We start from the raw sequence: 72089 nt of genomic DNA on the forward strand, positions 1-72089 counted from the left end.
CCAAAGCGATTAATGGGTTTCACCTGCCCTCTTGGTTGGCCATGGCCAATTTTTTTGATGTACATTAGTACTGTTGATACAGTAATTTTTGTGGGCCCTCACCTACAGTGTAATCAAATGAATTTTTAGCCCACCTGCATTACAGCTGACGTTACATCCGCTGTGTTGGGCAATGTAATGTGATATTTCTGTGTACCGCCGGTGGCTTCCTGGCACCCACCCATGCTGTGGGTCCACAGGGAATTATAAATGCATCTGATTCCACTTGTAAAGAACCCCAGTCTGACTGGGGCATGCAGTGTGGGCCGAAGCCCACCTGCATTGAGCACGACATTACTACCTCAGCTGTGTTGGGCAATGCAATGGGATATTTCTATGTACCGCCGGTGGCTTCCTGGCACCCACCCATGCTGTGGGTCCACAGGGAATTATAAATGCATCTGATTCCACTTGTAAAGAACCCCAGTCTGACTGGGGCATGCAGTGTGGGCCGAAACCCACCTGCATTAAGCACGACATTACTACCTCAGCTGTGTTGGGCAATGCAATGGGATATTTCTATGTACCGCCGGTGGCTTCCTGGCACCCACCCATGCTGTAGGTGCACACGGAGTTTAACCTACATGTGTCCACTTGTAAAGAACCCCAGTCTGACTGGGGCATGCAGTGTGGGCCGAAGCCCACCTGCATTAAGCACGACATTACTACCTCAGCTGTGTTGGGCAATGCAATGGGATATTTTTGTGTATCGCCGGTGGGTTCCAGGGAGCCACCCATGCTGTTGGTCGACAGGGACTTCACAATAGGGAGTTGTACCTGCCTGTGTCTATGAATTAAAAAGCCCGGTCTGACTGGGGCATGCAGAGACACCTTGACAGAATGAATAGTGTGTGGCACATAGGTTTCCCATTGCTATGCCCACATGTGCAGCTCCTGATGGCGGTGGCACAGGATTCTATTTCTCATTGCTTCTGTACAGCATTGTGGGCTATCGCCCCGCCCCTTTTAAAGAGGGTCGCTGCCTAGCCGTGCCAACCCTCTGCAGTGTGTGCCTGCGGTTCCTCGTCATGGCAGACGCACTTCTAAATAGACATGAGGGTGGTGTGGCATGAGGGCAGCTGAAGGCTGCGCAGGGACACTTTGGTGTGCGCTGTGGGGGGGAGGGGGGGCGGTTGGGCAGCATGTAACCCAGGAGAAGTGGCAGCGGAGTGTCATGCAGGCAGTGATTGTGCTTTGTTGGAGATAGTGTGGTGCTTAGCAAAGGTATGCCATGCTAATGAGGGCTTTTCAGAAGTAAAAGTTTTTGGGAGGGGGGGGGGCCACTCTTGCCGCTATTGTGGCTTAATAGTGGGACCTGTGAACTTGAGATGTAGCCCAACATGTAGCCCCTCGCCTGCCCTATCCGTTGCTGTGTCGTTCCCATCACTTTCTTGAATTGCCCAGATTTTCACACAAGGAAACCTTAGCGAGCATCGGCGAAATACAAAAATGCTCGGGTCGCCCATTGACTTCAATGGGGTTCGTTACTCGAAACGAACCCTAGAGCATCGCGCAAAGTTCGTCCCGAGTAACGAGCACCCGAGCATTTTGGTGCTCGCTCATCTCTAGTAAATACCAATAAAACATGATGATGCTTACTTCATGTTCGATTTACAGCAAAACACATATAGACAAAAATGGCAATAAAACGTCTTCAAAGCCTTACTACAATATATGCACCCACCCATCATCACACACTGATGATCAGCACTGAGCAAAGCAGGAGCGGCGCTGATTACAAGGAGGGGACAAGTATATGCGTTGGGGGGGTTATTATTACTGGAGCTACTGTGGGGTAAATATTACTGAGGGCGTTAATATTATTACTGTAGGGCTAATATTACTGAGGGGGTTAATATTATTACTGTGGGGTAAGTATAACTATAGGGGTTAATACAGCTGTAGGGTTAAAATTATTACTGTGGGGTTAACCCCTTAAGGACACGGCTTATTTTGGCATTGAGGACCAAGCGATTTTTGGTATTTTTCAATCTCCATTTTTCAAAAGCCATAACTTTTTTATTTTTCCGTCGACGCAGCTGTATAAGGGCTTGTTTTTTGCGTGGCGAGCTGTAGTTTTTATAGGTGCCACTTTTGGGTACATAGACTATATTGTAAAACTTTTATTATTTTTTTTATGATAACAGAGAGAGAAAACGTAACAATTCTGCCATAGATTTTTTTATTTTTTTTATTTTTTTTTACAGCATTAATCATGCAGCACACATGACACACTAAATTTTTTTCTGCGGGTCGGTACGGTTACAACGATACCAACATTCTTATTTTTTTTAGGTTTTTACACTTTTTTGCAATAAAAACCCTTTTTTTATGGAAATCTTTTTTTTTTCTCTATAGCTGCATTCAAAGTCCTGTAACTTTTTTATTTTTCTATGTACGGAGCTCTATAAGGGCTTTTTTTTGTGAGACAAGCTGTAGTTTTTGTTGGTACCAATGTGGGGAATGTATGGCTTTTTTGATCACTTTTATTGCATTTTTTTGGGAGACAAAATGCTAAAAATTAGCATTTTGCCTCTGTTTTTTAGCTTATTTTTAGGCTTTTTGCCGTACAAAATAAAAAGCATGTTCACCTTTTTGTACACATCATTTCAGACGCGTCAATACCCAATATGTGGGGTTTTAATATTTTTTTTACCTTTTTTTATGCTAATATTTAAAAAAGCATAAAAAAGGGTTTTTTTAACTTTTTTTTTAATTTTTCTTTTTTTTACATTTTTATTTTCTTTTTTTTCCCTATTTGAGTCCCTCTGAGGGACTTGCAGCACTATGCCTATGATCGCTGTCATATGGCATGGCAGAGCTACTGCTCTGCCATGCCTTATCGCTTATACAGCGATCATAGGCATAGACAATACAGGACGCCAGTGTCTGGCGTCCTGTTGCCATGGTGAATGGCCGGGCTCTCGCGATGACATCGCAAGAGCCGGCCGGAGACACAGAGGGGGTGCGCTCCCTCTGTGAACTCTTTCCCTGCCGCAATCTACTTAGATTGTGGCAGGGAAGGGGTTAACAGTGGTTGGCGCATCTCCGATGCCCCCCCCCCCGCAGTTGCAGCGGGATGCCGGCTGTGACTGCCAGCCGGCTCCCGCTGCGGGATAGCGCAAGGTCAGTCATGATATCGCGCTATCCCGATGACGTATCGGTACGTCATTTTGCACGAAGTACCAGCCTGCCATGACGTACCGGTACGTCATGGAGCGGGAAGGGGTTAATATTACTGCGGGGGTTACTATTATTACTGTGGGGTTAGTATTACTAAGGGGGTTAATATTACTACTGCGCCCACTGTGGGGGTCACTATTACTACTGGGGCCACTGTGGGGGACACTATTACTACTGGGGCCACTGTGGGGGTCACTATTACTACTGGGGCCACTGTGGAGGTCGCTATTACTACTAGTGCCACTGTGGGGTTCACTATTACTAATAGGGCCACTATGGTGTACCCTGTAAGTACTGGGTGTCAATATTATTACTGCGGACACTATGAGAGTCACTGTTACTACTGAGACCATTATAAGGGACACTATTACTACTGAGGTCACCCTGGGAGGTGCTATTACTACTGGGGCCACTGTGGGGTTCACTATTACTAATAGGGCCACTATGGTGTACCCTGTAAGTACTGGGTGTCAATATTATTACTGCGGACACTATGAGAGTCACTGTTACTACTGAGACCATTATAAGGGACACTATTACTACTGAGGTCACCCTGGGAGGTGCTATTACTACTGGGGCCACTGTGGGGTTCACTATTACTAATAGGGCCACTATGGGGTACCCTGTTACTACTGGGACCACTATGGGTGTCAATATTATTACTGCGGACACTATGAGAGTCACTGTTACTACTGGGACCACTATGGGGGCACTATTACTACTGCGACCACAACAGGGATCACTATTAGGGCTCATTCACACGGGCGTAATAGTTATTTGCTTGCATAAATATGATGCGTATTTGTGCAATCAAAAATCGCTTATGCCTACGTATGTGGGCGAGCAAAAAAGAACGCAGATGGGCCCACTGAAATGGTGCACAAATGTGCAGCGAATCAACAGGTTTCCGGCGCATTCACCACGTATTTGCGCAGCCCATTCACTTCAATGGCCTATTGGGGTGCGTAGAACGCAAAAAAATAGGTGATGCTGTGTGACAATATACATCATGTGAATGAACTCATTGTAACTGATGGCTTCTATTCACTGCATATTATGTACACAAATACGCTTGTGTGAACAGGCCCTCACTATACTGTCTGACAATTACTATCGGCCCTTTGAAGGTCACCAGAAGGGCTTTTACCCACTAGCAATTTCTTAATGCTGCGATATCGCTGCATTTTTTTTACTGCAAATGTCAATGGGACTTTCTAATGTCAAAATCGCACAAACAACGCAGAAGCGCAAAATTGCGATTTTTGTGCGATGTGATTTTAACATTAGAAAGTCCCATTGACAGTGCAGTAAAAAAACGCAGCGATAGCGCAGCGTTAAGAAAATGCTACTGGGTAGAAGCCCTATGGCAGATGTGGCCCTCGGTGAAAATCTACTCTATAGGACCAATCACATCTAAGCGATTTTACCCATCTGGTGGTTTTATGGCCCTATTTTGTTTTCTGGCCTGTTTTTACAGCATTTTTTCCATCACATATAGAGATATTTTTTCCACCTTTTTTTACTGAAATGTTTTTCATTTTGTTATCTTATCAGAGGTCAGTAATAAGGGCAGAAGAATGAACAACTCGTTTTGTCTCTGCTAACACCATCTGATTTAATCAATAATGAAATAGAAATGAAGACCAAATGGATGGAGAAATACAAATGAAGACCATAAAGTTTATATTAATACATGAAGACTGTTTATAATTCCTGTAGAGATGAAGTGATGGCTCATGTATACAGTATATAGCACATATAAGTGAATGCTATTGGTCAGTTATCAGTCACATGACCAGCGGCATGCGGGCAGTTTGAATCTTGAGTGGCAGTTGGCAGTCCAGGTGACAGTTGTCAGAGACTGGATGCACAGCAGCTTTATGCAGCAGCGATCAAAAATGGAGGAGATTGTAAGAGGAGAGAAGCGGAGAAGAGACGTCATTGATTCATCGGAAGATGAGGAGACGTCTCTGAAGAAGAGCCATGGGAGGAAGAGGAGGATTGGCTCAGGACAGAACATCTGGCAGGAGAAACATCATGGAGACCAGAGAGGAGGAGGATGTGGAGAAGCGGAGGTGATCCTTATCTTGGACTCAAGTGAGGAGGAGAACCCTGCAATCAAGAAAGAAGAGGAAAAGAAAGAAGACCCCCAGGACTCAGGTAGAGGAATACAGATTGCGGGGCATGGAGAGCCATAATACCTATAGATGCACATACACAGACACAACTAACTACAAGGGGAAAATGCTTTACCACACTGTTACTTATAGACTGGCTTTTCTTATCTATAACCCTGTCAGTTTACTATTTGATACATTTGCCAGTTACAGGCTTTTGATACACAGTTGCACTTTTGGCATTTTTTAAATGGGGAAAGCAAAAACGGCGCCTTGGTTTAGCAGGGGAGAATAATTTAATTTGCATTTCTGGGGCACGAACAGATGGACCAAAGTTATTAAGACGCGTTCACTTACTAATAAATCTGGTACATCTTTTTACAGCTTACTGCTGCTAAAGATGGCATAAGATGGGCAGAAGATGCCAGTCTTCAGGAGATTCCCCCCAAAATGTTGTGCTTGTTTTCAGTATCAGTGAAGCCAGAAGATATTACATGGCTGATGAGTATGGGGTGAATATGTTCAGGGCAATGGTCCCTAATGAAAACTCCACTCATATCAAGCCATGAGGGAAGTTTGGGGGAGCCGAAGTAACAAAAAAATAATTCTGTCATTCTGTACTTTTTTTTACAGTGTTCACCAGGACAAATACTGCAATATTTTAATAGTTCAGTATTTTACAAACCCAGTGATACCAAAAACCTTTTTTTTTTATTATTTAGATTTTTATTGGAAAAATTAAAAAAGAGTTTTTTCTGAACCTTAACTTTTCTTTACTGTTTTAAAATTGTTATCAAACCTTTTTCTATATTTCATATAGCCCCACAGGGTACTTGAACTTATGATCACTTCAGTATTGCAGTATAGAGTAACTGTCTCCATGTTGTAATGCTAGCCCATTGGTACCAATGATTGCATTCCATGGGGTTGGGGGGATGATAGGGTGGCCTTCTTTTGGCTGACTGTTTAGTTATGTGGTCAGCTTTGGTAATTAATAGAGATGAGCGAACACGTTCGGCCCCGCCCCTTTTTCGCCCGAACACCGAACTTTGCGAACACTTCAGTGTTCGGGCGAAAAAGTTCGGGGGCCGCCGTGGCAGCGCGGGGGGGTTCGGCGGGGAGTGGGGGGGAGAGGGAGAGAGAGAGGGCTCCCCCCTGTTCCCCGCTACTGCCGCCCGCGCCGCCGCGCATCTCCCCGCCCCCCGGCGGCACCCGGACCTTTACGCGCGAACACTGCAGTGTTCGGCAAAGCCGGTGTCCGGGTGCGGATGTGTCCGTAACGGACATGTTCGCTCATCTCTAGTAATTAACTATTTACACGCTGCAATCAAAGTTGAGTGTGGGTCTAAACAGTTGGTGATGGTTGACAGCTGTCTAAAACAGCTGATAGCTGGCAGGTATCGCGCACACTTGGCTTCTGATCACGCTTTATACACCCTTCATGATTGCATGGCATATATTTAAGGATATTTAAGGGTTAAGGATTCATCAACTGTAAAAGAGAAAGACCTGTGGAACAAAGTATGTGTCCTCATCAGTAAAATGTATTATGTATTTTATCCAACATTTCTCAGTATAATCCTAAGGGCGTATTCAGACGTCCATATATCGGCTAGGTTTTTACACTCAAATCGATATACGCTGTCCCTCTCTGCAGGGGGAGGAGGCAGAGTGCACTGAGCTCCCGCCCCCTCTCCGCCCCTCGCCACTATTTGCAATGGGACGGCTGGACGGGGCAGAGATAAGTTCCACCCCATCCCGCCCCCTCCCATTGCAAATAGTGGCAAGGGGCGGAAAGAGGGTGGAAAGGGGGCGGGAACTCAGTGCATTGCTCCCGGCCCGCCTTCTCCCCCTGCAGAAAGGGTCAGTGTATATCGGCCAGGCATGAAAACCTGGCGATATACAGACATCTGAATAAGCCCTTGAACTGGCACTTTATCCCAATAATCCGGGTTTACAATGCTTCTACATCAGTGATATTATTATTGTAGCTACCTGCAAATTTCCCCCCAAATTCTCCTCATCGTGACTCTTGTATGGCAGATTTTCCATTAATCTTAATATGTCCCTTTTCTGTTCCTTGTAGGAGACATCGGTGCTCGGCCACCCCACCCCGGCGGCACAACCTCGGATGACATCAGTAGACTCACTTTCCATCATGTGCTCGGCCGGGGTAGCTTCGGACAGGTTAGACATATTGTGCTGGACAAAAATATCAGCTACTGCTTCTGAGGGCTTAAACACACAGGCACATGCAGAAATACGCTCGCCGCTACGGAGAGTCTTTACCCATGAACCACTGAAAAGTTTTCTACTTTACCCTTTACATTTCGTGCTATTGCGCAAGGTTAAAAAAAAAGCAGAAAGGTGGGTTCTGTCCTATTTTCTATGTGTGAGAAAGATCAGGCAAGACCTATCTGTTCTCGTATGTAGTAATATCGATGAGAATCACGCTAATTAAAGCTAAACTATTGAAATGAAGGTTTAGTTTCTTCAGGTTTTGCGGCCGTCACGCTCGTCTGTTTGAGCCCTAGGACTCTGCAGCCTACATTCACCAATCTGGACATTTTGTATGTAGAACCTTTCTGCGCCAATGGCCAGCTGATACTGCCGGAGGATGCTTATTACAGCCACTCATGTGTCCATGCAGAGATGATGTTGTAGTGCCTTGCACCCAGGCAAACTCAAGAACAACAATGTTGATTGAGTCATGAAGATTGAGGAATTTCCCAAATGGGGCAACATATTTAAACTGCTTTTCCGGGACTACAATATTGATGACTATCCCCAGGATAGGTTATCAATATCAGATCAGTGGGGTCTGTTGCTTTGACTCTCCACCGATCAGCTGATTGAAGAGGGCATGCACTCAGGTGAGCGCTGCAGCCTCTTCCCCGGCCAGTGATATTATCTTTATCGGTCACATGGCCTGGGAGCAAATCAGTCCGATTCAATGGAATGGGACTGAGCTGCAATACCAGGAAAAGCCAATATACAAAGTATGGCACTGTGCTTGATATGGACTGAAATGACAGCAACAGAAACCCAAAAACAAAACCTTATGCACTTCCTCTATTTGGTTTGTCTTATTGTTCTTATTTAGCTTTCTCATGTATAATCAGTAAACTAGTGTAGCCTAGTGACAGGTCATACCTTTAAGACCTCTTTAAGGGCTTATTCAGACATCCGTATATCGGCTGGGTTTTCACGCCCGGCCGATATACGAGGTCCCTCTCTACAAAGGGAGGAGGCGGGACAGGAGCAATGCACTGAGCTCCCGCCCCCTCTGCGCCCCTCACCACTATTTGCAATGGGAGGGGGCGGGGTGTAGCAGAACTTAGCTCCGCCCTTGCCACGCCCTTCCCATTGCAAATAGTGGCAAGGGGCGCAGAGGGGGCAGGAGCTCAGTGCATTGCTCCCGGCCCATCCTGCTTCCTTCTCCTGCAGAGAGGGGCAGCGTATATAGACCAGGCGAGAAAACCAGACCGATATACGAACGTCTGAATAAACCCTCCATTTTTGCTGCAGGCTTTCTGATCCAGGTTTTTAATGCAGATTCTCCACTGGCTTCAAGCTTTATATTTCAAAGGTTGAAATCCGCCATCACAATCAGCAGCCTAGACAGACTTTGGATTTAGAGCCTGCATGTATTTCAAATACTCTGCAGATTCTGTGCGGAAATTCTCTATTTCACATGGATGAGATTTTTGAATCTCACCCACATAGCTTGCACTGTAAAGGCAGCGGAATTTCCGCAGTAAAATATACTGCTGAAATTCTGCACCCTCTATGGCATGACTGTTGGCACCCGTAGGCCGCGGTCAGACGAGCGTTTTTTATTTCTTTGTGTGCCTATGTGTCCAAAAAAAATGTGTCTATTAGAACCATTGGATTCCTATGGTGTGTTCACATGTTCATTTAGAGGTGCAAAATACTCACACCTGCAAAAGATAGGGCATGCGTGTGATCGTGTGATGTTACAGAGGTGACAGGGGATGAGGGGACTCCCGGAGTGTTCTGTTAAGCCCCATAAGGAGTCCCCTCATCACTGAACACTGTGACAGCACAGAGGACTGCAATGCTATCCTATTGCTTTCAATGTGTCGGCGCTGTTGCCAATAGGATAAAGGCAACGCCTGCAGTGAAGATTTTCGGGGGGGTCTTGAAATATGAGCCCTACCCCGAAAATCATCCGTAGCTGTTTAAAAAAAAATAATAATTTACTTACCTACAAGCGCTGTCCGACTCTTCTCCCTGGTCCCTGTCAGTCTTCATCTGTATTCTTGTGGTCTGGGATCGAAAAATCTCTGCCTCCAGAAAGCGCTGCCTCTGATTGGCTGAGCACTGTGACCAATCAGAGGCAGCACAAATTTGCAGCAAAATAGGCGTCAAAAGCGGGGGAATTTGCTGTGGATTTTGACATGGATTTTGGTGTGGGTTTGAAGCAGATTTTACTCCAACTGGAGGAAATCTGCTGGGGATCCACATCAAAATCCGTGTTAAACGGTGCAGATTTTGACACGGATTTCGGTGTGGAATTGCTCCTTTTTTTTTAAGCTGCGGAAAATCTGCAGTATGGCCTCCTGCAGACGGCCGGGTCGGATCCGGCTGCGAGAATTCTCGCAGTGGGGCCCGACCCGAGCATCTGCAGAGAGCAGCGTGACACTCACCTGCTCCCACGGCCCCGCCTCTTTCATGTGTCGGCTGCCGGGCAGCCGGTGCATGCGCAGAGCGGAGCCGGCGGCCAGTGAATGACGCTTCTGCAAGCCCCGCACAGAAATAGAGCATTCTGCGTTGTGTTTGCCGTGCGAGATTCTGCGCGGTCAAATCGCGTACGTTTGCATAAGATTGCACACCACAAATTAAATTCTGCTTTATGTACTAATATGTAAAAATTATTCCGCCATCAAATTACTCATTTGAACACGTAAAATGGAGGTGAAAACATGAAAAAACACCATATGCGTGTAGTTTATTTTGCACCACAAAATGGGTCAATTCCCGCATGACACTACTATGTATGCTAAAATTGCACCAGCTTGCATTCAGAAATATATTTTGCTTCCAAAAATGTATTCTATATCATCTGCTAATATGAAATAATTAGTCAATAGAGATGAGCGAACGTACTCGGATAAGCACTACTCGTCCGAGTAATGTGCCTTATCCGAGTACCGCTGTACTCGTGCTGAAAGATTCGGGACGCGCTGCGGAGCGGGGAGCTGCAGGGGAGAGCGGGGAGGAACGGAGGGGAGATCTTTCTCTCCTTCTCTCCCGCCCGCTCTGCCCCGCTCCCCGCTGCGACTCACCTGTCAGCAGCGGAGCGCCCCGAATCTTTCAGCACGAGTACAGCGGTACTCGGATAAGGCACATTACTCGGACGAGTAGTGCTTATCCGAGTACGTTCGCTCATCTCTATTAGTCAACAGTCCAAATAATGATAATAAAGCAAAAAATGCGGGCAAAAAAAAAATATATATAAATATATATCCATGTAGTTGTATTTGTGCCACAAAATGTGCCAAAATGAGTGCATATGTATATATACAGATTCCAAACCCAATCCCCTAAGCAAATGCAGACCACCTTAAATCCCTTAAATATACACACCTAAATAGATACAAATTCCTTCAGACCCCTAAACTAAGGGCTACATTCATAATGACCGATATAAAGGAGTATGAATCCCGGTGGGTATTTTGGTTACAAATCGTTGGCCCATAAAGGATCCATGAAGATCTCTTATTTACAGGATTCCTTGTTTAATTGTTTGTTTGATACATTTGTTTTGACACTTCTGTATGTTTTTTGTTATAGGTCTCCTCTCTGTGTTCTCCCTCAGGTTACCTATTTGGGGGCTGCCTCTTTGGGATCCCGTTGGTAATACTCCTTGACCGCTGGAATTCTGGCTTCTTTCTGGCCCTACTTTGTCACGTCTTGGAATCATTGGTGGATTGTCCGTTGGACTGATGGAACTTCGTGATCTTGACCTTTATGGGCTCTGAAGAAAATTCCTTGGTCTAAATTGGACTGCTCAGATTTGCACTATGACTGTCCTCAGGACTTTTACATCTTTTGCCTAAGATCACGTCTGGACTCTACTTTGCTCTGTGGGGAGGGGGGGGGGGTGATGGAGGGGGCTGGGTTTAAATTATAAGTAAATATTTTTTTCTCTGCTGTCTTGGCCTCCCATTTGTATTATGTTGTTTTGCATGACTTTTCTTGTATTTAGTCATCTCTGGACCCTCTTTAAATGTTCTGGCATGTTAGTTTTTTGGCGATGTGTACCTATGTAATTTGGACTATGTGATGTAAGTGACTCCTAATGCTGACTCCGTGATCTTATAATGTGATCTCTCTTGAGGGTATGGTTTTGACATGATTACCTAGCGTTTTATAGAGTTTTATTAGCATCTTTGTGGTGTTCAAGCATATTTGATTTTTGTGGGTTGGATTTGAGAAGCCCTATTAGGGCGGTTTCACTCGGCTGTATGCGCAACTACGCTCGCCGCCATGGGGAAAATTATCTTGTTTTTCCACTGTACAATAACTTAATATGACATGGTACCTTACCCATGTGATAATTATACTATATGCATGTTCAACTATCATCATATTGAATGATTGGCACCCACGTTTTGTATGCATTTAGTATGACACACATATTGCATATTGACTCGCACCAATAAGTAATACACACAGGGATTTATTGAAGATGGCATTATTTTTGCACAATATAATGGTTTGACATATTGTGAAGAGCTTAAAAAAAAGAAGAATTGCAGATTTTATTCATTAAAAGCGAAACAATGGTGAAGAAATGTCTTTTTTTTCTCAACCCTCAAAAAACGTTATATAATACATGTATGCAAAATACAAGCCCTAATACGGCTATGTGGATGGAAAAACTAAAACATTATGGCTCTTGGAATGGGCAATGAAAAAAATTGGAAATAATTTGCCATTAAGGCATTAAAGGGGCTCATTACTGAAGGGGTTTTAAACTGATGACCCATCCTCTGGATAGTTCATCAGTTAAATGGTCGTAGTCCGAGTGCTGGCTTGAAATCAATGGCACCACGCTGCTCCTACACTTCATGTTCTGAGATCATACTTCCTCCTCTGACCAGTGATCACGACATCCAGCCTACTACACCGGACAGTGGGCCGGACGATCAGCTGATGGACAGGGATCCTGATCGTCTGTACCCATCCATCAACTACAGTACTGATGAACCATCTAGGGAAAAGGTCATCAGTCAAAAAAGAGCAGAAAACCCTTTAGGGAATGAATACAAATATCAGATCAGACCCTACTTAGTACAAACCCTAGACCATAACTGACTTAATACAGTCTATAGGACCCATTTAACGAATAATGATAAGGAAATATTACAATGGTAGACATGGACCATGTGGTCTTCTGTGTTTCTATTCAGACCCCCAGACTAGCCGTCACCCTTCCCCTGCTTTATTCTAACATCACACAGACCTTATACAGACCTGAATACAAGCCCCGGACCTGTCGTTATTTTCTTCTCTCCTTCCTTGCACTTCATTTCACTTGCCAGCAATGCCCAACAATGAAGAGGGGTGCAGAGGGAGAGAGGCGAGTGTAATTCATAGGTTCGGTGCCCGGGTGATTTGCCTTCTCTTCCTAGATTCTCCCGAACATTTCAGGCCAGTTGGCAAATATTAATATACGCCTACCACTGCAATGGTTCTATATGAATCACACTACAACATATCTATAAAGTGTGGTTGGCATTCCTGACATGAACATGTCAGTGTGATTTCTCTTGACCATTTCTGGTTTACCCATTTTTCCACTAATATTTATAACCTTTTCCAAAATCTATTGTTAACCCTTTAGTGGCCACACATGCACCTTTTGACCACAGTGACTAACAGGTTTTATGGTATAACCGGAGCTGAGCTGTCAGCAGTCAGATGGGCTTTTGCACTGACTGCCAAGAATGGAGCTATTTCCGATCTTGGCAGTTTAACCACTTAGATGCAGCGGTGAGTGTGACTGTAGCATCTGAAAGGGCTGACAGGGAAGGAGGCTTCCTCTGGCACACATCGGACCCCCGTGATGCCATCACAAGGTTCTGATCAGTTGCTATGTCATGCAGATGCCTAACAATGACCTCCAAGTCAGCCATTTATGCCCTGGCAGAGGTAGGGTCCATTAGGCTTGTAGAATACATGGCAATACTGAAGGCTTGCTGTGCGTTCTATCAGCGCTCAAAGCTGGTGAAGTTTATGTCTCACAAAGAGCAAATGTAAAAAGTGTAAAAAGATATAAAAAAAATGTAAAAACTACTTTAAAAAACTTCTCCACTTTTGTCCCTTATTAAAAAAAACTTACAAATTAACCCCACCCCCACCCCCACCACCTAGAATTGGTATTGCTGCATTCATAACAACTTCAATAAATAAAAAATTAAAACTTACCTGGTAAAAACTGAATAAAATGTAAATTAATTGCCCAAAATGGCTAATTTTGTACACAACTTACATAAAATGGAATAAAAAGCAATCTATGAACCAAAAAGTTATACCATTAAAAACTGCAGCTTGTCCTGAAAAAACAGCCGACTGTTAAAAAATAAAAATGTGATGGTTTTTTGAATGTAGGAATTCTCATAAAATTATATATATTGTTTTAAATAAGTAATTCTGGTCTGAAAACAATGATGTGTCTCCAATGTAAGCAGACGATGTCACTGCTGCGGGTTGTGTAGGACCCGCCGCCTGTCCCTCTGCGGACATCCCTTCCCCTTTACAAGTCTGGAACTTACATTCCTGCTGGTCTGGATCCATCAGTGTAGAAGCCGCCTTCTCCTCTCCACCTCCTTCCTGCACTCTTCCTGAAGTGATGGGAGGCGTTTTTAAAGAAAAATGCCTTGTATCCGTGGGTGAATCACAGGTTGACGAGTGCGATATCAGTCTGGGTTTCACAACTCGAGATCACACTCAGCTGTGTATAAGAAGCCTGAGGGAGCAGCGACCCCTACCAGCAGGTTACATAGAGATTTATGCTGCACCTGTTAGTGGGACATTCAGGGTGAAGGAAAGACACAGAAGGGACATCAGTAGTTTGTGGCACCGCAGAGGGGACAACAGTAGTCTGTAGGGACACAGAGAGGGGACAGCGGTACTTTCTGGGGCCACAGAGGAGACACCAATACTATGGAGAGATAGTGAGAGTTAGTGGTAGGATGGGGAATGTGCAGGGATGAATCTTGGCAAGAAGAAATCTTAGTGGCTGTCTGGGCCCAGACAAAGAACAAAAACGAAACCACAAGTCATCAATCAGAGGAGATGTCACATGTGATCACTGGAGGTAACAGAACGGTAATCACTATCACAGTGTAGAATCTAGCATCTCTATGATATGATTGTATTAGAGGTATACTAGAGCTGAGGCGCTGTTATAGATATGCTGTCCCTAATTTAATTCTGAGTTTTGCTGTGGGGCCCTGTGAGTTCAATGTATGCCCCTCTTTACAAAAGTAGTAAAACATTAGGACTGTATAAATTTGGTATGGCTCTAATCGTGCTGATCCGGAGTATAATGTTCTCAAGGGATTTATGCTGCATAGTAAAGTCTGTAAAAACCCAAAACACAATGGTGACATTTCTAGGTCTCACCCCCAAAAAATACATGAATAAAAAGTTATACAGACATAATATAAACCCCAAACTCCTGCTATGCAGTAAATACAGCTATTCACTGGGCCTGCTGGCAGTACCGGGAGGAGACAGCGCTGCCCATAATACAGAGGCCTGGGTTGGTGCTGCAGGCAAAGCTCCCCCTGAATTCACTGTCTGTAGTACCAACCCAGGCTGCTACAATGTTGTCAGCGCTATCTGCACTTCTACTAATAGTAAAATACTGAGTAAGGAGTGCATATAGATGCATCCTCCTCTCACCATGCAGGTAGGCTGACTACCAAATGGCAGAGCAAATTACACCTGTGTTACACCTATACACTGATGAGACCACCACTCACACTGCCTCTTGATAATGAGGGGGGTGGCTGCTTGGCGTATACTCCCACACAGAGTGGATACAAAGTGACAGACCATTCTGATATATGTAGTTCACCATGCAGACCAGCAACCTATTAATGACGCCATAATAATTCGGCGGGTTGCCCTGCATATCCATCAGTGAACCACATTGGTACTGCCACCCTGGGCTCCCCCTGGAGTCTTAAAGCCACGCTGCATGTGAATGATAGATAATAAATGCAAGGCATTGGTTGGATGTTGGCCAAGATACATGAGCCTACTAACCACTTCACGGTTCCTTGCGTTGTAGTGGGTCCCTACACTAATATAAATGCATCACAGAAGGGGAAATATAGAGAATTAAAAACAATCACAGAAAACGGGCGTTACTTACTGACTGAGGAGAGCATATAGGTGAATCCTCTCATCACCGCAAAGGGGGCTAAAATATGGATTGGACTATTGGACGGACTGACTTTCACATGTATATATGGCATTAGGATGTGCCTGCACACGGCATATACAGAACCTGGAATGTGAAACAGGTTCGAAAAACACTGAAGTGATGTGTTCAGGCTCTTCTGCTTTATTGTTCTGATGCAAGAGGTTCTATACTTTGGCTTCTCCAACGGTCCACAATGTAAAGGCCAGAGCGCGTGCGATACTTCTAATATAGTAGAATCCTACAAGAGGCTGATGATGACAAACCTGCATGATCATTGTCTGAGACCCTGTTAGTAAGATGGAACTACAATGCGTCTTCTCCTCACATGTTTCTTGCTCTGCACACAGCATTAATATTACTGCATAACATGTAATTCCCTACTGTTACACAGATCTCCATCCAGATGCATTGTACTGTAGATTGCTATGGAGCTGCGCTGAAGAATCCGCACTGCAAACCTGCACTGTGAATCCAACCTTCAGATCAGTTTCGGATTTTTGCTCTATTTGTCCTCTTTAAAGAATCTTCATAAATGACTATTTTTCTAGGTGGTGCTGGCAGAAGACAAGTCTACTCGGCAGAAGTTTGCTGTGAAAGTCATCGCCAAGAGAAGCCTGCTTACCGAAGGAGAGGACCGCGTGATGGTGGAGCGGCGGGTGCTACAACTTGCATCTGGCAGCCCCTTTCTTCTACATGGACAATTTGCTTTCCAGACAAAGGTACATTTATGACTACTTCCAAATGAACAAATACCAGTATATGTACCTGATGCTGTAGTGATACAAAGTATCTGCGAGCTGTGCAACAGTAAGACATTTCCATCCACAGAGATCTTGGCTGACATAGCAATAGTCACAATGGGCCCCACTTTCCACTGAGGGGCCGTTAAATATACAATACCTTTATTATAATGAATGCCTGCTATTCAGTTTGTAGGTGTACAATGCTATGCTTATTAATGTCCTAGTATATCTGTACAGGGATATAGGAGCCGTGAGTCTATGGATGTCGAGGTGAACAACAGTAACAAGCAAAACCGAAAATACCAAAAACTGGGTGCTACACATGTGCAAGAACTCTAATCAAAGTTCTAGAGACACAAATTGAACCACTTAAAAACTAATACAAACATAGAAGCAAACCATAGGGGTATGTGCAAACATCGGGGGCCAATCTGCTGGTTTTCACTGCGGACGTCACTCATTACCTTGAATGAAATCCACAATGAAGATCCATGACTTTCCTGTGACCGATGACACATGCTGCATGACTATCCTCCACTGCAGGTTGTTTCCATTGTTAGTGAATGGGGTTTCTTAAAAGCCCTCTCATTTACATTGTACTGCACATTCCGTAGCTGAAATTCCGCAGCAATGCCACAGCATCTGAACTCATCATCTGTCACGTTGGTTCAGAGAGCACTGCAGTGATTGGCTGACAGCAGTGCTCGCTAGCTAATCAGAGCCATCGCTTCCTGGAGGTGGGATTTAGGAACGCTGCAACCAGGAAGTGATGATCTGTCAGTGGCCAAGGAGTGCAGGAAGCCCGGCGGAGCTACGGAACTTTGCAAATTAGCGGGAGGAACCCGGACCACGGCTACTAGCTTAGTATTACTAAGACATCCCCCGAAAATAAGACCCTGTGCCTGTTTTAGGAACAAAAATTTATATAAGACAAGGTCTTATTTTCAGGGCATCATGGTATTGAATTGTTGCTGTTGCAACTAAGCCCCATAGGCTGGGGGTCTGCAGCCCCCCCCCCTTTCTACAATACAGGCTGCTCTCATTGTAATTAGTTTGTAACTGTCTCTCACATAGCATGCTAAATGGCAGCTTGTGTCACCTGAAATTAAAGGGGTTGCCCAGTTGCTGAACAACTCCTCTTCAATAAGACCCTCTGTATTAAAATAATAAATTGAGATATACTTACCCCTCTGCAGCCTCCGGGATCCAGCCCTGGAGCCCGCTGCATTCCCGGGGATGGTTGTGACAGATGATGTCACAGGAAACCACATGATAACTGCAGCCAATGAAAGATCAGTACAGTTTGGTTGTCATAAAATAAATTTAATTAATATCCCTCTGGTGACAAGAATTTCGAAAATTTAATATTTCAGGTTAAAAGTAGTAAAACTTAATAAAAACTATATAAGCGTGCTAATCACCATTATTGTACCGACCCGCAGAATAACGTTATGTCACAGTAAGATCTGCAGGATAATGGCATCAGTGTGTTTTATCATTTCACCACACTTACAAATGTAAAACTGTTCCAATACATTATATAGTGGACTAAATGATACCATTAACCCCTTCATGACATGGCCTATTTTGGCGTTGAGGACCAAGCGATTTTTTGGTATTTTTCCATCTTCATTTTTCAAAAGCCATAACTTTTTTATTTTTCCGTGGACGCGGCCGTATAAGGGCTTGTTTTTTGCGTGGCGAACTGTAGTTTTTATCGATGCCAATTTTGGGTACATAGACTATATTGTAAATTTTTTTTTTTTTTAATGATAGCAGAGAGAGAAAACGCATCAATTCTGCCATAGATTTTTTTTTTTTTTTTTTACACCGTTAATCATGCAGCATAAATGAGACTTTCCATTTTTTCTGCAGACCGGTACGGTTACAACGATACCAAAATTCTAACATTTTTTTTAGGTTTTCCCACTTTTCTGCAATAAAAACCCTTTTTTTTGGAAATCTTTTTTCTATTCTAAATTGCTGCATTCAAAGTCACGTAACTTTTTTATTTTTTGATGTACAGAGCTCTATGAGGGCTTTTTTTTTGCGAGACGAGCTGTAGATTTTATTGGTACCATTTTGGCATACATACGACTTTTTTGATCACTTTTATTGCGTTTTTAGTGAGGCAAAATGCTAAAAATGAGCATTTTGCCTCAGTTTTTTAGCTTTTTTTTAGCGTTTTTTTCGGTGCACAGTCAAAAGCATGTGCAACTTATTGTACGCATCGTTACGGACGCGACAATACCAAATATGTGGGGTTTTATTTTTTTTTTTACCTTTTTTTATGCTAATCTGAGAAAAAGCATAAAAAATGGTTTTTTTACTCTTTTTTTTTTACATTTTTTTAATTCATTTTTTAAATCTTTCTTTTTTTTACACTGTTTGTGTCCCTCTGAGGGACTTTAATCACTGCCCTGATGATCGCTGTCATAAGGCATGGCAGAGCTACTGCTCTCCCATGCCTTATCGCTCATACAGCGATCTCAGGCATAGGCAATACAGGACGCCAGTGTCTGGCGTCCTGTTGCCATGGTGACAGGCCGGGGTCTCGCGATGACATCGCGAGTTCCGGCCGGAGACACAGAGGGAGCCGCGCTCCCGCTGTGAACTCTTTCCCTGCCGCGATCTACTTAGATCGCGGCAGGGAAGGGGTTAACAGTGGCGGGCGCATCTCTGATGTCCCCCCGCTGCTGCAGCGAGACGCCGGCTGTGACTGACAGCCGGCTCCCGCTGCGGGATAGCGCTGGATCACATATGATCCAGCGCTATCTCCAGGACGTAAGTTTACGCCCTGTTGCGGGAAGTACCCCGCTCCCAGGATGTAAACTTACGCCCTGCAGCGGGAATGGGTTAAAAACACAACTCGTCTCGCAAAATAAGAAGCCCTCATATGGCGAAAAAATGTATGTAATGAAATAGGGATGAAGAAGTGAGAATAAAAAAATGAAAAGTGGGCGGTCCTTCAGGGGTTAAAGGGAAAAGGATTTTGTGTAAAAAATCTGTGAATGTAGACAAATGGTTTGTAAATAGTCTATGGATGCCACTGCGACTGAGATGGCGTCTTCTCTATGATGCAAACATGAAAACCTACATGAAAAATCATTTCTTCTACATTATTCTTATATGTAGATTATTAGTGAATATTCAGTAGATGGAGAACGCCTGCTGTATGAGGTATAAGCTACACCTCTCCTGTGTCTGGGGCCGGGCTGCAGCCTTATTATCACCAGTACTGAGCTTACTGATCCATCATACATGTAACTGTCCCATCCCCCCCGTCGTCATATAGTCTACATCTATGATGGAGAAATAACTGAGAATGGCCTCCGTATAACATAGTAACATAGTATGTGAGGCTGAATGAAGACAATGTCCATCTAGGTCAGCCTTGTTGATCCAGAGGAAGGCAAATAACCCCAAGAGGCAGAAACCAATTAGCCCTTTCGGGGAAAATTCCTTCCCGACTCCATAATGGCGGTCAGAATAATCCCTGGATCAACCTCTGATAGTTCCTGTCTGTATAGAATGAAGACGCTACAATCATTTGGTAACTTGATCCTAGACATTCACATTCTTGTATCGCTCTTCTGTATGGCAGGACCTGGTGCTGCTCGGAATGGAGTACATCAACTGCGGAGACTTCGATGAACTTCTACAGCGGAAGGGGTGTCTCGACAGCCCCTGTGCACGGTAATGTAGTCGTAAGCTAATAAACATCTCCCTGTAGGTTATACATGAAGAGGACAGTACATGAGTGAAGTTACCCTTACACGGGGCAATTATCGCTGGAAGCAGCAAATTCAGGCAATAGCCGTCCCGTGTACTGGGTATTGAGAGAGAAATCGATCACTGGTCAGAGTCACTTAGCACAACTAAAAACCAAGCGACTATCGGCCGTGTAAACAGGCAATCGTTCAACAATGCATGACTGCCTGTTTACTGTGAATGGAGGCGGCGGGTCAGCATGATCTTCAACCACTCAGCCTCCATTCACAGAACGACTATCACTGCTTGTAAAGCACAGGAGCGATAGTTGGGCAGCTGTTCATGGAATGGCTGTTGGGCGCTTATGTAACCTATAGTAGTCCTGTGTAAAGGAACCTTTAGATCACATGTGTCAAACACAAGGCCCATGGGCCGAATCCGGCCTGCTGCCTCATGTTATGTGGCCCGCGGCGTGCCGACGCCGCTCACCACTGAAGCGATTAAGAGCTGGGGTGCCGCAGCTCCCCGCTGGTAATCGTGCTATTACCGCTGTTCCCTGCACACACTGACGTCAGTGTGCAGTCGGGATCCTCTTCCCCTGAGTTCCCTGCTCTTCAGTTCAGCAGGAGAGGACTCAGGGAGGAAGCATGCCCAGCACATACACTGACGTCACAGTGTGCACCGGGATCATCGTGAGCAGAGGGGGAGTGGCGCTGACTGCAAGGGGAGGTAAGTATAAGGGTTAGGGGGGCTTAATATTTCTGCTCGGGGGGTTAATATTGCTGTGTTGGGGGGGTTAATACTGCTGCGGGGGGGTTATTATTGCTGCTGGAGGGGGTTAATATTGGTGCTGCTGGAGGGGTTATTGGTGCTGGAAGGGGTTCATATTGGTGCTGGAGGGGGTTAATATTGGTGCTGGAGGGGGTTAATATTACTGCTGCTGGGGGGGGAAGGTTAACATTACTGCTAGGGGGGGTTATTATTACTGCTGCTGGGGGTTTATTATTACTGCTGCTGAGGGGGGGGGGGCGGTTATTATTACTGCTGCTGAGGGGGGGGGGGGTTATTATTACTGCTGCTGAGGGGGGGGGGCGGTTATTACTACTGCTGCTGAGGGGGGGGGCGGTTATTATTACTGCTGCTGAGGAGGGGGGTTATTATTACTGCTGCTGAGGGGGGGTTAATATTACTGCTGCTGGGGGGGTTAATGTTACTGCTACTGGGAAGGGGGGTTAATATTATTGCTGCTGGGGGGGGTTAATATTAATGCTGCTGGGGGGGTTAATGTTGCTGCTGGGGATGATGTTGCTAAGGGGTTATTGCTAGTGAGGGGGTATATATTGCTGTGGGGGTTGCTATTACTACTGCAGCCACTGTGGGGGTCGCTATTACTACTGGGGCCACTGTGGGGGTCGCTATTACTACTGGGGCCACTGTGGGGTACCCTGTTACTACTGGGGCCACTGTGAGGTACCCTGTTACTACTGGGGCCACTGTGGGGCTCACCATTACTACTGGGGCCACTGTGGGGCTCGCTATTAGTACTGGGGCCACTGTGGGTCTCTCTATTACTACTGGGGCCACTGTGGGGCTCGCTATTACTACTGAGGCCACTGTGGGATACCCTGTTACTACTGGGGCCACTGTGAGGTACCCTGTTACTACTGGGGCCACTGTGGGGCTCGCCATTACTACTGGGGCCACTGTAGGGCTCGCTATTACTACTGGGGCCACTGTGCGTCTCTCTATTACTACTGGGGCCACTGTGGGGCTCGCTATTACTACTGAGGCCACTGTGGGATACCCTGTTACTACTGGGGCCACTGTGAGGTACCCTGTTACTACTCGGGCCACTGTGGGGCTCTCTATTACTACTGGGGCCACTATAGGGGTCATTATTATGGCTCGTTCACACGGGTGTAATCGTATTTCGGTTGCACAAATACACTGCGTATTTGCACAATCGAAAATCGCTTATGCCTATATATTTGGGCACGCAAAAAAAAGAAAAAGAACGCAGATGGGCCCATTGAAATGATGCGCCAATATGCAGTGACTGCACAGGTTTCCTGATCATTTACCACATATTTGCGTGGCCCATTCACTTCAATGGCCTATTGCGGTGTGTAGTACGCAACAAAATAGGTCATGCTGTATGAAAATATACATCATGTGAATGAACTCATTGAAATCAATGGCTTCTATTCACTGCATATCATGTACGCAAATATGCTTGTGTGAACAGGCCCTCACTATACTGTCTTAGAGTCGGCCCTTTGAAGGTCACCAGAAGACCTATGTGGCCCTCGGTGAAAATGAGTTTGACACCCCTGCATTTGATTGTTAGCCTTACTGCCCACATACAAGCTCCAATGATGGACTCCATTCATTAAGGGACTGTACATAGAATAGAGTGTTATACTCAGAAGCTGCACCTATACTCTCCATTTATAGGATGTTAGCAGGGGGGTAGCTAAAGGCTCATGGGCCCGGGTACAAAAGTTTATCTTGGGGCCACCCAACTTCTCTTAACCCCTTAACGCAGAGATGTAACTTAAAGCTCCTGGGCCCCAATGTAAAACCTGTAACAGGGCCCCCAACTATAATGCTTTATTCATAGTACTGGACTCCCTATATGGAGAAGAGAAGCCGTATATGCCCCTAAGGCTCCTTGGCCGGGGTGCAACCGCATTCCCTATAGTTATGTCAGTGGATGTTAGTACTGAAACACTTTGTTAAAAGACTTTTATCCAATTCTAGGCTTATTACTCTCTATATGGTCTGAACCTGTATATCATGGATCTCACATTGTAATAGCAGCATCTCTTATAAATAACTCTAAGGTCTTAGTCACACGGGCATTTTTTTGCAAATCGCGTGACCGGGGCCGAAAAATCGCCAGAAAAAACTGCTCCTAGCCACATTTCAATAGAAACGGGCCGGAGCTGTCCAGCGCATTGAATTCAATGGAGTCGGCAATACAGCCGGCTCCATTGAAAGCAACGGGCTGCGGGCGAGTGCGGGATGAATTTTCGGGAAGGGCTTAAAAATATAAGCCCTTCACGGAAATTCATCCAGAAATGTGTAAAAACAAAAAAATATATATACTCACCTGGTCCCGGCAGACGGAGCTGTCATTCAGCTGAGAGCTGCCCCTGATTGGTCCCTGCGCTGAGCCAATCAGAGGCAGCACTCACTCACCCATTCATGAATTCATGAATGGGTAAGTGAGAGCTGCCTCTGATTCGTGAGGCAGCTCATTCAGCAGGCAGGGATTTTAAATCCCCGGCTGCTGAATACTACTCAGAGCAGTTCAGGAGAACTGCCGGCCAGACGCGGCTGAACTCCGGCTGCCGGGACAAGGTGAGTATATATATTTTTTTGGTTTTTACACATTTCTGGATGAAATTCATTCTGCGATCACTGGCAGCCCATTGCTTTCAATGGAGCCGGCTGTATTGCCGGCTCCATTGAATTCAATGGGCAAACATCATTCTTCTCTGCCACAGCTGTTACAGCTGTGGCAGAGAAGAATGATTTGTCTACTATATGTTCTCAATGGGGTCGGCGCTGCTGCCGCCGGCCCCATTGAGCTCATATAGAGAAGAGAACACGAATCGCAGATCGCAGATAGGTGCGATCTGCGATTTCTGTTCTATAATAAATCGGACGAGCACATGAAAAGCGCTCATGTGTCCGATACCATTGCAAAGCAATGGTTTTATAAAATCGCCGGACGCATGCGCATGCACAAATCGCGCGAAAAAACGCCCGTCTGAGTGAGGCCTCAGTCACACAGTGCTTGCATAGGACTGCACCTAAAGCAGGGAAATGGCTGTTCTTGTATATCGGCACAGTTTGGCGGCCATTAATCTGCAAAAAGAAAAAAATAGTTCCATGCTCCACCGCATGTAACATTATATTGCATTGCTCCGGTGGATGATACATCTTCTCAAGGCTCTATAGGGTGTCGCTCAGAGAGCCCACTGATCTATAAACACAAACACATATGGCGCTGCCCTGTGCAGGAGTCCTTATCCCCATGTTTGTAGTATGCAGAATAAGATAGGATTAGAGAACATGTAGCATGAAGAATGAGATGTGTGATCCCTGCAGTCTATAGTAATAACCTCACATGGTGGATATTCTGCTCTTCTGTACTATGTGGTTTTCAGAGCTTTCTGACAGCCTCCAGATACTAATTCTCTTCTCTTCCCTTCGTGCCAGTTTCTACGCAGCAGAACTTGTATGCGGTATCCAACACCTGCATGCGAAGGGCATCGTCCACCGGTAAATATATTCTTGTCTTTTTTAGGTGTGATGGACTCAGGCCGGGTCTGTAATCCCAGATTATATTATAGTAGATGGTTTGGAATCTGATATAAAACATACTTAGGTATATTAATTCTGGATGTTTGTGCGCACATTAGGTAACATCTTCATATATTTATAAAGTAAATCAGCTAATGGGACAGATTCTCTCTTAGCAGTATGAATGGGAATAAACCATTGTTTCCTCTACTTCACAGAGATCTCAAGCCGGATAACATCCTGGTGACTTCAGCGGGCCATCTAAAGATCGCCGACTTCGGGTTGGCCCTCGAGGACATCTATGGAGATCGCACAGCCTCCGGATATGCTGGAACGCCGGGCTTCATGGCTCCTGAGATGCTGAGCGGGGAGGAGTACAATGCTGCCATCGACTGGTATGCCTTAGGTATCATTCTAAATATCATGGTTACCAGCAGGTCCAAGTACCATCGAGGACGATTTAATGCCTCCAACATCGAGGCGAAGAACATCATCAAGAAGGTGAATATTCTCTATGTAATACATGTTATACTAGACCAGGATAGTAATAATAGTTCAAATTTCTAGATTACATTTTTTTCCTTTCTAGCTCCTCCGGGAAGATCCTACGACGCGCTTAGGGGTCCACGGTGACATCAGAGCCCAGAGGTTTTTCCAGCATATCAATTGGGACTTGGTAGAAGCCCTGCGGATGCGACCACCACACATCCCTGTACCAGTAAGTATAAGCAGACTGACTTTCAAACCGATTTTTTGGGTTAGAAAATTGAACACAAATTGAACGTATTGATTAGACCGGGTATATTTACAGGGGACTTTTGTCTACTCGAATGAATAGTTCATGGGGAAAAAAATCTGCAGCACATGATAATGTGTGATGTCCCGCACATCAGACAGCGCATGGATGATGTGTCTGTGTGCTGACTGATGTGAGTTCCATCTAAGAATCTGAGACACAAGTTTAAATCTGTCCATGTGCGAGTAGTCTTAGGCCCAATGCCCACGGGCGTATTTGCACTGCGGGATCCGGAGCAAGTGTTTACCTCTGGATCCCGCAGCAAATACTGCCCTTAGACATGTTAAGCAAAACACTTTTCCATGCCCACAAGTGGAAATAAACTGCAATTTTCTGCTGCCGGGGGAAAAATCACAGCAAGTCCTATTCTAGTGTGAGGCTCCACGGACGAATTCCATTGCAGTCAATGGAAGCTGTTCATCCCGCAGCGAGTTACCAGAGATCTGCATCATCGCCGGCACAACAGCCCGGCGCTGCGCATGTATGGCGGCGCACCAGCCGGCACATCTGCAGCGCAGAAAGAAGACAGCGGATAGGTAAGCCAGGGGTCACCGCTGGGGAACAAGGTCTGATTACATTACGAGATCTCACAGTTGGATTCCTCCCCGGCCGTCTGTACTTGGCCTTAGGGCTCAGTCAGATGAGCGTCTTTTTTGCGCAAAAAATGTGTTGCATGCATGTGCAAAATGCACCTGACTGTAGCTCCATGCCCATTGCTTTCAATGACGCTGCCTCTGATTGGCTGAACGCTGTGACCACTCATAGGCAGCGCTCAGCTGTCATTCAATGAATGGCTGAGCGCTGCCTGTGATTGGATTTTTACATCCCCGGCCAGCTGAAAGTGCTTCAGAGCAGTGCTGGCAGTCAGCAACAACATGTGCCAGAGCTGCACAGCAGCAGAGAGGTGGTGTGTATATATATTTTTTTTTACAGCAGCTTCTATTTCAAGCCCTTCCCTGAAAGTCACTGTGAGGATTGACTGCATCGCATTGCTTTCAATGGGGCCAGCGGCAGTAGCAACGGCCCCATTTAAAGCAATGGCATGACATCATGGTCCTTTGCGACAGCTGTGACAGCTTCATCTCCACAGGGAGTTCCCTTGTCACTGAACACTGTGACAGTGCTGTCACAGTGTTCAGTGATAAGGGGACTCCCCGTGGGGAATCTTTCCGCATTGCACGGACCCACCCAGGGCACGGATGTCATCTCTTTTACATGTGTGAGTATTTTGCGCCTGTAAAAGACGGACATGTGAACAAATCATAGGGAGCCAATGGCTCTATCAGATGTGCCTTTTTGGCGCACATAGGCGCAAGCAAAAAAAACGATCGTCTGACTTTGCCCTTAGGGTGATAAATTTTTATACAGGAATTAGTTTGTTTTTTTGAACTGTAATCCAGTGCTGTCATGAGAAGTTATCATACCAGCTAAATCCCTATGCTTCCTCTTCTTATAGTCAAACAACATCCGGCACGGCTCAAGACCATTTAATCTCGAGAGGATGGAGGCAGCAGAAGCTCACCACTCGGCCATATCGGCAGACCACCAGGCCTTATTCACAGGGTTTTCATTTGTCAGCACTAACTGGAAAACCCTGGACAGCACACCGGCTCTTTAAGATCATCAGAGCCAGATCTCATAAGCCCCAAGAAGACCATCAAGAGAAGCAGAAGAACACCGATGATGTCATCAGGAGCAGCCCAAATATTCCATCAGACCAAGCTGGATGATTACTGCCATGTCTACATCTGGCGAACAGGTGGTATACCTTTTTTTTCCTTTTAATATGTATGGCGTGAGGATGTGCCTGACCATGTCAGACGCACCGCATGCCCAGAGTGCGTTGATATTATGGTACTATATATATAGTGTTACACTTTATATATACTCCATAAATAACTAAAAATACAATTACATTTACCAGTGACTACTGGTGAGTGTAATTTTATATTTCCCCCTCCTCTATGACATCTATTAGTATTGTCATCGATGACGGGGAAATAAGGTGAGAGATGGCCGGCTATTAAGGGGTGGAGGAGGCCGGACCTTTTTTTTTTCTTTTATGTATGGTATTAGGGCTCATGTCCACGGGCAAAAGAAGAATTAAAATCCGCAGCAGATTTTAACTCTTCTCCTGCCCGCGGATCCGCGCCCCATAGGGATGCATTGACCACCCGCGGGTAGATAAATACCCACGGATGGTCAATAAAAGTGATTTAAAAAAAAAATGGAGCATGAAAAAATCTGGACCATGCTCCATTTTCGTGCGGGTCTCCCGCGGGGACGGCTCCCACGGGCTTCTATTGAAGCCTATGGAAGCCGTCCGGATCCGCGGGAGACAAAAATCGGAATTTACTCACCCGCTCCGTTTCTTCTTTTCACCGCGGCGCCATCTTTTCTCCGTCGCGGCCGTATCTTTTTTCTTCGGACCGTCGCAAGCGCGGGGCACGTTACCGACGTCATCCTGCGCATCCGCCGGGCCGAAGAAAGAAGATCCGGCCGCGACGCAGAGAAGATGACGCCGCAGCGAAGGAAGTATCCGGAGCGGGCGGGAGGTAAGTTTATTCTGATTTATTTTCATTTTTAGCGCTCATGTCCGCGGGGCAGGAGGGACCTGCTGCAGATTCTCCAGGGAGAATCCGGAGCGGGCCTGATTTTCCCCGTGGACATGAGGCCTTAGGATGTGCCTGACCATGTCAGACGCACCACATGCCCAATATAGGATGATATTATGATACTCTATGTATAGTGTCACCGTATACATATACTTCATAAGATATTAATGCTACAATTAGATTTACCGCTGACTACCGGTGAGTGTAATTTCATATTTCTCCCTCTTCTATGACATTGTTTAGTTTTGTCACCGGCGACGGGGAAATAAGGTGAGGGATGGCCGGCTATTAAGGCGTGGAGGAGGCCGGGCCTATTTATTTATTTATTTTTAATTAATATAAAATTTGTTTAGGATGTGCCTGACCATAGCGGGCGCACCACATGCTCAGAATAAGATACTACGGTACTACATGTATAGTGTGACACTATATCTATACTCCGTAAGATGTTAAGAATACAATTACATTTACTGGTGATTACCGCTGAGGGGAATTTTTATATTTCTCTTTTTTTTGCAATTGTTTGCTTTTATATTTGTGCCAAAAAACACAAATGTTCCGGATCTTTGAATGCAGTGACACAATTTTTAAATAGTTTTTATTGTGCAAAAGTAATAAAATGTTACAAAACTATATAAATTGGATACAAATGTAATCCTACTGACCACAGGATGTAGTGAAGATGTCATTTATGCCAGCGTCATATAAGCGTTTGTGCATGAGTGTAGCAATTAGAGATGAGCGAACGTACTCGGTAAGGGCGATTTCGCAATCGAGCACCGCGATTTTCGAGTACTTCACTACTCGGGTGAAAAGTACTCGGGGGCGCTGTGGGTGAGCGGGGGGTTGCAGTTACGTTCGCTCATCTCTAGTAGCAATGTAGTGTTTTTACAGAATTAAAGATGCTTTTCTGTGCCCACGTTGGGGTATTTTAGTGTGCTTTTTTAAGGGCATGTTCATTTGCATGCATTAAAAATAAAATGCACCGATTGAGGGCTTAGTCACACGGGCGAATCCGGGCGCTGATGCGCCCATCTTCCTGCAGGATAAGAATGCCGCAGGTACGGACGATTCTCCGCACCACCGGCAGAAAGAACACATGACTGGCTCTATTGCTGTCATGTGTTCTTTCTTCTGGCGCTGCGGAGAGTTCTCCGCACTGCAGGTGCGGCCGTCTTCTTTGTGCGTGTGACTAAGCCCACAAATGGCTGATTAGTAGAGATGAGCGAGCATGCTCAGATAAGTCAGTTGCTTGAGTGAGCCTCACTATTCTTGAGTAACTGCATTCTTCTCCGAGTGTGCTCGGGGGGACAGCGGGGGATAGCGGGGGAGAGAGTGAGAGAGATCTCTCTCTCTCTCTCACCCCCCCCCCCTTCCCGCTAAGGTTGGGAAATATTGTGAATTGGGATTCTGAAAGCACAATCGTTAACAATCCCTAAAAGAAGGAAGAATCAGAAGCATTTAAAGAAACCAGGATGGATGAACGCAGAACTTAAAGACATGCTAAAAAGGAAGAAAACTATGTTTATCAAATGGAAAGAGGGTGAAATATATAAAGAAGAAACTGTAGGGCAAGTGTCAAAAAAGCTAAAGCTAATAATGAATTGAGGCTTGCAACAGAGGCCAAAACTACTCGAAATAATCTTTGAAAATTTCTGGAGAACAGGAGAATTACCGGAAGATTGGAAAAGGGCAAATGTTGTCCCTAATTTTCAAAAAAAGGAAGAAGGTGGATCCAGGAATATACAGGCCTGTGAGCCTGACTTCTATACCGGGAAAGATCTTTAAACAAATTATTAAACAGCATGTATGCAAGTACTTGGATGAAAATGGAGTAATTACCCATGAACCAGCATGGGTTTGTAATGGACAAGTCATGCCAGACGAATCTAATTTCCTTCTATGACAGAATCGCCATCTGTGTTGATCAGGGAAATGCGGTGGTTATAGTATATCTTGACTTTTGTAAAGCAATTGAAAAATTATCTCATAGCATACTTATTGAAAAAATATGGGATTGACAAGGAAACTGTTAGGGCTCACACCCACTGGCGTTTTTATTTCTTGCGCTACGAGAGCGAATGAAAACACTCGCCTCGCAGCACAAAAAAATGCTGCGATATCGCCAGTGTTTTCAATGGGGCCAGTGTCAGCAGCGCTAGCCCCATTAAAAACATGGAGTATATCACAGACTTCTGCCACAGCTGTGACAGCTGTGGCAGAAGTTTCCTTCATCCCCGCAGGGTCCATGGGGGTGAAGGGATCCTCTACCACAGCTATGGCAGCTGTGGCAGAAGTCCGGGATGCTATCCCATTGCTTTCAATAGGGTCAGCGCTGCTGTCGGCCCCATTGAAAGCAGTGGTTTGTGGAAACCCCCGCAGCATGATTTTCGGGGAGGGCTTGAAATATAAGCCCTTCCCTGAAAATCACCCCTAGCTGGTTAAAAAAAAAACTTTACTCACCTCTCCGCCACTCAGACGCGTTCTTTAGCTGGCTCCCCTGCACTGCTGTCCAGCACTTTGAGCAGGCGGGGATTTAAAAATCCCCGCCTCCTGAAAATGCTGTGCTGATTGGCTGAGCACTCAGCCAATTACAGGCAGCCCTTAGCTATTCATCAATGATTTTTAAATCCCCACCTGCTGAAAGTGCTGGACAGCAGTGCATGGGAGCCAGCCGGAGGACACGTCTCAGCGGCGGAGAGGTGAGTAAAGTTGGGGTTTTTTTTGTCTTTTTAACCAGCTAGGGATGATTTTCAGGAAAGGGCTTATATTTCAAGTAACAGCTGTGGCAGAGGATTCCTTCATGCCCGCAGTTCCCGCAGGAATGAAGGAATGTCCTGCCACAGCTGTCACAGCTGTTGTAGAAGTCTGCAATATACTGCCTATGTTTTCAATGGGGCTAGCGCTGCTGCTGAGCGATATTGCAGATTTCTTTTCTGCGATCCAAGGCTCTGCTGAAACAACACAAATGAGTATAAAACCATCACAGGGAAAAAAATCGTAAGTGGGTGTCCACCCTTAGGTGGATCCACAACTGGTTGAGTGATCGTACTCAAAGAACGGTCATAAATGGCTGCACATCCCAGTGCTGTTCAACATTTTTATAAATGATCTGGAGGAGGGAGAGTATTCAAAAAGATCTAGAAAAGCTTGAACAGTGGGCAGCGACTAACAGAATGGTATTTAACAAGGAGAAAGGCAAAGTCATACATCTGGGCAAGAAAAATACGGGAGAAATTGGGCTAAGCAGCACATGTGAAAAGACTTGGGTATACTAATAGATCATGAGTCAACAATGTGATGCAGCAGCCAAACAGGAAAACACAATTCTGGGATGTATTAAGAGAAGCATAGAGTCTAGATCACGTGAGGTAATTATCCCCCTCTACTCTTCCTTATTCAGACCTCGTCTGGAATACTGTGCCCAGTTCTGGACACCCCAGTTTAAAAAAGACATAGACAAACTGGAGCAAGTTCAGAGAAGAGTTACGAAGATGGTGAGCGGTCTGCAAATCATGTCCTATGAGGAACGGTTAAAGGATCTGGGAATGTTTAGCTTGCAAAAAAGAAGGCTGAGAGGAGACTTAATAGCGGTCTACAAATATCTGAAGGGCTGTCACAGTGCAGAGGGATCAGCCCTATTCTCATCTGCACAAGGAAAGACTAGAAGCAATGGGATGAAACTGAAAGGGAGGAGACACAAATTAGATATTAGACAGTGAGGGGGATCAATGAGTGGAACAGGTTACCACAGGAGGTGGGGAGTTCTCCTTCAATGGAAATGTTCAAATAGAGGCTGGACAAATATCTGTCTGGGATGATTTAGTGATCCTGCACTGAGCAGGGGGTTGGACCTGATGACCCTGGAGGTCCCTTACAACTCTACCATTTTAGGATTCTATGACCGTATGCACTTTTACGCTTGCTGCATCGCTGACAAAAATTACTTGAAAAGAAAAATGTTGTGATGAAGTCCCAATCTAAATTAGTTTAGCTGTTTTCTTTTCCTGGTGTTGGACGTTGCAAAACTCCCTCCCCTTTCCTTTTTTACAGCTTCCATAAAAGCCTATGAGAGCCTCTAGAATATCTCGGCAAAAGATGGGGCAAGACCTATCTTTTCACGTACTGTATAAAATCGGACGCCGTTTTCGGTCGCTGATGTCCTGTTATTCCCGGTGCCCTGATGTTTCTATGTGGCTAATCTGAATAAATACATTGGAATCCAAGGCTTCACATGCTTGCAATTTTTTAATGCAACTAAATTAGCCGCGTATATACGGTCTCGTGAAGAAGGCCTAACTCACAGTGACTAAAAAACAACAAACTAAAGCACAACAGTAGAATAGCTGATTTTTATTTTTTTGCTTTGTTACCGTCAGCTCCAAAAAATTAAATAAGAAGAGATCAAAATGTCATTTATAAGCCTGACTGAAGACTACAGCTTCTACTGCAAAAGACAAACCCCCAAACAGCTCCGTCAATGGAAAAATAAAACTGTCTTCGGTCTTTGGATATAGCAATATGTAAAAAATAATGACAATTTGTTTAAAGTACATTTATGATGCACGGGTATTAAAACTATAAAAATATGTTACTATTTGGTATCGCCATAATTGTATCAGCTTGTTGAATAAATAAGTTACATCATTTCTACTGTGAACGTGTTTATTTAGAAAAAAAGAGCTGAATTTCAAGAGCTTTTTTCTCTCCAAAAAAGACTTCGTGGAATTTTTCTATTGACTCCAAACTAGTGCACTTGAAAATACTACTTCTTCTGCGAAAAACAAAACTCTCATAGGGCTGTCGGTGGAAAAATAACGAAACAATAATGGACAGCAAAATTGAGAAAGCAATTGCTGTGATATAAACACTAAAACTGGCAGTGATGGTAGGAGGTTAGGTTTAGAATTAGATAGCTTATGTTTTAACAACTTGATAGTGAGCAAATATAACAAGTGCCCTCTAAGGGCTCGGTCAGATGAGCATGGTTTACACACTGCTACAGCAGCATGTAAACCACGCTGCTATAGGAACCAATAGGTTGCCATGGAAGCGCTTACATGGTCCCTTTTTAGAAGTGCAGGATCTGCGCTTCTAAAAAAGAACAGACAGCGAGTGCCGATTCACCTGTCAGCACCTCCTAAGAGAGCCGTGGAAGCAGGCTGCCTGCACCATGGATGTGTGACCAGGCTGCTTCACGAAACTAGAAGCTGCCCGGTCACGCTATCTTTTTCAGGATGACAGCAGCGTGGTTTACATGTTGCTTAGCAGCGTGTAAACCATGCTCATCTGACCTTGGCCTTAGGAGCAGGTAATCTGCCGTAACAACCGTTGATTGATAACATAGCATGTCATGCTGGATTTTATATGAGCTAAATATGTAGTCCCTCTTAAAGGAATTATCCCTATGGATAGGACATTACCTGTTAAAATGATCTATATAGGATATATAAAGGGTTATCCAAAATGGGAAGTTGCTCTTTGTAAAATCCAGCCCCTAGAAGAAGTTGTCAATTTGCTGCAAAACTCGGCATGTAGTTACATTTCAGGCAGAAATACAAATGACTAGCATTGAGGCCCTAAGGCCTTATGTCCATTGGTAAAATAAAATTAAGAATCCACAGTGTTTTTCCCGCAGCATGATCCGCGCCCCATAGGGATGCATTGGACACCCGCAGGTAGTTAAATACCTGCGGATGTCATTTTCTCCTGAGGCACGGATTGCGTCTGCGGGAAAACACCTGCGGCATGCTCCATTTTTAGTGCAGGTCTCCCGCAGGCTTCTATTGAAGTCGAGCACATCCGCCAGGCCGAAGAAAGAAGATCCGGCCGCGACGGAGGGAAGATCCGCAGCGTCCGGACAGGTAAGTTTAATCTTCTTTTTAGGCCTCATGCCCGCGGGAAAGGAGGGACCCGCTGTGGGATTCTGCATGGAGAATCCGCGGCGGGCCTGATTTTCCCTGTGGACATGAGGCCTAAAAGTGGTTCCACCCATGACCTATGAAAAGCCTGTCAGAGGCTCCTTGTGTGTAGTGACCTCCTCTTCCTCTTGTGTAGAACTTGTTGACCACTAGACGCCTCTACAATGCAATGAAAGAGATTTGTCCCAGTTAACAGAGTTTGAGAAGGGAGGTTTATTATTGAAATGTGAGAAGCTAGATGGTCGTATCGACAAATTGCCGCCAACTGGGCCGTTCTGACCAGACTGTTAGGAGGTGTTGGGACCTGTGGATGCATGAGGACAAGGTGAGAGGATCGTCTGATCATCTGACAAACATAAAGAGCTCTAATTGTTTCATTGTCCACCATCTAGAGACAGGTGGCGCCACCGTTGTAGTCTCCTGTATCTGTCAGAACCATTTCCAGGCACTTAGCTGAAGGACATTTGGTCTCACAGTGCCCATTACTTCTAAGGCCTTTGACAGTCACCCACCATCACCTCTGCTTGCAGTGGTTTTGTGAATGACAATACTGGACGCTACAGAGTGGAACCGGGTTGTCTTCATTCACAAATCCAGCTTCAGTTTGGGCACTAATGACATCCGTGTTTCTGTGTGTAAACCTATGGGTGAGCACGGCAGTCCTGCCTTTGCTGTGGAGTGGCAGAATTATCACTAATAGAACATGTATGGGATCATCTGGGACACGAACTTCAACAGTCTGTGACTTGGCACAATCCAGAGGTTCAGTTACAGCAAATCTGGAGCGATATGCTGCAGGATACCATACAGAAGTGTTTGCCTCCTAGAAGACATTTATCCCCTGTTGTGTACATTCTATAAGCTGAATGCACATAACCACCGGAACTAAAAAACGACAGGAACAAATACAACCTTAGTGTTCATATCAACTCCTGCACTGCCTAAGAACAAGATGTGAAAGAGGGACAACGGTATTCCCTTTGACTCTTTGTATCCTAAATCTAGCAATTGAGCATGTCGCCAAAAAGGGCTCGAGGCGGAGTGACAACTCTATATGTGCACGTTTTATGCCAATAGTGGTATAGCTCAACCATCAGCTCTAAGTAGTCATATCTTAGTTGTCATAGTTTTTATGATACATAGGAGTAGAACATATGTGTCTCCCTGAGCTTCCTGCAGATCCTCTATTGATCAGATCTATTGATATCTATTGGTATTCCTTAAACCCGCTGCTCTCAGTTCTTACAAGGAATGTATCGCCTACGTTTGTTTTACTAGCCAGTGAAACAGTTTCCATTTTTCTAAGCTGCTTTTATTTTCTGACTGTAGTATTTTTATTCTATGGCCTGGACATAACTATGGGGGCTGCTATCTCGCTGGAGCAGCAGTTAACAGCATCTAGAGATGCTTCACAGCATTCTCATGGACATGGGAACCTATAGACAACAGATGACTCATTGACTACTATGGGAGAGTGTTCCAGGCATGTTTTGTTGCATGTGCAGAGGTCATTGTTAAGAGAGGGGGAGGAGGTGAGCTGTGACCATCTCCTATTGTGAATGGTGGATCCTGTTATCTATATAAATGTATTATCTCGCTCAGATATAGAGATAAATGCTGAAACATTTCCAGGAAGTGTCAGGCTATTATTGGCTCGGTGGTAAAATTGCAGGATATTAGGAACTGTAAAATTGAAAATTAAAAAAAGTAATCAAAAAGTCTTTAAAATATGTTTAACAGAAAAACTAGTATGCAAGCTAATGTAAATGATGAGTGGCCGTGTTCAAGGTCTATCACATGTTGCCCTAATACAGTAGTATTAGATGAGTAGTATTTCTAGATATGTATGTATGTACGTTGCATAAAACAGAACTTTGTTACTACGAGACACTTTGGAAACATTGTTAATATCTGAAAAACTGCTAAATATAAACAGTTTAAATTAAACCTAAATAGATAATGTTCCATTGAACAGATTAAAGCAATTCCCTGCTGAGAGGAAGCCTATCTGAAGCCCATAGATAAACAGGGAGCATCTGTGGCTTTGGAGAAAGCAATTATATGTGTACATAGATAAATACAACGTAGCATTATAATCACATAATTATTAGAGATGAGCGAACGTGTTCGTCCGAGCTTGATATTCGTGCGAATATTAGGGTGTTCGGGATGTTCGTTATTCGTAACGAACACCATGCGGTGTTCGGGTAACTTTCACTTCCTTCCCTGAGACGTTAGCGCGCTTTTCTGGCCAATTGAAAGACAGGGAAGGCATTACAACTTCCCCCTGTGCTGTTCCAGCCCTATACCACCCCCCTGCTGTGAGTGGCTGGGGCGATCAGATGTCACCCGAGTATAAAAGTCGGCCCCTCCCGCGGCTCGCCTCAGATGCCGTGTGAGTTAGATGAGGGACAGTGCTGTTTGTACCGGAGCTGCTGTAGGGAAAGAATTGGTAGTTAGTGTAGGCTTCAAGACCCCCAAAGGTCCTTATTAGGGCCACTGATAGCTGTGTGTTGGCTACTGTTAGCAGTGGCAATTATTTTTTTTCTCAAAATCGCCTCTGCAGAGCGTTGCACCCGGCATTAGGGACAGAAGTGCTGCATAGGCAGGGAGAGTGTTAGGAGTGAGTGTAGCCTTCAAGAACCTCAACGGTCCTTTCTAGGGCCATATTTAACCGTGTGCAGTACTGTGCTGGCTGCTGTTAGCTGTGCTGCATTTTTTTTTTCTTCTCAAAATCGCCTCTGCAGAGCATTGCACCCTCCATTGATACTGCAGGGAAAGAATTGTGTAGGCAGGGCCACAACACAGTTATTATTCATTGAATATATGCAGTGCTGCCTTTTGGTGGAAAAAAACTGAAAATAATTGTATTTGTCCTGCCTCTGTCCGTCCTAAGGGCGGTGGACACGTGTCGGCTGCGTGTGCAACGTTTAAAAATCAGACGCACCCAGCTACGTTTTACTCCTGGCTTCGCCATTTGCTTTCCTTAATTGGGAAAAAAAATACCTGCTCTGCCAGAGTTAATAACTCTGCTACCCTCACGTTCTGTGCCACATTAGCAGGGCCACAGCTCAGTTATTAAACTTCTCATGTTCATTGAATATACGCAGTGCTGCCTTTTGGTGGAAAAAAACTGAAAATAATTGTATTTGTCCTGCCTCTGTCCGTCCTAAGGGCGGTGGACACATGTCGGCTGCGTGTGCAACGTTTAAAAATCAGACGCACCCAGCTACGTTTTACTCCTGGCTTCGCCATTTGCTTTCCTTAATTGGAAAAAAAAATACCTGCTCTGCCAGAGTTAATAACTCTGCTACCCTCACGTTCTGTGCCACATTAGCAGGGCCACAGCACAGTTATTAAACTTCTCATGTTCATTGAATATACGCAGTGCTGCCTTTTGGTGGAAAAAAACTGAAAATAATTGTATTTGTCCTGCCTCTGTCCGTCCTAAGGGCGGTGGACACGTGTCGGCTGCGTGTGCAACGTTTAAAAATCAGACGCACCCAGCTACGTTTTACTCCTGGCTTCGCCATTTGCTTTCCTTAATTGGGAAAAAAAATACCTGCTCTGCCAGAGTTAATAACTCTGCTACCCTCACGTTCTGTGACACATTAGCAGGGCCACAGCACAGTTATTAAACTTCTCATGTTCATTGAATATACGCAGTGCTGCCTTTTGGTGGAAAAAAACTGAAAATAATTCTATTTGTCCTGCCTCTGTCCGTCCTAAGGGCGGTGGACACGTGTCGGCTGCGTGTGCAACGTTTAAAAATCAGACGCACCCAGCTACGTTTTACTCCTGGCTTCGCCATTTGCTTTCCTTAATTGGGAAAAAAAATACCTGCTCTGCCAGAGTTAATAACTCTGCTACCCTCACGTTCTGTGCCACATTAGCAGGGCCACAGCACAGTTATTAAACTTCTCATGTTCATTGAATATACGCAGTGCTGCCTTTTGGTGGAAAAAAACTGAAAATAATTGTATTTGTCCTGCCTCTGTCCGTCCTAAGGGCGGTGGACACGTGTCGGCTGCGTGTGCAACGTTTAAAAATCAGACGCACCCAGCTACGTTTTACTCCTGGCTTCGCCATTTGCTTTCCTTAATTGGGAAAAAAAATATCTGCTCTGCCAGAGTTAATAACTCTGCTACCCTCACGTTCTGTGCCACATTAGCAGGGCCACAGCTCAGTTATTAAACTTCTCATGTTCATTGAATATACGCAGTGCTGCCTTTTGGTGGAAAAAAACTGAAAATAATTCTATTTGTCCTGCCTCTGTCCGTCCTAAGGGCGGTGGACACGTGTCGGCTGCGTGTGCAACGTTTAAAAATCAGACGCACCCAGCTACGTTTTACTCGTGGCTTCGCCATTTGCTTTCCTTAATTGGGAAAAAAAATACCTGCTCTGCCAGAGTTAATAACTCTGCTACCCTCACGTTCTGTGACACATTAGCAGGGACACAGCACAGTTATTAAACTTAGATTATTCATTCACTAGAGGCAGTGGGGCCTTTCGTTTTCAAAAAAGGGAAAAAATTATATTTGGCTGCAGTCTTGCGCCAATTTATTTCCTGCCTGTGAAATCAAATCACTGGTAATACAGCATGCTGAGGGGTAGGGGTAGGCCTAGAGGACGTGGACGCGGCCGAGGACGCGGAGGGCCAAGTCAGGGTGTGGGCACAGGCCGAGCTCCTGATCCAGGTGTGTCGCAGCCGACTGCTGCGCGATTAGGAGAGAGGCACGTTTCTGGCGTCCCCACATTCATCGCCCAATTAATGGGTCCACGCGGGAGACGGTTATTAGAAAATGAGCAGTGTGAGCAGGTCCTGTCCTGGATGGCAGAAAGTGCTTCGAGCAACCTATCGTCAACACGCAGTTCTGCGCCGTCCACTGCTGCAAATCCGAATCCTCTGTCTGCTGCTGCTCCTTCCTCCCAGCCTCCTCACTCCACTGCAATGACACCTGCTCAGGAGCGGGAACACTCCCAGGAACTGTTCTCGGGCCCCTGCTTAGATTGGGCAGCAGCGGTTCCTCTCCCACCAGAGGAGTTTATCGTCACTGATGCCCAACCATTCGAAAGTTCCCGGGGTCCGGGGGAAGAGGCTGGGGACTTACGCCAACTGTCTCAACAACTTTCTGTGGGTGAGGAGGACGATGACGATCAGACACAGTTGTCTTGCAGTGAGGTAGTAGTAAGGGCAGTAAGTCCGAGGGAGCAGCGCACAGAGGATTCGGAGGAAGAGCAGCAGGACGATGAGGTGACTGACCCCACCTGGTGTGCAACGCTTACTCAGGAAGACAGGTCTTCAGAGGGGGAGTCAAGGGCATCAGCAGGACAGGTTGCAAGAGGCAGTGCGGTGGCCAGGGGTAGAGGCAGGGCCAGACCGAATAATCCACCAACTGTTTCCCAAAGCGCCCCCTCGCGCCATGCCACCCTGCAGAGGCCGAGGTGCTCTAAGGTCTGGCAGTTTTTCACAGAGACGCCTGACGACCGACGAACAGTGGTGTGCAACCTTTGTCGCACAAAGCTCAGCCGGGGAGCCAACACCAACAGCCTCACCACCACCACCATGCGCAGACATATGATGGCCAAGCACCCCACAAGGTGGGACGAAGGCCGTTCAGCGCCTCCGGTTTGCACCCTTGCCTCTCCCCCTCTGCCCCAACCTGCCACTGAGATGCAACCCCCCTCTCAGGACACAGGCACTACCGCCTCATGGCCTGCACCCACAGCCTCATCTCCGCTGTCCTCGGCCCCATCCAGCAGTGTAGTTCAGCGCACCGTCCAGCCGTCGCTTGCGCAACTGTTGGAGCGCAAGCGCAAGTACGCTGCCACGCACCCGCACGCTCAAACGTTAAACGTCCGCATAGCAAAATTCATCAGCCTTGAGATGCTGCCGTATAGGGTTGTGGAAACGGAGTCCTTCAAAAGTATCATGGAGGCGGCGGCCCCGCGCTACTCAGTTCCCAGTCGCCACTACTTTTCCCGATGTGCCGTCCCAGCCCTGCACGACCACGTCTCCCGCAACATTGTACGCGCCCTCACCAACGCGGTTACTGCAACGGTCCACTTAACAACGGACACGTGGACAAGCACAGGCGGGCAGGGCCACTACATCTCCCTGACGGCATATTGGGTGAATTTAGTGGAGGCTGGGACAGAGTCAGAGCCTGGGACCGCTCACGTCCTACCCACCCCCAGAATTGCGGGCCCCAGCTCGGTGGTGGTATCTGCGGAGGTGTATGCTTCCTCCACTAAAGCACCCTCCTCCTCCTCCTCCTCTGTCTCGCAATCAAGATGTGTTAGCAGCAGCATGTCGCCAGCAGTCGGTGTCGCGCGGTGTGGCAGCACAGCGGTGGGCAAGCGTCAGCAGGCCGTGCTGAAACTACTCAGCTTAGGTGATAAGAGGCACACGGCCCACGAACTGCTGCAGGGTCTGACACAGCAGACCGACCGCTGGCTTGTGCCGCTGAGCCTCCAACCGGGCATGGTCGTGTGTGACAACGGCCGTAACCTGGTGGCGGCTCTGCAGCTCGGCAGCCTCACGCACATGCCATGCCTGGCCCACGTCTTTAATTTGGTGGTTCAGCACTTTCTGAAAAGCTACCCACGCTTGTCAGACCTGCTCGTAAAGGCGCGCCGGCTCTGCGCACATTTCCGCAAGTCCCACACGGACGCTGCCACCCTGCGCACCCTGCAACATCACTTTAAGCTGCCAGTGCACCGACTGCTGTGCGACGTGCCCACACGGTGGAACTCTACGCTCCACATGTTGGCCAGGCTCTATGAACAGCGTAGAGCTATAGTCGAATACCAACTCCAACATGGGCGGCGCAGTGGGAGTCAGCCTCCTCAATTCCATTCAGAAGAGTGGGCCTGGTTGGCAGACATCTGCCATGTCCTTGGTAATTTTGAGGAGTCTACCCAGGTGGTGAGCGGCGATGCTACAATCATTAGTGTCACCATTCCTCTGCTATGCATCTTGAGAAATTCCCTGCAAACCATAAAGGCAGCTGCTTTGCGCTCGGAAACGGGGGCGGGGGAAGACAGTATGCCGCTGGATAGTCAGGGCACCCTCCTGTCTATTTCTCAGTGCGTACAGGAGGAGGAGGAGGAGCATGAGGAGGATGAGGAGGAGGGGGAAGAGACAGCTTGGCCCGCTGCTGACGGTACACAGGCTGATTGCCTGTCATCCTTTCAGCGTGTATGGCCTGAGGAGGAGGAGGAGGAGGAGGATCCTGAAAGTGATCTTCCTAGTGCGGACAGCCATGTGTTGCGTACAGGTACCCTGGCACACATGGCTGACTTCATGTTAGGATGCCTTTCTCGTGACCCTCGCGTTGCACGCATTCTGGCCACGACGGATTACTGGGTGTACACACTGCTCGACCCACGCTATAAGGAGAACCTGCCCACTCTCATTCCCGAAGAGGAAAGGGGTTCGAGAGTGTTGCTATACCACAGGACCCTTGCGGACAAGCTGATGGTAAAATTCCCAGCCGACAGCGCTAGTGGCAGAAGGCGCAGTACCGAGGGCAAGGTAGCAGGGGAGGTGCGTAGATCGAGCAGCATGTACATCCCAGGCAGTGCAACAGTCTTTAAGGGCCTGGACAGCTTTATGGCTCCCCACCAAGACTGTGTCACCGCTCCCCAGTCAAGGCTGAGTCGGCGGGAGCACTGTAAAAGGATGGTGAGGGAGTACGTAGCCGATCGCACGACCGTCCTCCGTGACGCCTCTGCCACCTACAACTACTGGGTGTCGAAGCTGGACACGTGGCCTGAACTAGCGCTGTATGCCCTGGAGGTGCTTGCTTGTCCTGCGGCTAGCGTCTTGTCGGAGAGGGTGTTTAGTGCGGCTGGGGGAATCATCACAGATAAGCGTAGCCGCTTGTCAACCGACAGTGCCGACAGGCTAACACTCATCAAGATGAACAAAGGCTGGATTTCCCCAGACTTCTGTTCTCCACCAGCGGACAGCAGCGATACGTAAGCAATACGTAGGCTGCACCCGCGGATGGAAGCTACGTTCTCTCTCACCATCCAAAACGGGGACATTTCTGCTTCATCAATCTGTGTCTAATATTCCTCCTCCTGCTCCTCCTCCTGAAACCTCACGTAATCACGCTGAACGGGCAATTTTTCTTAGGGCCACAAGGCTCACTCAAATAATTTTTCTGAACAATTTTTATAAGTTTCAATGCGCTTAAAAGCGTTGGAACTTTAACTTGAACCAATTTTTCGTTACACTGGGCTGCCTCCAGGCCTAGTTACCACTTAAGCCACATTAACCAAAGCGATTCACCTGCCATCTTGGTTGGGCATGGCCAATTTTTACTGAGGTACATTAGTACTGTTGGTACACCAAATTTTTGGGGCCCTCACCTACAGTGTAATCATAGCAATTTGTATGTTCTTCGTCTGCACTCATGGTACAGAAAGGTGTGTGGGGTTGGCCTACACTTTAGCTACATAAATGTAACTTGGGCCTTGGCTATACTAAGGCTGCTGACATGGAGCGAAGACTGCGCTCCCGCTATACTGCTGCTTCGGAATTGTTACTGGGGCCTGTCTTGAGTGCTACTATTGCTGACATGGAACGAAGACTGCGCTCCTCCTATAATGCTGCTAGTGATATGTTAGTGGGGCCTGTCCTAATGCTACGGCTGAAATGTTACGAATTCTGGGCTCTGCCTATACCGCTGCTAATGGTATGTCTCTGGGGTGTGGAAACAGAGGCTTCCCAAAGACATGATGGCGGCGAGGCCATTTCCCACCAACGCGGTTACTGTTAAGGTGCATATAACCACGGACACGTGGAGAGGACACGTAGTGCCTCAAAAACATCCCCCTCCTCCTCCAACAGGGAAAACATTCTTGGCAAATGCCTTTGCATTGGTTCGTCTGGTGGCAGTCCAAGAATTTCACCTTTACCGACACAACAAGAGAGCCCTCACACCATCCCCCCGCCACGGCCCACTTAATCCTGGCCGCATTCCGAAAACCAACAAAATACAACCGTGCTACTAGGTCCGCAGTCACCACCACATTACCACCAACGCGGTTACTGTTAAGGTACATATTACCAGTCTGACTGGGGCATGCAGACACCTTGACAGAATGAATAGTGTGTGGCACATAGGTTCCCCATTGCTATGCCCACGTGTGCAGCTCCTGATGGCGGTGGCACAGGATTATATTTCTCATTGCTTCTGTACAGCATTGTGGGCTATCGCCCCGCCCCTTTTAAAGAGGGTCGCTGCCTAGCCGTGCCAACCCTCTGCAGTGTGTGCCTGCGGTTCCTCCTCATGGCAGACGCACTTCTAAATAGACATGAGTGTGGCGTGGCATGAGGGCAGCTGAAGGCTGCGCAGGGACACTTTGGTATGCGCTGTGGGGGGGAGGGGGGGCGGTTGGGCAGCATGTAACCCAGGAGAAGTGGCAGCGGAGTGTCATCCAGGCAGTGATTGTGCTTTGTTGTAGCTAGTGTGGTGCTTAGCAAAGGTATGCCATGCTAATGAGGGCTTTTCAGAAGTAAAAGTTGTTGGGAGGGGGGGGGCCCACTCTTGCCGGTATTGTGGCTTAATAGTGGGACCTGTGAACTTGAGATGCAGCCCAACATGTAGCCCCTCGCCTGCCCTATCCGTCACTGTGTCATTCCCATCACTTTCTTGAATTGCCCAGATTTTCACACATGAAAACCTTAGCGAGCATCGGCGAAATACAAAAATGCTCTGGTCGCCCATTGACTTCAATGGGATTCGTTATTCGAAACGAACCCTCGAACATCGCGGGAAGTTCGTTTCGAATAACGAACACCCGAACATTTTGGTGTTCGCTCATCACTATTAATTATATAAATATGTTTTTAAGCTGTAACAATCACAGAATTGTTCTTGATAATTAGTCCCAAAAAGAACTCCTCTGATAGATGAATCATTATTTTGCTTACTGTTAGAGTTTATACACGGGAAAGCAATATATAAGCAGATCTGAAGAAAATGAAAAAAAAAGTTCTATATCACAAATTCTACAACATGCTGTTTGTTTACTGAACTAAGAGTTCATAGTTAACGTGAAAGTTCAGGAGCCTAAAAGGTCAGGAAAGTGGTCGTGGGTCTTCAATGGATGTAGCTGAGTGGTTACCACTGTTGCTTTGTAGTGCTTGGGTCCTGGGTTTAAATCTGACCAAGGACAACATCTGCATGGAGTTTGTATGTTCTCCTCCAAAGAAGGAAGAAGCATGGTGGGTGGCTCAGTGTTTAGCACTGGTGCCTTACAGTGCAGGGATACTAGATTCAGGAGACATATAACTAAATTCCACCCCACCGCCACATCATTCGCAACCTGATTGGTTGTTTGGATTAACTCATTCACGGTGATTGGTTATTTGGGTTAGGTGATTGGTTATTTGGTTTGGCTGATTCACGGTGATTGGTTGTTTAGGTTGGCTCGAGTAGAGGTGGTGTGGAATAGGGATATATGCATTCAGGAGTAAATAGACGAATGGATGCAAAAACATGCAAAGCTTTATTCCTCCATAAAAACCAAGGAAACAATGTTTCGACCCGAGTGGTCTTTTTCAAGTTCCCAAGAACTTGGTTCAAAACCTATTTTGAATGGCATGCAGACCTACTGGAATTGGGATTCCCTCACCCTATTTGGGTTATTGCTGTTGTAGAAATTGGATATTACTACAGGGATACTAGATTGAAATCTGAACAAGCACAACATCTGCATGGTATTGGAACTTCATGCAGATGCTGTCTTTAGTCAGATTTGAACCCAGGACTCTATTACTGCAAGGCAACAGTATTAAATACTGAGCCAGCACGCTTCTTCTTTCTCTGGAGGAGGAGAAGGAACATACAAACTCCATGCAGATGTTGTCTTTGGTCAGATTTGAACCTAGATCTCCAGTGCTGCAATGCAACACTGCTAACCAACATTCTCCTTTTTCTTTCTTCCTTCTTTGGAGTAAGAGGAGAAGAACAAAAAGAAACACAAAAACATACAAACTTCATCCAGATGTTGTCTTTGCTCGGATTTGAACATAGGGCACCAGCACTGCAAGGCAACAGTGCTAATCACTGAGCCACTAAGCTGACTTGCCCTTCTTCTGCCTCATGCTTCTTGCTCTGGAGGAGGTGAAGGAGATGAAGGAGAAAAAGCAGAAGATGCTGAAGAAGAAGGATAATAAGATCTTCTCATTTTTTCTCTGTCTTCTTATTTTTACTAATCTTAAAGGGGTTGTCCCGCGCCGAAACGGGTTTTTTTTTTTCAACCCCCCCCCCCCCCCCGTTCGGCGCGAGACAACCCCGATGCAGGGACTGAAAAAAAGAACAGCACAGCGCTTACCTGAATCCCGGCGCTCCGGTGACTTCTATACTTACCGGTGAAGATGGCCGCCGGGATCCTCTACCTCCGTGGACCGCAGCTCTTCTGTGCAGTCCATTGCCGATTCCAGCCTCCTGATTGGCTGGAATCGGCACGTGACGGGGCGGAGCTACACGGAGCTACACGGAGCCCCATAGAGAACAGCAGAAGACCCGGACTGCGCAAGCGCGGCTAATTTGGCCATCGGAGGGCGAAAATTAGTCGGCTCCATGGGAACGAGGACGCTAGCGACGGAGCAGGTAAGTAAAAAACTTTTTATAACTTCTGTATGGCTCATAATTAATGCACAATGTATATTACAAAGTGCATTAATATGGCCATACAGAAGTGTATAGACCCACTTGCTGCCGCGGGACAACCCCTTTAATCTCTTCTTCATGGGCAGTTTAAGGGGATTTTCCAGGCAGCACTCTCAGTGCCGGGATACACCGAGGTCGGAGTAGAAGCTGCTGTTCTGACCCCTGTGTAGTGTCTGGCGCTCATAATTACAGAGAATAACAGTAATGCTGGGATCAGAATAGCGCCCCATTCAGTATTAAATGGATTTATAGAGATGAATAATGTAAAATTTGGGACTTACCCGGCACTAAGTGAGGATCCTAATCCGTGGGATGACTCACTAGTACCTCCAAATCCTGGATAGCTTATAAATTAGTTAATCCTTCTTCCCAATCCTGGCCAGAGAGCTGCTTAGATGTCTGGGGTCCCTAATGATAGGGAACCCAGTGTAGGTAAAAATCCAAAATAAAAAAAATATCCAAAATAGCGCTTCACAGGATGAAGGAAAAAATGTATATATATATTCTTTCACCACAAAGGTGAAGTTTATTGCAACGCGTTTCTGCCCGCTGAGGGCCTTTTTCAAGCATACAGAATAACAAAATACAATCATTAATAATTACTCCTGTGTTTCTTAACTCCAGTCCTCAGGGACCCCCCAACAGGTCATGTTTTCAGAATGTCCTCTGTATTGCACAGGTGATGTAATTATTGTCGGTGCCTCAGACATTGCTGCGAGAGTTGTTACTATAGGATATCCTGAAAACATGACCTGTTGGGGTCCCTGAGGACTGGAGTTGAAAAACACTGATTTAGTCAAAAAGCTGTCTCCCTAACTTTCCCACAAACATGCACTTTTGCAAAACTGGTAGTATATAATAACATTAACGTGAATGGGCATCCTAATATTACACACAGTTCTAGATTTTGTGTGCTCTGAGCTAAATCTAAGTGAATTATTGTCCCATTGTCTTTCATTTCGTTCTTTTTGGACAGAGAGAACATTTAGTTAAAAACTAGAGATTCATCCAGAAGCACAAATAAAGCAACCCGTGTTTATTTATTGCTAAGTTTATCTAAATGGCGCTTCCTCTTTCAATGACTACTATTATCCATCTCAATGAACTGGAGGCAATTCTCCTCTGTAAAGGAAACCTGCTGCCAATACAAGTTATCTCTGGGGAGATAAGTGAAGACTTTATAATTGTAATACTTTCAGAGATTGCAGAAGGTAAATTGCTCTTTTTGTTTAAAAATGAAGAAAATAGAAATGTTATGGAAAGAAGCGTTACGTTGCTCACAGATTCGCTACTTGATTGCACCAATGATTGTGTCCACAAAACAAGGCAGCAGAACGTAAATGACGGGAGGAAACATTCAGAGTAACAAATGTTGTGCGACCGCTAACTTCCCATGGTTATTCCTGATAATTGCTGGCCATGACTTCTGTGTCATGGTCTGACATTTTACAGACAGGTCCCAAGCATGTCCGTAGCCTTCAAATTGATGCCAACATGCATTACTTCCTTCACAATGATTCTTGTTTCGGGTTTTGTTTTTTTTTCTACAGCATCCAAAATAACAACTTTGACGTATTTCTGAGCTCGATGCAAAAGTGGCCATCAGGATCTGTCACAAGCTGTTTTTTTTCCTTATTAGGGTCAGGGTCAGAGAATGGACAACAGTTCTAGTATGTTAGTTTGCATCCATCTCCAATGTATCTTCTCCGACATTATATTTGTATTCTTCTGTAGCATCTGTTGGGATAATTGATGACAAATGTGTCAATGTTTTCACTTTTAAAAAAAAGCTAATTTAGTAAATCTTCCCAAACAAAGAATTATTGTCACCGTAGCAATGAAATCCTTTTTCAACTTTAATGAAACTTGTCACCGAAAGGACCAAAAATAATAAAACTTAGCTTTTATTGATTTTTAAATAATAAAAAGGCGTCCTTATATTTTCTCATATGTGCTAGAAGTCACACAATAATTAAAAACAGTAGGGCTTAGATATATAGATGAACACTGCTCTGTCCCAACAATCTAGGTGCATTAGCCGGGAATCGAACCCGGGCCTCCCGCGTGGCAGGCAAGAATTCTACCACTTCTACCACTTTTGTATTCCCTGATGTCTTTTTCTATCCAGGGTTACTCAGATTTCTATTTGTCAATGACTTGCACCACCAGATGTTTATTAAAGTGTGGTGAAGCACTCACTGTCAATGACCTTGAACACTTTTAATTCTCTATCACAGGGTAGGCCTGATGTCCTCTGATTAGTCACGGTACAGTGATGTCTGTTAATTTACAGTCAGTAATATTGTACCTGACACACACATTTACTAGTACTGTCGTCCCATTTATAACAGTTGCTCATTAATATTGCACATGATCGTGCCTTCGGTCTGACACGCCCATCTGTAACTTACAGGAGCAGGGGACCGGATGATCAGGCCAATAGACATTCCGAACGTCATGATGTCACGTGATCGGAGTGCCAGGCCAGCGGACACACCCCCCGCACGTCACGGCATCACATGATCGTGCCTTCGGTCTAACACGCCCCCCGCACGCTATGGCATCATGCGATCGGACAGTCAGAACGGAGCAGCTCATGCTGCGTTCTATGACATGTCCTTTGATCGCTGATCACGCTGCGGGGAGGAAACACCCGAAGAAGCACTTACAGATGAGTATAAGGAAAATGTATATGATCGGACCTCCGGTCTAACACGCCCCCCGCACGTCATGACATCACGTGATCGGACAGTCAAACAGAGCAGCCTACGCTGCGGTCCATGACATGTTCCTGGATTACGTGATTACGTTGCGAGGAGGAGCCAAGTGTAATACTCGAATAAGCGCATATAAATGAGTGCAAGGGAAATGTGAGACATATTGGACTGCAGCCTGATTCACTCCTACAATACAAGCCCCGCCCTGAAGTAGGCGGAGCCTTGGGTATAAGAACCCTTGGGATAGCAACACTTACCATCTCTGCTCATTTTACATCCTGACAGCCTGAGAGGCTGGTCATGTTAGGTTAGCTCCATCCTGAGGAAGCAACCATCTCCAAGGTTGTGGAAACGCGTAGATGGAGAGGGAGGGATAGGTTCCATGGGCCGATTCTCTCCATAAGAACTAATCTATGTGGGGGTTGTATGTTCATCATAATGCAACCCACGTAGACATATACAACTACAACTATAACAGACAGAGTCTATCATTATCACTCTAGTCAGCAGCTGTTGGTGCATCACAACAGACTGCATATACAGAGACAGAGATTTATCCAAAAGGGCATTGGATATAGGTGATAGCCTAGAATTCATTCTGGGCTACCACCAAACTATCTATGTGCATTTTATTGCAGCTATTTAAATCCTGAAGGATGAGTAGCTCATAGATGAATACTGCAGCTGTTCCATTTAATGCAGCCACTGTCTTTATTCATCTTATATATGTTCTACCTGTAATAATCACTTATACAAGTGGGAGCATCATCTCTCCGGAATAGAGCCTATGTATAAGTAGGAGAGAGAACATATTGACAAATAGAAATCTGAGTAACCCTGGATAGAAAAAGACATCAGGGAATACAAAAGTGGTAGAAGCGGTAGAATTCTCACCTGCCACGCGGGAGGCCCGGGTTCGATTCCCGGCCAATACACCTAGATTGTTGGGACAGAGCATTTTATTGCAGCTATTTAAATCCTGAAGGATGAGTAGCTCATAGATGAATACTGCAGCTGTTCCATTTAATGCAGCCACTGTCTTTATTCATCTTATATACGTTCTACCTGTAATAATCACTTATACAAGTGGGAGCATCATCTCTCCGGAATAGAGCCTATGTATAAGTAGGAGAGAGAACATATTGAAAACACACTATTATTTGGAACAACTTATCTCTATCCTTGATAATCACTGAAACTGTCGTCTGGTTGCAATTAACCTTGGTATATAATCACATGAGCCATAAGAAATGAATGGCTCATGCGATCAGTCATAGGCATAAGGGAATACCATAGAGTATCAAGCCAATATAAGCTTGGGTCTGCGTTATACAAAAACATACTCCGGACCTAACACCTAATGGTGACATATCGGGGTGATTTCTATATAAATCAATCACCGCGATATTGTTCTAGAAATAATAAGAACAAATACGACCCAAGCAATATTAATGAGCAACTGTTATAAATGGGACGACAGTACTAGTAAATGTGTGTGTCAGGTACAATATTACTGACTGTAAATTAACAGACATCACTGTACCGTGACTAATCAGAGGACATCAGGCCTACCCTGTGATAGTGAATTAAAAGTGTTCAAGGTCATTGACAGTGAGTGCTTCACCACACTTTAATAAACATCTGGTGGTGCAAGTCATTGACAAATAGAAATCTGAGTAACCCTGGATAGAAAAAGACATCAGGGAATACAAAAGTGGTAGAAGTGGTAGAATTCTTGCCTGCCACGCGGGAGGCCCGGGTTCGATTCCCGGCTAATGCACCTAGATTGTTGGGACAGAGCAGTGTTCATCTATATATCTAAGCCCTACTGTTTTTAATTATTGTGTGACTTCTAGCACATATGAGAAAATATAAGGACGCCTTTTTATTATTTAAAAATCAATAAAAGCTAAGTTTTATTATTTTTGGTCCTTTCGGTGACAAGTTTCATTAAAGTTGAAAAAGGATTTCATTGCTACGGTGACAATTTTGATCTATAATGGCAGGCTTTCTGACAGGAGGCATAGACATCGCCCCCTGGCTAGCAGAGGCAAAAACTGTGTTCTCTGACAAAAACATGGAGACACACTTACATACGAACTCCATTAACCAAGCATTCAAGACTCTGACTAAGACATATAAGGACTTCGTAAGGTCCTGGTGGGAAGTTCAGGGATTGTCAAACTACATAGAGAATAAGATAGTACCCCGAGGCCTACGAATCCAAATCTCTCCACCTCCCAGGTTGAGAAATGGCCCCTTTATGGAGAAGTGGCATAAGGAATCAGTGGAGAGCTCGCTTAAACTGATGAACCTTCTGCTTGAAGAAGAGAAACTTAATTTAGAAAAAAATAAGAGTAGTCTGGACGATCAAATTAAGGAAGTACAGAAATTTAGTGGGGAAGCAGATTTCGAAAAAAGAGAACATGCATTGAAAATGACAATAGACAAATACACAGGCTTCCTGAAAGAAAGAAAACATTTTCAGTACAATAGAGATCTTAAAGACTTTACCTATAACCGAGCCTTCGATATAAGAACGTACACAGAATCCGAGATGAGTTCATCTGAAGGGGAGGCATCAGGTAGCGAGCGCTCCATGAGGGGCACCTTCTCCAATAGAGGTAGAACAAGAGGGGGAGGCCGAGGAAGGGCACGTGGTAGAGACAGAACTCGCTCCAAAGAAAGACATTTTTTAGGGCAACCTATAATGCAGTACATGACCCGAAACAGAGGGGGGGACAGGGGTCATTCCATCGTAATGAACAGAAAGGCATACAGTAGGCCCAGAGTGTCTTCACAATCTGGACTGTCACTACCATCAAAATCTACACATAATGCACTATCCTTACCAACTGAGATAGCAACTAACATTGGGACCTCTAGAGGAACATCACTTAATGGTCCAAATGGCAATACCACTTCCCATACAGAAGTATCAGCATCCTCAGGGGAAGAAGAACTACAAATAATGAATCTGTCATCGAGAGAACTATTGGATGATGAAAAATCTGTTCTGAGAAAGGGCTTAACGTTCATTCCAACGAATAAATATGACGCATTCAGCTGGACACGCGATATATCCTTATTCCTACGCAAATTGCGTTGGAGAAAGTATTTCTCACTACAAGATAGAAAAAAATGTCAAGAACTTGGGTTAAATCTCAGTGATTTGGAAGCCCTTAGGACTTTGGAATCCCTTGAAAATGAAAACACAAGAATCCCTGGTAATGGACCCTTCACGGATTTAAAATCTAAAAATAGTAACCCAGCACCAATAGGTGAAACCCCCTTTGTTGACCTGTTTGAGGGGATGGTCAATGAAGAGTTGGCTAGACTGGGCAAGGAGAAGGTGTACAAATATCAGAACCTGACTACCGGTGAAAAAAAGGCCCTGGTGTCACTTGAAAGCGACACGAAAATTATCATAAAGCCCTCCGACAAGGGGGGCAATATCGTCATAATGGACCTGGAGAAATATAAAAAAATGTGCATGGACATTCTAAAGGATAGAAAGAATTATGAGATCTTACCAAGGGACCCAACAGATAGATTCCAAAGCGAACTGAAGGACATCTTAATATCAGCAAAGGAGGAAGGACTGCTAGGAGAAAAGGAGTTCCATGCCCTTTTACCTCAAAACCCTCAAACGGCTACCTTCTATAGTCTACCCAAGGTGCACAAGGGTTTATCACCACTAAAAGGTAGACCGATTGTGTCGGGTATTGATAGCCTCACACAGGGAGTAAGTAAATACCTAGATAGGATACTGAAACCATTTGTTGAGGCCTTACCCACATACATTCAAGACACAACTGATGTCCTCAGAAAATTACAAGGGTTGTCCTTATCATCTGAAACCAAATTGGCCAGCTTGGACGTAGAGGCACTCTATAGTTCAATACCCCATGAGGGGGGCCTCTGCGCTACCAAATACTATCTCGACCAGAGAGGGATACAATATCGACCTCATAACCATCTGTTACTTCAACTCCTCTCATTCGTATTGCAAAAAAATTTCTTCCTCTTCGAAGGAAGACACTTCCACCAGCTCAGGGGCACAGCTATGGGGAGCCCTTGTGCCCCCAGCTATGCAAATCTGTACCTGGGCTGGTGGGAGGAAACAACTGTCTTCAGCGAGGAGAATGAGGAGTGGACGTCATCTGTGGACCTATGGATTAGGTTCATAGATGACGTCCTCATATTGTGGACCGGATCCGAAGAAAAATTTTTGGAGTTTGTCCAACGCCTGAACAGGAATAGTCTGAACCTGTTTTTTACGGCAGAGATTAACTCAATATCCATCAATTTCTTGGATCTATGTATTGAAAAAACCGAAAGAGGAACTCTGGAAACAACAATCTTTCGTAAGTCCACTGCAACGAATGCTTTGCTTCATTATAATAGCCACCACCCAATACCCCTGAAGAAGGGGATTCCGAAGGGGCAAATGATTAGAACGCGACGGAATTGTTCCCGGGAGGAAGACTTCCAGGAAAAGATGAAGCAAATGGCACATCGTTTTGAAGTGAGAGGCTATCCAGAAGAAGTGATCTCAATAGCGAGTGATCACGTAAAAAATCTGGATAGGGAAACCTTATTGCAACATAAAAGTAGCAAAGAAGGAGACGGCAAAATAAGGATAATCGGTACTTATGACGATCACTCAGCTGAAGTAAGACAGATTCTAAACAAACATTGGGGAATCCTTTTGAAAGATAAAGATCTAGCACAACACCTACCTGAGAGACCCCTGATAACCTTCAAAAGGGGCAGGAATTTAAGGGACCGACTAGTTAGGAGCCATCTATCAACACCAAACACACTTCAAACTTGGGTAACAGGTAATCCACCAAGAGGCTTTTTCAGATGTGCAGGCTGTAAGGCATGCAAATATATGCAAAGGGGATCATCTTTTGTAAGCTCTGCGACCAGAAAAGTATATCAAATACGTGATTACATCAACTGTAAAACCAGTGGTGTGGTCTACGTAGCATCGTGTCCCTGCCCCCTCGATTATGTAGGGAAAACAACTCAACAACTGCGCAGGAGGGTATTAGCGCATATAGGGAACATAAATCGGGGGGAACAAACTAGTGTGGCAAACCATATTAGGGACAAGCACGGAAACAATCCGGATGTACTTACCTTCCGAGGAATTGAAATGATTAAGCCAAATGGACGGAGAGGAAATCTGGACCGGAAGCTTTTACAAAAAGAGTGCGGATGGATATATAGACTTGAAACCATCCATCCTAAGGGTTTAAATGAATGTCTCTCCTTTGCATCATTCGTCTGAAAATAGTATAATACAGAACTAAAACTAGGCCACAGTGAAGAGGGGATGTTTGAAGATTGGCGAGACAATATAGTGGAATTCCTCCGTAATCCCTAAATGATGAGTAACATTTGTTTTTGACTCGTCTATGAGGTAAAAGGAGATTAATGTCCCCAAAAGAATCGATATGAAGTTGATCTGATGGTCTCACGTAAAAACTGATGATATTGACAATAGAATAAACCTCATCGTCTATAAAGCATGCGTCCTTGCATATATGAGACATTGATTCCCATTATTACCCCCTATGGATGAAGCAAACACTCTGATCTTGAGAGAGAATCAGCTGTCTGGTCACAGAATGCGAGATTCATAATATCAAAAACAGAGAAAATGTTTTTGCCACATATATAATCAGGCGGTGGATTACTAACGTCTTGTAGTGTTCATGAATAATTATGCTGCAGTCTAAAATATGCTAATTACTTATAACGGATATATCACTTGAGGTGTACAACCGAAGTGACACACAATTTCGGTGAGATAATCGCTAGGTGCGGTAAAGATACCAATCTTCCGCGCGTTGTATGACTGGGTGACTACCAGTCTGAGGAATATGTCCAACTATGTGTCACAGGTTTAGGCGAATGAACGATTAAAATGTTCGCTGCGATCCCTAAGAGTCTCCTGTGAGACAGCTGGTTGAATATTTAATACCATCTGTAACTTACAGGAGCAGGGGACTGGATGATCAGGCCAATAGACGCTCCGAGCATCATTATGTCACGTGATCGGAGTGCTAGGCCAGCGGAACACACCCCCCCGCGCGTCACGGCATCACATGATCGTGCCTTCGGTCTGACACGCCCATCTGTAACTTACAGGAGCAGGGGACCGGATGATCAGGCCAATAGACATTCCGAACGTCATGATGTCACGTGATCGGAGTGCCAGGCCAGCGGACACACCCCCCGCACGTCACGGCATCACATGATCGTGCCTTCGGTCTGACACGCCCCCCGCACGCTATGGCATCATGCGATCGGACAGTCAGAACGGAGCAGCTCATGCTGCGTTCTATGACATGTCCTTTGATCGCTGATCACGCTGCGGGGAGGAAACACCCGAAGAAGCACTTACAGATGAGTATAAGGAAAATGTATATGATCGGACCTCCGGTCTAACACGCCCCCCGCACGTCATGACATCACGTGATCGGACAGTCAAACAGAGCAGCCTACGCTGCGGTCCATGACATGTTCCTGGATTACGTGATTACGTTGCGAGGAGGAGCCAAGTGTAATACTCGAATAAGCGCATATAAATGAGTGCAAGGGAAATGTGAGACATATTGGACTGCAGCCTGATTCACTCCTACAATACAAGCCCCGCCCTGAAGTAGGCGGAGCCTTGGGTATAAGAACCCTTGGGATAGCAACACTTACCATCTCTGCTCATTTTACATCCTGACAGCCTGAGAGGCTGGTCATGTTAGGTTAGCTCCATCCTGAGGAAGCAACCATCTCCAAGGTTGTGGAAACGCGTAGATGGAGAGGGAGGGATAGGTTCCATGGGCCGATTCTCTCCATAAGAACTAATCTATGTGGGGGTTGTATGTTCATCATAATGCAACCCACGTAGACATATACAACTACAACTATAACAGACAGAGTCTATCATTATCACTCTAGTCAGCAGCTGTTGGTGCATCACAACAGACTGCATATACAGAGACAGAGATTTATCCAAAAGGGCATTGGATATAGGTGATAGCCTAGAATTCATTCTGGGCTACCACCAAACTATCTATGTGCATTTTATTGCAGCTATTTAAATCCTGAAGGATGAGTAGCTCATAGATGAATACTGCAGCTGTTCCATTTAATGCAGCCACTGTCTTTATTCATCTTATATATGTTCTACCTGTAATAATCACTTATACAAGTGGGAGCATCATCTCTCCGGAATAGAGCCTATGTATAAGTAGGAGAGAGAACATATTGACAAATAGAAATCTGAGTAACCCTGGATAGAAAAAGACATCAGGGAATACAAAAGTGGTAGAAGCGGTAGAATTCTCACCTGCCACGCGGGAGGCCCGGGTTCGATTCCCGGCCAATACACCTAGATTGTTGGGACAGAGCATTTTATTGCAGCTATTTAAATCCTGAAGGATGAGTAGCTCATAGATGAATACTGCAGCTGTTCCATTTAATGCAGCCACTGTCTTTATTCATCTTATATACGTTCTACCTGTAATAATCACTTATACAAGTGGGAGCATCATCTCTCCGGAATAGAGCCTATGTATAAGTAGGAGAGAGAACATATTGAAAACACACTATTATTTGGAACAACTTATCTCTATCCTTGATAATCACTGAAACTGTCGTCTGGTTGCAATTAACCTTGGTATATAATCACATGAGCCATAAGAAATGAATGGCTCATGCGATCAGTCATAGGCATAAGGGAATACCATAGAGTATCAAGCCAATATAAGCTTGGGTCTGCGTTATACAAAAACATACTCCGGACCTAACACCTAATGGTGACATATCGGGGTGATTTCTATATAAATCAATCACCGCGATATTGTTCTAGAAATAATAAGAACAAATACGACCCAAGCAATATTAATGAGCAACTGTTATAAATGGGACGACAGTACTAGTAAATGTGTGTGTCAGGTACAATATTACTGACTGTAAATTAACAGACATCACTGTACCGTGACTAATCAGAGGACATCAGGCCTACCCTGTGATAGTGAATTAAAAGTGTTCAAGGTCATTGACAGTGAGTGCTTCACCACACTTTAATAAACATCTGGTGGTGCAAGTCATTGACAAATAGAAATCTGAGTAACCCTGGATAGAAAAAGACATCAGGGAATACAAAAGTGGTAGAAGTGGTAGAATTCTTGCCTGCCACGCGGGAGGCCCGGGTTCGATTCCCGGCTAATGCACCTAGATTGTTGGGACAGAGCAGTGTTCATCTATATATCTAAGCCCTACTGTTTTTAATTATTGTGTGACTTCTAGCACATATGAGAAAATATAAGGACGCCTTTTTATTATTTAAAAATCAATAAAAGCTAAGTTTTATTATTTTTGGTCCTTTCGGTGACAAGTTTCATTAAAGTTGAAAAAGGATTTCATTGCTACGGTGACAATTTTGATCTATAATGGCAGGCTTTCTGACAGGAGGCATAGACATCGCCCCCTGGCTAGCAGAGGCAAAAACTGTGTTCTCTGACAAAAACATGGAGACACACTTACATACGAACTCCATTAACCAAGCATTCAAGACTCTGACTAAGACATATAAGGACTTCGTAAGGTCCTGGTGGGAAGTTCAGGGATTGTCAAACTACATAGAGAATAAGATAGTACCCCGAGGCCTACGAATCCAAATCTCTCCACCTCCCAGGTTGAGAAATGGCCCCTTTATGGAGAAGTGGCATAAGGAATCAGTGGAGAGCTCGCTTAAACTGATGAACCTTCTGCTTGAAGAAGAGAAACTTAATTTAGAAAAAAATAAGAGTAGTCTGGACGATCAAATTAAGGAAGTACAGAAATTTAGTGGGGAAGCAGATTTCGAAAAAAGAGAACATGCATTGAAAATGACAATAGACAAATACACAGGCTTCCTGAAAGAAAGAAAACATTTTCAGTACAATAGAGATCTTAAAGACTTTACCTATAACCGAGCCTTCGATATAAGAACGTACACAGAATCCGAGATGAGTTCATCTGAAGGGGAGGCATCAGGTAGCGAGCGCTCCATGAGGGGCACCTTCTCCAATAGAGGTAGAACAAGAGGGGGAGGCCGAGGAAGGGCACGTGGTAGAGACAGAACTCGCTCCAAAGAAAGACATTTTTTAGGGCAACCTATAATGCAGTACATGACCCGAAACAGAGGGGGGGACAGGGGTCATTCCATCGTAATGAACAGAAAGGCATACAGTAGGCCCAGAGTGTCTTCACAATCTGGACTGTCACTACCATCAAAATCTACACATAATGCACTATCCTTACCAACTGAGATAGCAACTAACATTGGGACCTCTAGAGGAACATCACTTAATGGTCCAAATGGCAATACCACTTCCCATACAGAAGTATCAGCATCCTCAGGGGAAGAAGAACTACAAATAATGAATCTGTCATCGAGAGAACTATTGGATGATGAAAAATCTGTTCTGAGAAAGGGCTTAACGTTCATTCCAACGAATAAATATGACGCATTCAGCTGGACACGCGATATATCCTTATTCCTACGCAAATTGCGTTGGAGAAAGTATTTCTCACTACAAGATAGAAAAAAATGTCAAGAACTTGGGTTAAATCTCAGTGATTTGGAAGCCCTTAGGACTTTGGAATCCCTTGAAAATGAAAACACAAGAATCCCTGGTAATGGACCCTTCACGGATTTAAAATCTAAAAATAGTAACCCAGCACCAATAGGTGAAACCCCCTTTGTTGACCTGTTTGAGGGGATGGTCAATGAAGAGTTGGCTAGACTGGGCAAGGAGAAGGTGTACAAATATCAGAACCTGACTACCGGTGAAAAAAAGGCCCTGGTGTCACTTGAAAGCGACACGAAAATTATCATAAAGCCCTCCGACAAGGGGGGCAATATCGTCATAATGGACCTGGAGAAATATAAAAAAATGTGCATGGACATTCTAAAGGATAGAAAGAATTATGAGATCTTACCAAGGGACCCAACAGATAGATTCCAAAGCGAACTGAAGGACATCTTAATATCAGCAAAGGAGGAAGGACTGCTAGGAGAAAAGGAGTTCCATGCCCTTTTACCTCAAAACCCTCAAACGGCTACCTTCTATAGTCTACCCAAGGTGCACAAGGGTTTATCACCACTAAAAGGTAGACCGATTGTGTCGGGTATTGATAGCCTCACACAGGGAGTAAGTAAATACCTAGATAGGATACTGAAACCATTTGTTGAGGCCTTACCCACATACATTCAAGACACAACTGATGTCCTCAGAAAATTACAAGGGTTGTCCTTATCATCTGAAACCAAATTGGCCAGCTTGGACGTAGAGGCACTCTATAGTTCAATACCCCATGAGGGGGGCCTCTGCGCTACCAAATACTATCTCGACCAGAGAGGGATACAATATCGACCTCATAACCATCTGTTACTTCAACTCCTCTCATTCGTATTGCAAAAAAATTTCTTCCTCTTCGAAGGAAGACACTTCCACCAGCTCAGGGGCACAGCTATGGGGAGCCCTTGTGCCCCCAGCTATGCAAATCTGTACCTGGGCTGGTGGGAGGAAACAACTGTCTTCAGCGAGGAGAATGAGGAGTGGACGTCATCTGTGGACCTATGGATTAGGTTCATAGATGACGTCCTCATATTGTGGACCGGATCCGAAGAAAAATTTTTGGAGTTTGTCCAACGCCTGAACAGGAATAGTCTGAACCTGTTTTTTACGGCAGAGATTAACTCAATATCCATCAATTTCTTGGATCTATGTATTGAAAAAACCGAAAGAGGAACTCTGGAAACAACAATCTTTCGTAAGTCCACTGCAACGAATGCTTTGCTTCATTATAATAGCCACCACCCAATACCCCTGAAGAAGGGGATTCCGAAGGGGCAAATGATTAGAACGCGACGGAATTGTTCCCGGGAGGAAGACTTCCAGGAAAAGATGAAGCAAATGGCACATCGTTTTGAAGTGAGAGGCTATCCAGAAGAAGTGATCTCAATAGCGAGTGATCACGTAAAAAATCTGGATAGGGAAACCTTATTGCAACATAAAAGTAGCAAAGAAGGAGACGGCAAAATAAGGATAATCGGTACTTATGACGATCACTCAGCTGAAGTAAGACAGATTCTAAACAAACATTGGGGAATCCTTTTGAAAGATAAAGATCTAGCACAACACCTACCTGAGAGACCCCTGATAACCTTCAAAAGGGGCAGGAATTTAAGGGACCGACTAGTTAGGAGCCATCTATCAACACCAAACACACTTCAAACTTGGGTAACAGGTAATCCACCAAGAGGCTTTTTCAGATGTGCAGGCTGTAAGGCATGCAAATATATGCAAAGGGGATCATCTTTTGTAAGCTCTGCGACCAGAAAAGTATATCAAATACGTGATTACATCAACTGTAAAACCAGTGGTGTGGTCTACGTAGCATCGTGTCCCTGCCCCCTCGATTATGTAGGGAAAACAACTCAACAACTGCGCAGGAGGGTATTAGCGCATATAGGGAACATAAATCGGGGGGAACAAACTAGTGTGGCAAACCATATTAGGGACAAGCACGGAAACAATCCGGATGTACTTACCTTCCGAGGAATTGAAATGATTAAGCCAAATGGACGGAGAGGAAATCTGGACCGGAAGCTTTTACAAAAAGAGTGCGGATGGATATATAGACTTGAAACCATCCATCCTAAGGGTTTAAATGAATGTCTCTCCTTTGCATCATTCGTCTGAAAATAGTATAATACAGAACTAAAACTAGGCCACAGTGAAGAGGGGATGTTTGAAGATTGGCGAGACAATATAGTGGAATTCCTCCGTAATCCCTAAATGATGAGTAACATTTGTTTTTGACTCGTCTATGAGGTAAAAGGAGATTAATGTCCCCAAAAGAATCGATATGAAGTTGATCTGATGGTCTCACGTAAAAACTGATGATATTGACAATAGAATAAACCTCATCGTCTATAAAGCATGCGTCCTTGCATATATGAGACATTGATTCCCATTATTACCCCCTATGGATGAAGCAAACACTCTGATCTTGAGAGAGAATCAGCTGTCTGGTCACAGAATGCGAGATTCATAATATCAAAAACAGAGAAAATGTTTTTGCCACATATATAATCAGGCGGTGGATTACTAACGTCTTGTAGTGTTCATGAATAATTATGCTGCAGTCTAAAATATGCTAATTACTTATAACGGATATATCACTTGAGGTGTACAACCGAAGTGACACACAATTTCGGTGAGATAATCGCTAGGTGCGGTAAAGATACCAATCTTCCGCGCGTTGTATGACTGGGTGACTACCAGTCTGAGGAATATGTCCAACTATGTGTCACAGGTTTAGGCGAATGAACGATTAAAATGTTCGCTGCGATCCCTAAGAGTCTCCTGTGAGACAGCTGGTTGAATATTTAATACCATCTGTAACTTACAGGAGCAGGGGACTGGATGATCAGGCCAATAGACGCTCCGAGCATCATTATGTCACGTGATCGGAGTGCTAGGCCAGCGGAACACACCCCCCCGCGCGTCACGGCATCACATGATCGTGCCTTCGGTCTGACACGCCCATCTGTAACTTACAGGAGCAGGGGACCGGATGATCAGGCCAATAGACATTCCGAACGTCATGATGTCACGTGATCGGAGTGCCAGGCCAGCGGACACACCCCCCGCACGTCACGGCATCACATGATCGTGCCTTCGGTCTGACACGCCCCCCGCACGCTATGGCATCATGCGATCGGACAGTCAGAACGGAGCAGCTCATGCTGCGTTCTATGACATGTCCTTTGATCGCTGATCACGCTGCGGGGAGGAAACACCCGAAGAAGCACTTACAGATGAGTATAAGGAAAATGTATATGATCGGACCTCCGGTCTAACACGCCCCCCGCACGTCATGACATCACGTGATCGGACAGTCAAACAGAGCAGCCTACGCTGCGGTCCATGACATGTTCCTGGATTACGTGATTACGTTGCGAGGAGGAGCCAAGTGTAATACTCGAATAAGCGCATATAAATGAGTGCAAGGGAAATGTGAGACATATTGGACTGCAGCCTGATTCACTCCTACAATACAAGCCCCGCCCTGAAGTAGGCGGAGCCTTGGGTATAAGAACCCTTGGGATAGCAACACTTACCATCTCTGCTCATTTTACATCCTGACAGCCTGAGAGGCTGGTCATGTTAGGTTAGCTCCATCCTGAGGAAGCAACCATCTCCAAGGTTGTGGAAACGCGTAGATGGAGAGGGAGGGATAGGTTCCATGGGCCGATTCTCTCCATAAGAACTAATCTATGTGGGGGTTGTATGTTCATCATAATGCAACCCACGTAGACATATACAACTACAACTATAACAGACAGAGTCTATCATTATCACTCTAGTCAGCAGCTGTTGGTGCATCACAACAGACTGCATATACAGAGACAGAGATTTATCCAAAAGGGCATTGGATATAGGTGATAGCCTAGAATTCATTCTGGGCTACCACCAAACTATCTATGTGCATTTTATTGCAGCTATTTAAATCCTGAAGGATGAGTAGCTCATAGATGAATACTGCAGCTGTTCCATTTAATGCAGCCACTGTCTTTATTCATCTTATATATGTTCTACCTGTAATAATCACTTATACAAGTGGGAGCATCATCTCTCCGGAATAGAGCCTATGTATAAGTAGGAGAGAGAACATATTGACAAATAGAAATCTGAGTAACCCTGGATAGAAAAAGACATCAGGGAATACAAAAGTGGTAGAAGCGGTAGAATTCTCACCTGCCACGCGGGAGGCCCGGGTTCGATTCCCGGCCAATACACCTAGATTGTTGGGACAGAGCATTTTATTGCAGCTATTTAAATCCTGAAGGATGAGTAGCTCATAGATGAATACTGCAGCTGTTCCATTTAATGCAGCCACTGTCTTTATTCATCTTATATACGTTCTACCTGTAATAATCACTTATACAAGTGGGAGCATCATCTCTCCGGAATAGAGCCTATGTATAAGTAGGAGAGAGAACATATTGAAAACACACTATTATTTGGAACAACTTATCTCTATCCTTGATAATCACTGAAACTGTCGTCTGGTTGCAATTAACCTTGGTATATAATCACATGAGCCATAAGAAATGAATGGCTCATGCGATCAGTCATAGGCATAAGGGAATACCATAGAGTATCAAGCCAATATAAGCTTGGGTCTGCGTTATACAAAAACATACTCCGGACCTAACACCTAATGGTGACATATCGGGGTGATTTCTATATAAATCAATCACCGCGATATTGTTCTAGAAATAATAAGAACAAATACGACCCAAGCAATATTAATGAGCAACTGTTATAAATGGGACGACAGTACTAGTAAATGTGTGTGTCAGGTACAATATTACTGACTGTAAATTAACAGACATCACTGTACCGTGACTAATCAGAGGACATCAGGCCTACCCTGTGATAGTGAATTAAAAGTGTTCAAGGTCATTGACAGTGAGTGCTTCACCACACTTTAATAAACATCTGGTGGTGCAAGTCATTGACAAATAGAAATCTGAGTAACCCTGGATAGAAAAAGACATCAGGGAATACAAAAGTGGTAGAAGTGGTAGAATTCTTGCCTGCCACGCGGGAGGCCCGGGTTCGATTCCCGGCTAATGCACCTAGATTGTTGGGACAGAGCAGTGTTCATCTATATATCTAAGCCCTACTGTTTTTAATTATTGTGTGACTTCTAGCACATATGAGAAAATATAAGGACGCCTTTTTATTATTTAAAAATCAATAAAAGCTAAGTTTTATTATTTTTGGTCCTTTCGGTGACAAGTTTCATTAAAGTTGAAAAAGGATTTCATTGCTACGGTGACAATTTTGATCTATAATGGCAGGCTTTCTGACAGGAGGCATAGACATCGCCCCCTGGCTAGCAGAGGCAAAAACTGTGTTCTCTGACAAAAACATGGAGACACACTTACATACGAACTCCATTAACCAAGCATTCAAGACTCTGACTAAGACATATAAGGACTTCGTAAGGTCCTGGTGGGAAGTTCAGGGATTGTCAAACTACATAGAGAATAAGATAGTACCCCGAGGCCTACGAATCCAAATCTCTCCACCTCCCAGGTTGAGAAATGGCCCCTTTATGGAGAAGTGGCATAAGGAATCAGTGGAGAGCTCGCTTAAACTGATGAACCTTCTGCTTGAAGAAGAGAAACTTAATTTAGAAAAAAATAAGAGTAGTCTGGACGATCAAATTAAGGAAGTACAGAAATTTAGTGGGGAAGCAGATTTCGAAAAAAGAGAACATGCATTGAAAATGACAATAGACAAATACACAGGCTTCCTGAAAGAAAGAAAACATTTTCAGTACAATAGAGATCTTAAAGACTTTACCTATAACCGAGCCTTCGATATAAGAACGTACACAGAATCCGAGATGAGTTCATCTGAAGGGGAGGCATCAGGTAGCGAGCGCTCCATGAGGGGCACCTTCTCCAATAGAGGTAGAACAAGAGGGGGAGGCCGAGGAAGGGCACGTGGTAGAGACAGAACTCGCTCCAAAGAAAGACATTTTTTAGGGCAACCTATAATGCAGTACATGACCCGAAACAGAGGGGGGGACAGGGGTCATTCCATCGTAATGAACAGAAAGGCATACAGTAGGCCCAGAGTGTCTTCACAATCTGGACTGTCACTACCATCAAAATCTACACATAATGCACTATCCTTACCAACTGAGATAGCAACTAACATTGGGACCTCTAGAGGAACATCACTTAATGGTCCAAATGGCAATACCACTTCCCATACAGAAGTATCAGCATCCTCAGGGGAAGAAGAACTACAAATAATGAATCTGTCATCGAGAGAACTATTGGATGATGAAAAATCTGTTCTGAGAAAGGGCTTAACGTTCATTCCAACGAATAAATATGACGCATTCAGCTGGACACGCGATATATCCTTATTCCTACGCAAATTGCGTTGGAGAAAGTATTTCTCACTACAAGATAGAAAAAAATGTCAAGAACTTGGGTTAAATCTCAGTGATTTGGAAGCCCTTAGGACTTTGGAATCCCTTGAAAATGAAAACACAAGAATCCCTGGTAATGGACCCTTCACGGATTTAAAATCTAAAAATAGTAACCCAGCACCAATAGGTGAAACCCCCTTTGTTGACCTGTTTGAGGGGATGGTCAATGAAGAGTTGGCTAGACTGGGCAAGGAGAAGGTGTACAAATATCAGAACCTGACTACCGGTGAAAAAAAGGCCCTGGTGTCACTTGAAAGCGACACGAAAATTATCATAAAGCCCTCCGACAAGGGGGGCAATATCGTCATAATGGACCTGGAGAAATATAAAAAAATGTGCATGGACATTCTAAAGGATAGAAAGAATTATGAGATCTTACCAAGGGACCCAACAGATAGATTCCAAAGCGAACTGAAGGACATCTTAATATCAGCAAAGGAGGAAGGACTGCTAGGAGAAAAGGAGTTCCATGCCCTTTTACCTCAAAACCCTCAAACGGCTACCTTCTATAGTCTACCCAAGGTGCACAAGGGTTTATCACCACTAAAAGGTAGACCGATTGTGTCGGGTATTGATAGCCTCACACAGGGAGTAAGTAAATACCTAGATAGGATACTGAAACCATTTGTTGAGGCCTTACCCACATACATTCAAGACACAACTGATGTCCTCAGAAAATTACAAGGGTTGTCCTTATCATCTGAAACCAAATTGGCCAGCTTGGACGTAGAGGCACTCTATAGTTCAATACCCCATGAGGGGGGCCTCTGCGCTACCAAATACTATCTCGACCAGAGAGGGATACAATATCGACCTCATAACCATCTGTTACTTCAACTCCTCTCATTCGTATTGCAAAAAAATTTCTTCCTCTTCGAAGGAAGACACTTCCACCAGCTCAGGGGCACAGCTATGGGGAGCCCTTGTGCCCCCAGCTATGCAAATCTGTACCTGGGCTGGTGGGAGGAAACAACTGTCTTCAGCGAGGAGAATGAGGAGTGGACGTCATCTGTGGACCTATGGATTAGGTTCATAGATGACGTCCTCATATTGTGGACCGGATCCGAAGAAAAATTTTTGGAGTTTGTCCAACGCCTGAACAGGAATAGTCTGAACCTGTTTTTTACGGCAGAGATTAACTCAATATCCATCAATTTCTTGGATCTATGTATTGAAAAAACCGAAAGAGGAACTCTGGAAACAACAATCTTTCGTAAGTCCACTGCAACGAATGCTTTGCTTCATTATAATAGCCACCACCCAATACCCCTGAAGAAGGGGATTCCGAAGGGGCAAATGATTAGAACGCGACGGAATTGTTCCCGGGAGGAAGACTTCCAGGAAAAGATGAAGCAAATGGCACATCGTTTTGAAGTGAGAGGCTATCCAGAAGAAGTGATCTCAATAGCGAGTGATCACGTAAAAAATCTGGATAGGGAAACCTTATTGCAACATAAAAGTAGCAAAGAAGGAGACGGCAAAATAAGGATAATCGGTACTTATGACGATCACTCAGCTGAAGTAAGACAGATTCTAAACAAACATTGGGGAATCCTTTTGAAAGATAAAGATCTAGCACAACACCTACCTGAGAGACCCCTGATAACCTTCAAAAGGGGCAGGAATTTAAGGGACCGACTAGTTAGGAGCCATCTATCAACACCAAACACACTTCAAACTTGGGTAACAGGTAATCCACCAAGAGGCTTTTTCAGATGTGCAGGCTGTAAGGCATGCAAATATATGCAAAGGGGATCATCTTTTGTAAGCTCTGCGACCAGAAAAGTATATCAAATACGTGATTACATCAACTGTAAAACCAGTGGTGTGGTCTACGTAGCATCGTGTCCCTGCCCCCTCGATTATGTAGGGAAAACAACTCAACAACTGCGCAGGAGGGTATTAGCGCATATAGGGAACATAAATCGGGGGGAACAAACTAGTGTGGCAAACCATATTAGGGACAAGCACGGAAACAATCCGGATGTACTTACCTTCCGAGGAATTGAAATGATTAAGCCAAATGGACGGAGAGGAAATCTGGACCGGAAGCTTTTACAAAAAGAGTGCGGATGGATATATAGACTTGAAACCATCCATCCTAAGGGTTTAAATGAATGTCTCTCCTTTGCATCATTCGTCTGAAAATAGTATAATACAGAACTAAAACTAGGCCACAGTGAAGAGGGGATGTTTGAAGATTGGCGAGACAATATAGTGGAATTCCTCCGTAATCCCTAAATGATGAGTAACATTTGTTTTTGACTCGTCTATGAGGTAAAAGGAGATTAATGTCCCCAAAAGAATCGATATGAAGTTGATCTGATGGTCTCACGTAAAAACTGATGATATTGACAATAGAATAAACCTCATCGTCTATAAAGCATGCGTCCTTGCATATATGAGACATTGATTCCCATTATTACCCCCTATGGATGAAGCAAACACTCTGATCTTGAGAGAGAATCAGCTGTCTGGTCACAGAATGCGAGATTCATAATATCAAAAACAGAGAAAATGTTTTTGCCACATATATAATCAGGCGGTGGATTACTAACGTCTTGTAGTGTTCATGAATAATTATGCTGCAGTCTAAAATATGCTAATTACTTATAACGGATATATCACTTGAGGTGTACAACCGAAGTGACACACAATTTCGGTGAGATAATCGCTAGGTGCGGTAAAGATACCAATCTTCCGCGCGTTGTATGACTGGGTGACTACCAGTCTGAGGAATATGTCCAACTATGTGTCACAGGTTTAGGCGAATGAACGATTAAAATGTTCGCTGCGATCCCTAAGAGTCTCCTGTGAGACAGCTGGTTGAATATTTAACCCCTTAGTGACGAAGCCTGTTTGCGCCTTAGTGACGGAGCCAAATTTTGGAAATCTGACATGCGTCGTTCAACGTGGCATAACTCCGTAAAGGCTTTACATATCCCAGTGATTCTGACATTGTTTTTTCGCCACATGTTGTACTTCATTTAGATTGTAAAAAGAGACCGATATAATTTGTGTATATTTATTAAAAGTACCAATATTGGAAAAATTTTGAAAAAATTGTCATTTTTTTCACGTTTTCAACCGTAATATCTCAAATATGTCCAAACATACTGTACAAATTTTTGATAAGATATGTATTTCCATCTGTTTACTTTATTCTGAATGCACACTTGAAAAACTTTTGTGTTTTTTTTAACCATTTAGAGGACGTACAAATTTAACATTACTTTTCAGCATTTTGAGGAGCACTTTGTTTTCCTGCACCAAGCCAAGTTTGCAGAGGCTCATAAGTGTCAGAATAATAGATACACCCACAAATGACCCAATTTTAAAAACTACACCCCTTAGTGTATTCACTGAGGGGTGTCATGAGTATTTTGACCCCACCAGTTCTTTTCAGGAATTAGTTCAATTTAGGGGACAAAAAATTAAATTTCATATTTTTGCAAATATGTCATTTTAAAGACATATTTTTTTCCTATAGAGCCCATGAAAATGAGGATTTACACACCAAAATGGATACCCCCGTTTCTCCCGTGTTCAGAAACATACCCATTGTGGCCCTAATCTTATGTCTGGATGCATAACGGGAGCCAAAATGAAAGGAGTAGTCGGTGTCTTTCAGAACATAAATTTTGCTTGAAGGCGTTTTAGGCCCCATAGCACTTTTGTAGAGCTCTTGAGTGGCCAAAACCAAAGAGAACCCCCACAAGTGACCCCATTTTGAAAACTAGACCCCTTAACGAATTTATCTAGGGGTGTACTGACCATTTTGACCCCACAGTTTTTGAATGAATTCAAGCCAAGCAAAAGGAAAAAATTGTGATTTTCATTTTTTTGTCAATTCTGTCATTTTAAAAACAGCTTTTTTTGTACAGCACACGCATGAATGAAGCCTTTCATCCCAAAATGGATACCCCTGTTTCTCCCGTGTTCAGAGACATACCCATTGTGGCCCTAATCTTATGTCTGGATGCACAATGGGGCCCAAAACGAAAGGAGTAGTCGGTGGCTTTAAGAACATAGATTTTCCTTGAAGGAGTTTTAGGCCCATAGCACTTTTGTAGAACTCTTGAGCGGCCAAAATCAAAGAGAACCCCCACAAGTGACCCCATTTTGAAAACTAGACCCCTTAATGAATTTATCTAGGGGTGTACTGCCCATTTTGAGCCCACAGTTTTTGAATGAATTGCAGCAAAGCAAAAGGAAAAAATTGTGATTTTCGTTTTTTTGGCAATTCTGTCGTTTTAAAAACTGCTTTTTTGGTACAGCACACACATGAATGAAGACTTGCACCCCAAAGTGGATACCCCTGTTTGTCCCGTGTTCAGAGACATACCCATTGTGGCCCTAATCTTTTGTCTGGATGCACAACGGGGCCCAAAATGAAAGGAGTAGTCGGTGGCTTTCAGAACAGAAATTTAGCATGAAGGTGATTTAGACCCCATTGCACACTGGTAGAGCCCTTGAGCGGCCAAAACGACAGAGAACCCCCACAAATGATCCCATTTTGAAAACTAGACCCCCTAACGAATTTATCTAGGGGTGTACTGTGTATTTTTACCCTACAATTTTTGAATAAATCTAAGCAAAGCAGTAGGAAAAAAATTACAATTTTCATTTTTTTGGCAGTTGTATCAATTTAAAAACTGTTTTTTTTGTACCGCACACATAGGAATGAAGACTTTCACCCCAAAATGGATACCCCTGTTTGTCCCGTGTTCAGAACCATACCCCTTGTGGCCCTAATCTACTTAAAGGACGCATGGCTAGGCCTATAATGGAAGGAGCACCCGTTGGATTTTAGGGTACAACGGAATAAATTCCAGGCCCCATTGCCCACTTATAGAGTCATTGAGCGTCCAAAACTATAAAGACCCCCACAAATATCCCCATTTTAAAAACTAGACCCCTTAACGAATTCATCTAGGGGTGTACTGCGTATTTTGACCACACAGTATTTGAATAAATTTCAGCAAAGCAGAAGAAAAAAATTACAATTTTCATTTTTTTGGCAATTTTGTCAATTTAAAAACTTTTTTTTTTGTACAGTTTACATAGGAATGAAGACGTTCACCCCAAAATGGATACCCCCGTTTGTCCCGTGTTCAAAAACATACCCATTGTGGCCCTAATCTACTTACAGGAAACATGGCAAGGCCTGTAATGGAGGGAACACCCGTTGGATTGCAGGGCATAGCTGAATAAATTCCAGGCCCCATTGCTCATTTGTACGGAATAAAAATTGACTCCCTAAAATCCCCCCCCCCCCTCCTCCACGCCCTTTTCGGCGTTCGCAAATCTTAGATAAAAGTAATAATGTGAACTGTGTAGTATTTCCAAAGACGGGTAATTATGGAGGCTGGTTGGGATGGGCCCATGGGGCAATAAAACCGGGTATCCCCCCCCCCTCCTCTCATGCTTTTTGGGGGTATTTCGTGACCTCAGTAGCGGGTATGGGGTGTAAAAAGTGGCGTTCCGTGAGTCTCCGTAAGCTTGATGAGGTGCGGCGGTCTCACACAGAAGGCGCTCAACAAGCTGCTCCTGGAACTGCAGGAAGGCGAGCGTTCCCGGGGCTTCTTGTAAATTGCGTATTACAGGTAGCGGTCTGAATAACGCCGGGCTCACACAGCCGTAGGCGGAATCTGCTTGCGGGGGCCCGCAGCGGATCCCAGCTGTGAGCCCGGCTGTGACCCTGCGTACGGCCACGTAATGTACTGCGCATAACTGCGTACTTACACGGGCGGTCATTCGCAGTACACTTTTTTTTTGTTTGTTTGTATTTCCCGCACCGTCACTTAGCGATGACGCGGTTACCCGCAGCCCGTATACAATGTAGTAGCGTATGGGCAGCGGGTATATCCACGACCATGGAGCACAATGGGCTCTATGTTGCGGATATCCGCGGTAAAATAGAACCTGCTGCGTTCTCTTTTCTGCGAGTGGATTACGCAATTCCAACCCGCTAATGTGAGCGGAATTGTGTAATCCAATGCGATTGATCTGCGTATTACCGCTAATCAAACGCATGCGGAATCCGTAATTCCTATCCGGTCATGTGAGACCGGCCTATGTTAGATCGCTACCATTTTTTCACATGACCGGGGACCGCTCAACGAGGCCACTCGTCACTGCTCCAGGCTCTCGGTGACCGTTGGTAGCCGAGAGCAAGGAGATATTAAGTTTCCTGGGCTCCCCGACTCCTGCACATGTGTGCGGTGTTTTGCCAGTGGTCGCATGCGCAGAATACGGGAAAGTTCATGGAAGAAGATTGCGTCGGGGTGCAAATATGGAGGCCTCCAGTAAAAAGTTTTATCTCCTCTCACCGATCGCATCAGTGAGGGGAGATGAAGCTTCACCTTTTTTTAACTTTTACGTGATCGCCATTATTCTTTGGATAACGGCGAACACGTGATCAGGAACCGCTCACCGCGGCCCTCCGTGAAATCTCCAGGCTCTCGGCTAAGTTTTGTAGCCAGGAGCAGGGAGATTTTAAAAAACCACGGCTTTTGCGCATGCGCCTGCCACATTGGCGACGGGCGCGTGCGCAGAAGCTGGGTTGAGGTCCGCGGATAAATCCGCAGGCCTTAGGTACGTCATTTCATCCTCCCTCACGGATATGATCCGTGGGGGGAGATGAAACGCAAGCTTTTTTTAACTTTTTAAAACTTTTTTTTTACTTTTTGCACTTTTTTTTTTTACTTTTTACCCCTTTTTTTATTTATTTTTTTTTACTTTTTGCACTTTTTTTTTTACTTCACATAATCACTGTCATCCATTGGATGACAGTGATCATGTCCCTGGTGACATCCCTCTGCTCTTGGCTACACATGGCAGCCAGGAGCAGAGCAATTTTGAATTTCCCGGGGCTCGAGCCCCTCTGTGCACGCGCCCGATGTCAATCATCGGGCGCGCATGCGCAGACGGGGATTTCGGGTCCCGGGACATCGGGACATCGCAGAGGACCGGGGGTGAGTATCTTCACCTCCCCTCATGGATCCGATCCATGAGGGGAGGTGAAACTTTACTTTTGTTTTACTTTTTCTACTTTTTCGCGATCACCGCTATCGCAATGGATAGCGGTGATCGCGGGCCCGGGGACCGCTCACAGTGGTCCCCGGTAACACCTCCTGGTTCCCGGCTACCTTCAGGAGCCGGGAGCCAGGAGATTTTAAATTTGCCGGGGACACCCGGGCTTCTGCGCGTGCGCGTGACGTCATCATCAGGCGCGCATGCGCAGAAGGCCGCCGGCGGGTCCGGGAGGACCAGATCTCCGGGGGACACCGCCGACAAGCCGTGTGAGTATTTTCAGCTGCCGTGATGGATCCGATCCATCATAGCAGCTGAATTACTACTTTTTTACACTGTTTTATTTACTTTTTTGCGATCGGCGCTATTCATTTTATAGCGCCGATCGCAAAGCCGGGGGGGACTGCCCGCATCCTGGGATGACAGCTCCATGCTGTCGGCTACCTGCGGGCACTGACAGCATGGAGCTGTCACGTCCTCAGGCCAGTGGGCATCAATCCAAAGAGGATGCATAAAACTACGTCCTCTAGGATTAAGGCCCACTTTCTGAGGACGTAGTTTCCCGATGGGGCCGTCGTTAAGGGGTTAATACCATCTGTAACTTACAGGAGCAGGGGACTGGATGATCAGGCCAATAGACGCTCCGAGCATCATTATGTC

General features: G+C 45.0%; 1 protein-coding gene across 1 annotated transcript; it reads left to right on the forward strand.

Annotated features, from left to right (window-relative positions):
• The first annotated feature begins 12410 nt into the window (after positions 1–12410).
• LOC136571771 (protein kinase C delta type-like) lies at positions 12411–26983 on the forward strand. Its single transcript, XM_066572400.1, has 7 exons — positions 12411–12659; positions 16353–16523; positions 20152–20243; positions 24486–24548; positions 24788–25070; positions 25159–25287; positions 26822–26983. Exons 1-7 carry the CDS (start codon positions 12411–12413, stop codon positions 26981–26983), a joined length of 1149 nt encoding a protein of 382 aa, XP_066428497.1.
• Positions 26984–72089: the final 45106 nt, after the last annotated feature.

This window comes from Eleutherodactylus coqui, chromosome 6 (assembly GCF_035609145.1).
Source record: "Eleutherodactylus coqui strain aEleCoq1 chromosome 6, aEleCoq1.hap1, whole genome shotgun sequence".
Lineage (NCBI taxonomy): Eukaryota > Metazoa > Chordata > Amphibia > Anura > Eleutherodactylidae > Eleutherodactylus > Eleutherodactylus coqui.

Excerpts from the sequence above, each read along its gene's own strand:
- LOC136571771 (XM_066572400.1), top strand. The coding sequence starts at position 12,411 with ATGGCACCACGCTGCTCCTACACTTCATGTTCTGAGATCATACTTCCT. Across the intron at positions 20,244-24,485 it reads CTCGACAGCCCCTGTGCACG|TTTCTACGCAGCAGAACTTG; the intron begins GTAATGTAGTCG and ends CCTTCGTGCCAG. Across the intron at positions 25,288-26,821 it reads CACCACACATCCCTGTACCA|TCAAACAACATCCGGCACGG; the intron begins GTAAGTATAAGC and ends CTCTTCTTATAG.